This window comes from Erpetoichthys calabaricus, chromosome 17 (assembly GCF_900747795.2).
Source record: "Erpetoichthys calabaricus chromosome 17, fErpCal1.3, whole genome shotgun sequence".
NCBI classification, from domain to species: Eukaryota; Metazoa; Chordata; class Cladistia; order Polypteriformes; family Polypteridae; genus Erpetoichthys; species Erpetoichthys calabaricus.
The window spans coordinates 79,837,912-79,910,000 of record NC_041410.2 but is presented as its reverse complement, the minus strand read 5'-3'; the positions used below and the strand labels follow the sequence as shown (position 1 = coordinate 79,910,000).

At 39.5% G+C, this 72,089-nt stretch overlaps 3 protein-coding genes across 4 annotated transcripts in view; all 3 read left to right on the top strand.

Annotated features, from left to right (window-relative positions):
* LOC114668241 (CTD small phosphatase-like protein 2) overlaps nt 1–4,796 on the top strand; it is a 117,004-nt gene extending 112,208 nt beyond the window's left edge. For both annotated transcript variants that reach the window (XM_028823912.2, XM_028823911.2), the window contains 2 exons: nt 895–990; nt 1,359–4,796. In XM_028823912.2, coding sequence (XP_028679745.1) covers nt 895–990; nt 1,359–1,424 — 162 coding nt within the window. In that variant the 3' untranslated portion in view covers nt 1,425–4,796. The remainder of the gene's footprint in view (nt 1–894; nt 991–1,358) is intronic.
* Nucleotides 4,797–12,989: 8,193 nt separating this feature from the next.
* Nucleotides 12,990–31,656, top strand: LOC127526107 (uncharacterized). Its single transcript, XM_051920283.1, has 5 exons — nt 12,990–13,457; nt 19,860–20,564; nt 21,333–21,357; nt 29,566–31,550; nt 31,613–31,656. The coding sequence occupies exons 1-5, from the start codon at nt 13,391–13,393 to the stop codon at nt 31,654–31,656; spliced, it is 2,826 nt and encodes a 941-aa protein (XP_051776243.1). The 5' UTR covers nt 12,990–13,390.
* Nucleotides 31,657–31,681: 25 nt separating this feature from the next.
* On the top strand, nt 31,682–55,832 carry LOC127526190 (stereocilin-like). The gene is made up of 25 exons (XM_051920875.1): nt 31,682–32,386; nt 36,748–36,813; nt 37,017–37,127; nt 37,808–37,962; nt 38,312–38,498; nt 38,656–38,771; nt 38,982–39,111; nt 39,209–39,391; nt 39,607–39,645; nt 40,372–40,542; nt 42,082–42,222; nt 43,248–43,309; nt 43,764–43,902; nt 44,229–44,317; nt 44,581–44,716; nt 45,354–45,550; nt 49,600–49,690; nt 51,702–51,888; nt 52,371–52,540; nt 52,774–52,929; nt 53,568–53,710; nt 54,045–54,193; nt 54,299–54,396; nt 54,494–54,644; nt 55,277–55,832. The coding sequence occupies exons 1-25, from the start codon at nt 31,685–31,687 to the stop codon at nt 55,369–55,371; spliced, it is 3,864 nt and encodes a 1,287-aa protein (XP_051776835.1). The 5' UTR covers nt 31,682–31,684; the 3' UTR covers nt 55,372–55,832.
* Nucleotides 55,833–72,089: the final 16,257 nt, after the last annotated feature.

Sequence of the window (72,089 nt, the reverse complement as noted above, 5' to 3'; positions counted from 1 at the left end):
GATTGTTCAACTTTTATGCATGGGTTGAATGTTAACACAGTTCAGTTCCTAAAATCTGGCTTTTACCAGTGTTTAATTAACCAAAGGATAAAACAAAAATTCTGTAGTGCTGTGCATCCCCAACTCCGTTTATTTCAGATGGGACATCAGCCTTTATTTCTTATGTTCTTTCAACTCTGAATTGGCCTTCAAGTGCCCCTTTCTGCAGAGGGGTTTCTTTGGTTACCCTTGGAGAATCACCGCAAACACTCCTAGCGAAACAATGTCGACTGTTTAAACTGCTGGCTCCAACCCAGCACAAGAAATTTCACAAATTATATGAGTCCCTTTCTCTTTGAATACAACAACCCAAAAGGCAGCAACCTTTTGTGTAAGAACAATGTTATAATGTGATACAGTACTTGCTTTTGATTTGACAGTATGTGTAAATTGTATGTACTAGCTTAAACAATTTGTTTGGTGTAACTAAATCAAAATAAACCTAAATGCTTGACTTAAACAGAGTTTTTACTGTAGGAATCTCTTCTTCAATGCATTTTGCTAACCAAGTTTCAGTAAAGTTAATTTGTTCTATATTCCAACAAATTTAGCTGCTGCAGAGATACCCATACATGTCACAAAAAATGCAAAAACCTGGCCTTGGTGTATATTGTGCATCATGATGATACAGTATCTTTTACCTATGCTACAAATTTAAACCACACACAAGAAGTCAATCATTTACTAATTTAATACCAACCTATTCTATTTTGACCAGTTATATTGATATGAAAAAAATCAGTATGCAAAGAAAAAAAATTTTAGGCAAAAGATTTTTTGTGTGTCTGTGAAAATTGAGCCGATTTTGTATTTGTAAGTTGTCGTAAGAGAACAATTTATATTTTGTTTTCTTAGCTTTCCAATGGGATTCCTATAGAGAGCTGGTTTATGGATAAAAATGATAACGAACTCCTGAAACTGGTTCCATTTTTGGAGAAACTTGTGGAATTGGTAAGTTAGGAATATAATACATTTCAGCTTTGAGCCAAGAGTAAATGATGACACTTAACTGGTTTAATTCACTTTGAAAATGTAATGATGAAAATATGAAACTGAAACGAATGACAACATAGTGTTAATAGATTTATCCTCTGGCTGTCAACCCTATTATAAAGTTTCCTTTCTTAACATGATACATGCATATGTGACTTTTTATCATTTTTATGTCATTTTGAGGCACTTCTGCCCCCACTTTTCTTAAGTATTTTAATGTTTGCCCTTTTAACTCTCTTCTGCCTCTTTGTCACTTAATATTATCCATTTGTTTAATGTTGAAAGTTTATTTTATCTTATCTTTCTTATTTTTTTCTTTCTTTCAGAATGAGGACGTTAGACCTCACATCAGAGAGCGGTTTCGCTTGCATGATTTACTTCCTCCTGACTGAACATCAAGCCAAATTAAGCCCTCCGAAATCCATCAAAAACAAACAGTAATACATTATGTGAATCTCTGGAAGGGGAAGAACCCTACAGGACCCTCTGGACTACAATTACAAATATCGCCATTACTGTTGAAATTTGCAATTTGTATATCACATTGCTTTTCTTATATTTGACGTCAAATACAAAACCAGTCCAGGATTTACTCAGAGACTTGTTTAGAGACAACTGAAGTAAACAACAACTTAGCATTCAGTTTACAGGCCTTTGGAAGACAAATTAGGGGCTGTCAGTTAGAGGTGTTCTAACTTGACAAACAGAGATTCCAACTGTTTTTTCTTTTGCTGAGAAGAGTTTGTGATGTTGAAAGGAAAAGAACTATTCCCTACTTGGTGCTCAACTTTTGTTGCCACTTGGTGACTTTAGACTCTCATTTCAACAGGAATGGCCAGTAAAGATTTGTTTTATTTTTATTTTTCTTTGTTCAAATTTTTAAACTTTTTACCTTTTACTTATATTAGACTAGAATTTCATTATGCATTCCTTTTAGTTGAGACGCTTCTTAGATTAATCTGGTTATAGCCAACATTTTTTCATATGTATTTGAATTGGCGTTTTCCTGCTTTGTCTGCCTGCATAATGTATATTTGTTAAAATAAAAAAAAATATTCTATAGTTTTAGTCCAAGTCAGTTCAAAAAGACATTATGTTCCTGTATTAAAATATTTCAGTGTACTTTAATGTTGTATAAAAGTTCATACAGAAGAGATCGTTGAGAGCAGTTTAAACCATAGTGATGGCTTGTAAATTGGAAAGCAGAGGAAGTTTTCAAACAACCAGTGTGTCATTGGTTGTAAGTGAAGTTCAGAAGTATTTCTTAAACTGAATTTTAAAATATATACAGTATGTTACCTGTGGGGGGGGGGGAATATTCTCATTATCTTGGGCTGCTTTACAGTTTTTTCTCTCCTGAATATTGAGTTTACCCTTAGTTTAATAGCTATGTTTTTACATCACAGATCTTTCTTGCCATTATTAAAGGCTTTTCATAAAAAGGGTATTGCACCCTGTCTTGTTGTTTGCCCGTCTCCCACTTTTGCAGCGTCCCTTGGGTATCGTATTTTTCATTTAGGTATTTTTGACCCCTTCCCTCAAACATTTGTATTTTGAATCTACAAGGGTATCTTCCTGTTTGGCTCATCCTTACAACTTGTGTTTAAAAATGCTTTACATCAAAGAGAAGGGAATTCAAGCACCCAGCAGTAGTTTGGTAACCTGGCAGCTTATTCATGTGGTAGAGCTTTAGTGAACAATGGTTAAGAAACCGTTTATCATTTGCATATGCTTAAGAAAACCATAGGTAGTAGGGCAGATTTCTTCCAGGTAGATTGTAAAGAAAATTGATATTTATGCAAAGGTGTCATCAATGTTATCACTGTGGTTTAAATCTGTTATATGTAAGGGTGTGTATGTGTATAAATGTGCACACATGTACATGTATGTTTTTTTTTATTCTTTTGATTCACATTGAGATGAATCTCTAGAAGATTAAATCAGAAGATACATCACTATGTATATGTCATAGTTGGACTGGCAAATCAGTCTCATTTCAGTTAGTCAATGTGTTTGTCAATGAGACTCATTTTTCAATTTACCTATGACATATGTATACACACGTTTGTGTGTCATGCACAGAACATTGTTGTCTACTGTCCTGCTCTGTGTTAGAAAAATCCTCCCTTGATATGTTATGCTGTAGTTTTCAGTGTTGTCTCCCAAGTTCAGGATTGTTCTTCAGATTTGCATCAGGTGGGAGTTTTAAATTTTAATGGTGATTGTATGCTGCCTCTTCACTACTTTAACAGGCCTGGACTGTGCTCTGCTATACCCGACCTCTTCCCAGAGAATGTAGAAAACAGCACTTTTCTGAAGAAGAGTTTGCTAATTTTATATGATTGTTGAAGAACAGTATAGTGATATATGGTAAAGGTGGAAAAATGAATATTTCAAATGTACACCAATCGATTTTTTTTTAAATGTAAATTAGCAGTTGTACAACTATGTTGTACAGTGCACATGCAGCTTCAAGAAAAAAAATCCTTAAAGTAAGGAAAATCTTTTTAAGAAAAAGTTTAATTTTTGTATTTTTGATTTTAAGAGGCATGAGTAATGTCTACTTTTTCAGTGTATTAATGAAAATTTAACTTTTCATCAGGTTGAGTGTTTTCTTACTATATTATGTTTTGTGTATGTAGTTTAGCACATTGTGTCACAAAACTGTTTAAAACAAAACATAGCATGTAGACTCAAACCTGTTTGTGGGGGTGGGTGGCTGGGAGGGAGGGAGGCAAAATCAAATCCATTTAATTTAATCTTTGCAGGTTTTTTCACCAGAAAAAAAAAACTGACAGTAATTTGAGTTTCAGAATTCTGGTTTTGTATTAAAGGTATTTTGCTTGCAAAAAATACTTAATTTTAAATAACATTTTTAGCTGTATTTACCTTAAATGATATCTATACATCATTATAATAGTTTTGTTTAACTTGAACTACAATGTATATTACATGCTGTTGGGGGAAAAAAATAGGTAAGTGTTCAGACTACAGTCCAAATCACTTTTTAATTTTTATTCTACCAGAACTATTCATTTTTGTGCAGTTTATTTCAGCATCCAGGTAAGCACTTGCCTTGAGACAAATGACTAATTGCAATATTTTCTTGCTATCCTACTACAGCCATGTTAAAAAAACAAAAAAAAAAAACAGTTAAAACGTGTTCCCCACAACTGACAGGTTGGAAACAGATACACAGAATAGAAACATTGCTGATCTGGTTCAGCAAGAAAACACTAAAACCTTTAAATCTGTCAAATTACATTTTTGGGTCAGCTTTTACTTTAAGCAGTTTCTAAAGAGTCTTGAGTTGTTTTTATCCCCATAAAACATGATTTTCAGCCTTAAATAAAGACACCAGCATTTAATTCTGCACCTCCTCATTTGACATTAAATTTGTGTTCCAAAAGTGTATTCATTTTTTGAGGACTCGAATTTTAAGCTTTATCTTCAGCCAGCAATGTTTGTGAATAAAGACTTAATCAGTTTCAAGGACCGAAACTTTTTTTTTTTTTTTAAAAATCCTTGGAAGACTTTAATGCATTATTAAGCTCTAGTTTGGGAGCTTTCTAAACTTAACACTACTTGGCTCTGTGTCTGTCTGAAGAGCTACCATTGTGATATCAGATATCTTAATAAATAATAAAATGAAATGGCAAATGCTTGCCCTGCTATGCCTGTAAGTTTTTACGTCCCTCTTACTTTTGATGTAATATGTTGTTCTGTAAATTCTTCAGAGTAAAATGAAAATTCCTTCTTGTGCATTAGGACTCTATTTTTTTTATTATTGTATGTGTGAGATATTTCACAGCTTTGAATAACACTTTAGATCCAAAAAAAAAAAAAACATTTCATAGAAGCAGCTTACAAATCTGAGTCTTTTTCCCAAAACAAAATCTTTTAACTTTGTATACATAGTTCCTGTGTGTGTGTGGGGATGTGTGTGTGTGTTTTTAATTATGCTGGGTAGGTGGGATTTGGATTATGTGTTAAAGCACAAATATTGCAATAAATTGGTGAAAGTTGGTTCATTTTTCTCAGTTTTGTTCCTATGCTTGTGCTGTTTAATTACGTTTATTATATTGAGGATTAACATTCAGAGAACTTCATTCTATAAATGAAGAGCAGATCCCATATACAAATGTGCCACACAAGTCTTCAGATTGTTTTCCTACTGTACCTCTTTGAAAAGCTATGTTGTCTCACTTTTGATCATTTCTGTCAGTGATGCAACAGAGGCCAAAAGTAAACAAGTGAACATTGCCGCCTTTTAATACTATGATTATTTATAGACTTTAAAAACTGAAATGGAGCTATTTTGGTTTGTTTGTTTACCTTGTCAAGTGTCAGTGGTAACAGTGCATAGAGGCCATATAGCCCGGGCTATTTGATAGTGTTCCGGAGTAGCTCAAATGTGCTACTGATATGTATATGGTTTTAGGTATCATTGCTATACAATTGTCAATTGCTGTTTGAACATTGCTAACTGTAATTTGATACTCTGTGGTAGTAAGTAATGAATCAGTTATCATAGGTGAACTTATATAAATTGGACTGCTTCTCTTCCCATTTGTATTCATTTTGCCATTTTGTTGTAATCATATACAGTAACTGTTTTTGATACATTAATCATAGGTTGAGTAATAATATCTGCTAACTTAATACTAATATCACATTGGAATTACAGCTTTAATTTAAAACTTTAGCCACTACATTGATAGAGCTCCTTAAGTATTTCTCCAAACATAGTATGATGCAACTAAACATCTCAAGTAATAGATTAATTTCACATACATAGTGCCACCATAGAAATTTGATCTAGATTTTTCAAACTGATTTTGTATAAACTTGAAAAATGTTCTTAGCAAATCTTTTATGTTGATAGTGGGTTTTTTTCCCCCTCAACTTCGATGTCAGTATTAACAATGTCTTTGCAACTGTTTTGTGCTAATGCTTTTCTATTCAGTATCGAGAGGCATAATCAACCAAATCAGAGTTGCTTTACTGGAGGAAGAGATGCATAGTACCAGAAACCATAAGATACAAGATTTCATGTAATTGTATGCTTATAATATTTAAATTTACAGCTACTAATTTTCTAGATTCATGGCATTAGTTCAAACACATAGAGTAAAATGATATTTTATTGGGAGATTTATTTTTTTTATCATGTTTGAACTTAAATGTTTAGTCTTCTCCTTAATTAAAAAAAAATAAGTACACTCGTTCAAGAGCAGCAATTATTATTTAGCAGCATTCATTCTTCAAATTGTTCTCATTGAATACTGAGCATATAGTATTTATTTTTGTATGTGGCAGGCAGACCTGAAATTGTCATTGGTCTTTGAGACATTCAGAAACAGTTTGTAATTTGAGGAATAGCAACAATCTAAGCTCTTTGTTCAAGCTGATAACAAAAACTGCCATTAACGAAAAAAAAAAAAAAAAAAATAGTTTAAGCCATTCACTTAACTTTACCAGTTGCGTAGAGCTTATGCTGATGTGTCAGTGAATCTTGTCACATACTGCAGATAACACTATGCATTATCACAATTTAAACAAATTATTAAGGAATCTACTTACATGTTAAGCATCTAAATTGTGAAAAGTATGATCCTTCTTTAAAGGCAATGTGGTGGTTATCATTGCTGCGTCATGGATAAAATGTTCTGGATTCAAATCCTTCATATGGGCATTGTCCATATAGGCAATGCACAATAAAAGATGGATTAGGCGGTAATTCAAATACAAATATCACAAGGTTGAGAATTACATTTTATAAGTTGAACGTTGTTCATTGTAAATAAGATATTTTTGGTTTAGGAAAGATTAAGCATTTAGTCTTAATAGCATAAATATCAAATTGCATACAGTGGAAAAAGCTTCTGTGGCTTCTTTAGTTGCTTGGATTTAACATGGTGCTCAAAACACTCTTTATGGCCTTGTAATGCTAAATGATTTTTTTTCATCATTTGCCTGGGTCTGGCAGTCATTGCATGCACCTATATAGCCAATTGTGTAGTTTGACACCCCCAGCGACTGTCTAACCAAACAGGTTTTATTTTCTCTTAAATTGTACAGATGCAGTTTGAATGTACAATACAAGTGTTGAGAACCAATGAATACTCAGAAGTACAATGCATGCTGTGCAGCTGCAAATAAACAGAGGAAGTGTGTGTTTTGGACCTCATAAATAGGGGCTTGTCTGCCTAGTGTGTGTAATGTACCACGACAGCTTGTAAAGAATATAAAGGGCCAAGATGGTGGGTAAACTCTGTATAATTTAAAAGCATTTGTACATCCTGGTGCAGTCAGGCAGAATGTTACTGGATTTCAGAAAGATGAGCAACTTTGCATCACTTTTGAAATGTGAACCTTTGCTGGAAAGTTGTCATGAAGTCATGTAATTTGCCATCCACTGTGACTCCTACTTGTGTTAACCTATATCCCCAGATTAAAAGAGCAGCAGGTGCAGTCATTACATTTATCTTCTGTTCCACCATATCCACTCTCTGCTCTACTGAATTGAGATCTGAGGTCTGTGCAGGCCATTATTCTAAGATGAACTCACTGTCCTAGTCATAAAACCAAGGTGAAGATGATGTATGCTTTGGGATATCATGCATTCTCCTGCTGTAATCTCCTTTTTAACAGAAGGGTAGAGTGTGGCAATAAAGGGATGCACATATTCAGCATCAATGGTGTAGTATTTTACATCACAGAGTAGATGCACAATTGGTACCTAAGAGACCTAACATGTAACAGAAAACGTACTGTTGCGCATCAGTAAAGAAGACACCAGCCAGGACGGATGCTTGAGTTCATACTAATTAGCAGATTGTTGTCTGATGTGATAAAATTTTGTTTTGCTGCAAAATGGCATCACTCTCCAGTTGTATGTATGTGAAAATAACATGAGAGAGAGATTTTCAGCCACATGTTTGAAGAAGAGTATCTATTGTGTGTTAATAAGCAGGTGGATTAAAAAAAGACATTGAGTGTATACTGACCACTATCCTGCAGCTAACATATGTGATTAATGTATCTCATTTTGCACATGTTTCAGATTTAATACAGGTATATAGTACATAATTCTCAAACCTGTTCAATTCATTGAAGGATGCTTTCAGTTCTTTACATTTACTTAGCACTTTTCTCAGCTGTACACATGCCCAGCTACATTCAGTATCTCCAATTAACATGAAATGTGCTGTTTGTCTAAGGATATGGGAAGAAAGCTCTTGCAGACAGCAACTAGTGACAGTATGACTGGGATTTATTTGCTGTATTCATTTATTTATAAACTTGTGAGCTGCAGCAATGATTTTTCTGTCTGATGTTTGGTGTGGTAGAGCTTGAATTGTCTACCACAGCCTTACTGAACACATTTGGGATGAATTTGAACAATGTGTGTGAGGTCTTCTTGTCCAGTGTTAAAATAGCATTTTGGAGGTCAAATATTATCTGAATGAGCACAAATGCTGGTTGGGGGGGGAAGTCTCGATATTAATGGAAATGGTATTGGAATGGGATGCTCAACATGCTCATAGTGGTGTGATGGTCAGGTATCAAAGAAGGTTTGGCCACATAGTGTATATTTAAAACCACATATCCCTGACCTACTCACTGACTGTAAGAATTTTGTGTTTCATTGCAGATGGCCTAGAAAAATGTTTTTCACTAATAACATCTAGGTCCTGGCCCTAAATAAAATCCAACCTCACCAAAAACTGCTTAATCAACAGCAGATGTTTCACATTTCACAGATTGAAAACAATTGCAGAATAGCACATGTTCAACTGCAAATCAACAGAATTGTGGATCACCTCCTGCTTATATCCTTTTTACCAATTTATTTTGTTTCATATACAAAATATATATGTAGAGAGTAGTTATTACTTACTACAGATGTGTTAGCAAAAAGCATGTATCACTAAACAATTTATCATAAATATTGACCCCATATTGTCCTAAAAATTCTGACATACTTGCATTTTTCAGCATTCAAAACAGTAGTAAGACCATCAATGATTGGTGGAGCTGAAACATGGGCAGTAAAGGGAGGACAGTACAAGAAGATGGATTTGGCAGAAATGAGACTGTCAAGATAGATGTGGAGTTACAAAAAGACATAATGAGACAATTAGAGGTATAACAAAAATGGGAGAGATATCTAAGAAGTACAGGAAAGTAGGTTGAAGTGGTATGAAAATATAATGAGAGACAATGAATATGTGGGTGAAAGAGTGATGATGGGTATGAAAGTATAGCGGAAGAGAAAGCGTGGGAAGCCAAAGCAGAGATGGCTTGATAAAGTCAAAGAAGATCCCAGGAAAAGGGCTTGACTGGTGAGAAGGTGCAGGGAAGAGTTGCATGGAGAAGATGGGTCAAGCACATTGACCCCACATATAAGTGGGAAAAGATGAAGAGAATGAAGATGAAAAAGACTATCATGATAGTGTGTTACTGATTCCATGAGGAAAATTAAGTGTGTATATGTGTGTATATATATATATATATCTATCACACTATACACATTGTCATGAAAACTGTAAACACACCTGTTGTAATCTCTATGCTTTAGTCAATAATTTTTTTCTCCATCTTGAGGCATTATTAAAGGCAATCAATTAGTTACAACTGGTGATCAAATGGTTTTGACCCTAATCTATTAAGAAAATACCACTTAAACACCGAACAGGTGGCAGTCTCATGAGTCTGGGTCTGGACAATAAGGTAGGTGTGACACCTCTTTGAGCAGCCTTTGCAACTCATGTAGTTTGAGTGGGTGCATTGTTGTGAAACAGAAGGGAGATGGTCAGCAGCTTTCCACTACCGTCTTCCCTTGCTGACCACATAAAATTGACTGATTATGTGTGTCTTTTCAGGCATGTAACCAATATCCTAAATAATTTCCCATGTGATCTTGCTGGCACTGGCTTGGACTTTAAATGTCTCTGGTGAAAGAGAATCCAAATACTTTATTGTTTTTTTAGTCTGGGTCAAAATGATGTATCCAGGTTTCGACCCAAGTTATGACATAATTCTTTAATTTCACCTAGTTTCAATTTGTTACCTCGATAGCACCATTGCTCCTAATTTCTCTGTTACATTTACTTCCATGGTGCAGCACATTCTTGTGTTGTTGATGTCAAATGCCAACCAGAACTTGCTTCATAATTGAGAGACATCCAGCTATGACGGAATTCTGTAATTCAAATAATACAAGAATTACAGGTTGAGAATTATGCTTTCTAAGCTGAATGTTGTTTATTGTAATGGATTTTTTTTTCTTGTAATGTTTATAATTTCTGATTTTGTGCCTAAACACTCAAACTATGCTCAATGGCAATTGTAGTATATTTTAAAAATATCTGTATTGTACTATGTAGGAACCCCCTTTGCAGCCCATCTCCTACGAAGGCTGGCCATGTGAAATGGACTGGTGTTGGTACACACCAAGAATGAGTCTCCAAAGGTGCATTGTTTTCAGGCCTTAGAAATTCAGTAATAATGTAGTATGATAACTTGATTTTGTGGCTTTTGGTATCCTTTGGATATGCTACAACGAAACACTTTACATTGCAAATGCTAAAACCTGTAGTTCACTACCATTTGCCACTTACAAAATCAGCAGCAGGAATACTCCTTTCTGACCCAGGTTGTTCGATCACCCGTCATATCCATTGGGACATTCTGATTTTGCTTCAATTACTTGTCTTCAAACTCTTCCCTGCCTGAAGCAAAATATACCAAAAACAACAGTGAAATGTAAACAAAATTAATAAAACAAAGTCCACATTATACATCCCTTTTTGAAAGACCTGAATTTCTGAAGCTAAGTCTACATGGGTGGCTTCTTTGTTTTTAAAAATATGAAGATTGTAACTTAAGTACTTTTACTTCTCAGTCATGGTTTAGCAAACCCCTTTGCAGTTTATAGCAATCAAGTGGGTGCTTAAGCTGCTTTGATTTCATTTATTTATTTCCAGTTTAATATGCACTTTTTATTTTTATTTTATGTCCACCCATCTTGAAACCTGCACAATCCAATTGTACTTTCACAGGGAGTAGGAGCCTATCTAGGCGGCACTGGGTCCAAGATGGACATCATCCATGCCAGTCCATCAAATAACTTACTCAATTGCTCACACTGTTCTAATTATGCCTTTGGCTTGTGGAACAAATGTCCACCAATACACAGGGAGAGTGTTGTAACACTTAAATGCCCAAGTTAAGTAGAGTTTCAAATTTTTTTATGCATCATACAGAGTTAAAATTTTGTAATTTCTTGTAGGTCACACTTTTGTTCACCCCTGCCATGTTTCTTGAAATGTATACTATTGCACTTTTTTTTTTTTGTAAAACACCTTGTGTATGATTAGACTTGTTACAAAGGCTTCCATTTAAAAATGATTAATTCAAGGCTGACAGATCGATGGCCATAACTGATTTAGTGTATGACAGGCCATTACATAGAATACTTGAGCACATCCATGCTCAGAGTCTTTCTAATCCACATCAACCTGAGTTTGAGGAGTTGTGGGGCAATGGCGCTAATGATAATGCCAGTGTGCCCCTGATTGGATATATGGCAGTTGATCAACTGTTCATACTTGCTTATCATTTAACTTTACATTACTTAAATTTTAAACAACCAAGTTTTTTTTCCTTTAAGATACCTAATAAATCTTAGTAGTGGCCAACACTCACTTAACAGAACAGCATTGTCACTAAGGTTTCTACCTAGCGTTTTCTGAAATTAGTTTGCATTTATGATTAAATCTAACTACTGTTCAAGAAACACATGCTGCTGAATCGCCAGCAAAAATGAAGAGTAAATCAAATATATTTCACACACATTTTATACTGAAAAAATAAACAGAAAAGCAAAACAAATTATTTACCTGCCAGGGCAATTACTACCACGGACTCACTTCTGACTGAGAAATTGTTTAGAATGAAAACCTGCATTTCCCCCCCAGAACATCATGAAATATCAACATGCACCATGTCTTAAATACATAAAAGCATTATGGGATTTTGATCCATTTTAATAAAGCTAAAGTGCATTAACTTTAAATGGATGACAAACATACTGATGGTACAGTGAAGCTACCATCCCATCTTGCACCAAATGGCTTCAGTGCCTTTAGGCGTTTTCATGTTCTCTCATTTGGGATTTCTTCCTCCCCAGTTGTCTAGTTGAACTCTTAAAAACTGGTTTATTCCTCCAGTTTAGAATGTGTTACCAGTGTTGGACCAGTTTGTACCAGAGGATTCTGACTGCCAGGATCCACTACTGAAATAGGCAAGTTTTTAAACGTAATAAATAATATAAAATATTTCATGACACTGTACATTAACAATCTGCTGACAAAATGGTACACATCCTTTTGCAAAAAAAAAAATTCCAAATATTATGCAGCATCAAGGCTTACAGCTCCATCTACCCATCCATTTATTCATTTTCTTGACCTCTTTATCCATTTCGTTACCACAAGGGTGACGCCCATTCATACTTTTTCCACCAGTAACTACTACTGATGTCTGACACTTATATACTTGGGACAGCTAAGGAAAAGCCATCAGAAGACAGCAAATGTGCCAACTCCATACTATCAGTGATTCCAGCTGCTTTCCCATTGTTAAAGTCTACAGAAAGGGTGCCCAAAGATGGACTGATGCCCTGCATATAGGCATAGGTGCCTACTCTCCACAACCTAGAGCTGGATAAGAAGATCATAAAATGGAGAAATTGACGTAGCTGTGTTTTCAGTTCACTAAACAATCATTTTTCAGTTTTTCTGTACATTATCAGGCCATGCTGGTAGCCTGCTCTCGGGGTAGAAGGGAGGCCATCTGCACCGGCATTCGACTCCTCTCTTCTCGCACCAGCACTTCCTGTGCGGCTCGTTTCCTGGCACTACACGCAAGTTTTGGGCCTCGCAAAGCACCTTTCCGTGTGAATGAACGTCGGCTAACGTTACACTCTGGCTCGTGTTACCTTATGTGGCTCACTAAATGTTTAAAGTCTCCAATCTGTTAATCGCCACGACAAGGCGAAGGTGCTGTGGTGATGACTACTTGAGCCAACTCTCGGGATTGAGTGTCCAAGACATTTTCCGGGCATTTACACGGCGAGCTGCCAAAAAATAAAGGATACACGAAAACAGGCAACTGTCTGAAACTGACCGGAAAGCGGGGTTCCCAACAGCGGTAACTGCGCAGGTTGTTTAGCGCACTCTACCCGAACTCGCATTCTTTTGACGCCAAACTCCAGCAGCGTGCGCGAAGATCTGGCGCGACATTGAGCGCGCTTTTCTCGAAATGGCCACGAGCTGATCCGCTACGAGGGATGCGAGTCAGGATGGCGAGCCCCGGGCGACTTTTGACTTTTCTACTCTGTGTGATGCTGCATACCGGTAAGTGTTACCGTTGTAACTGCTGTTTACTCCTCAAGACACTTAACAGTACGTCGCCATACTGTTGTAAATTAAATACTGATTCGTGTAGATCGCTTGCGCATCCACTCATCCATCCATCCATCCATCCTTATAACCCGCGTATCCAGGGAAAGGTCGCAGGTGCTTTCTTTGTAATTTACCTTAATGGTGCGCCACGAAGTGTAAGATAATCTTTCCTCCCGTTTTCCATTTTGTTCCCGCACGTTCCGTCACACGCGGTATTTTCAGAGATCTCAGACTCGGTTCTGGGTTTCCGTTGTGGCGTTTATATATATATATATATATATATATATATATATATATATATATATATATATATATACAATCAATATTCTATGGGCAAATTCTAATGATTGTTTTGTTTCAAAGGGAACATAAAGAGAGAACCCTTTACCAATCAGTAGAGTTAAATTCGCGTATGTTTTTGTTCTTGTGTTTGTGTACCATCCATCCGCCCACTTATTCACTTTCTTATGCAGTTTAGGAATGCGTTGAGCGGGTGCCCATTTAGCTCACCCCGGACGGGACAACAATCCGTCATTTCAAACAAATGATCAGTCGAGAGCCCGTAACTCACCTGTTGGAAGAAAACCCTTTCACATGCAAAGAGAAACGTCAGACGGGTGAATTCAGATTTCGTATCTAATGTACTGGATTTGTGGCACGGTGGCGCAGTGGGTAGCACTGCTGCCTCGCAGTTGGGAGACCTGGGGACCTGGGTTCGCTTCCTGGGTCCTCCCTGCGTGGAGTTTGCATGTTCTCCCCGTGTCTGCGTGGGTTTCCTCCTGGCGCTCCGGTTTCCTCCCACAGTCCAAAGACATGCAGGTTAGGTGGATTGGCGATTCTAAATTGGCCCTAGTGTGTGCTTGGTGTGTTTGTGTGTGTCCTGCGGTGGGTTGGCACCCTGCCCGGGATTGGTTCCTGTGTTGGCTGGAATTGGCTCCAGCAGACCCCCGTGACCCTGTGTTCGGATTCAGCGGGTTGGAAAATGGATGGTTGGATGGATGTACTGGATTTGTGTGATCGCTTCCCACGGTGTTCCGACAGACATGCTTTAACATTACAAAACAGTGTTTTATACCTTTGATTTGATCATCTCGTCATTATAAAGCATTATTTAAGGTAATTCATTGAATTCTAATATATATATATACCGTATATATACATTTGATACTAGGTGCATTTTGTAGTTACATAAATATCTCCCTAACTCTAAGTTTTTAGCACTCTTGGGTCTATCGAAGGAGAACAATATTTAAGAAAAAACTGAGCCGAGCTGTCTTATGCTTATGAAGTAAATGTGTCCTTAATGAGAGTGTTTTTGGTGATCATGCCATAAATATCTCAGTATGAGACAGCGTCTTGTCATTTATAAAATAAATAATTCCAAAATTGTAAAATAGCAGCTGTTCAAACGTGTCATTTCAGGAGGGAGCTGAATACGAATAAACTAAGCTGATTTAACGAGGCTAAAGATGGCTACTTATCCGCAACTCCTTATTCGGCTGGCTACTTATTCGTTTCCAGTCAGCTTCTTATTCACAAACCTTGTGCAAAGCAAGCACTTATTCCACGTTATCAGAAAGACAGATGACTTTGATAGACAACAGCTGTGTTTTCCTTGGCCTAACGTGGATAATGAACGCGATTTACTGTGATGTTTAAATGCCACTATAAAGGGTGAAATGTCGTTACCCCTAACACATACAGTTTTAATTGTTTTAAGACAAGAAAGGTGCCCTTGTGAATTTGTAGTTCAATGAAAACCTGCGTCAAATGGGATAGAAAAGGTGGCACACTGTAATAACTAATGAATGTGATTTACTTTGATGTTTGAAGGGCTCTGTACAGATTTAAATGACGGGTACCTTTGTTTAATTGGATTTGGATTTTGCCCGACTCAATGCAGGTATGTGGGTCATATGGAGTGGACTAGTAAAGTTGGCATACTTTCGTATGTAATGAATGGGATTTAATGTGATGTTTGATGGGCACCATAAAGGATTAAGTGCTGTTGGGCCACCCAAATTTTCACAGTTTTGACAAAACACAGGTGCCTTTCTTAAACTGCAGTTGGGTTTTGCCCTGCCCAATACGGGTATATGGGTCAAAATGGACTGGCAAAGTTGGCATACTGTTCTGCCTAATGAATGGGATTACCTCTGATGTTTGATGAGCACTATATGTTTTTGATGTAAATATCTAATTATTATGAGAAGGCTACCTGTAATTATGAGATCTAATATACTATGCATTTGTGATAATTATCTTATTATTGTGAAATGGTTTCATGTTGTTATTACATAAATATCTCCTTAATTATAGGAGAGCAAATTTCTCCAAGGGGAGAATACAGTCATTGTATTCTTATGAGATACACTTGTCTTCAGTAGTGGTACTCATATTGTAATGTGTACAGATTACAGTTAAATTCATATTTGTATGCTAAAGCAAAATGCAACACGGCACCACTTGCCAGTGTCATGATAAGTAAGAATATAGTAATATTGCATTAACTATTTAAACTCTATTTTGCTTCTTATTATACTTTCTTAATTATATGAGATAACATTTACTTATGAGATCAATATCTCATTATTATGAGACTGTGTCTTGTAGTTGTGAAATAAATATGAAATATCAACACTTTCACTGGGAAGAGAGCTAAGAATAAACTAAACTGAATTATTCTCTATGTATCTTATTATAAGTAAACATACTGGAATGGATTTCAGATGTTCTCTTCCTGTCTGATGGGTTTTCTCTCATTTGCAAGTCTGAAACTGGCCCAGTCTTTGAGAGGATATGCCCCGTGTTGGGGTGGTACTACATCTAGGATTGGTCTCAGTTTTCCACTCAATATTGTTGGGGTCCCTGTAGTCTTAATGTAATGTTTTCAGGTATGTGTTCAATTAGTAGTGAACTACCCAATCTCACTGACATTGCACAGGTGGTAAACAAGCTGAGGGTAGGGAAGTCTGCAGGGATCTGTGGTATCCAGGATGAACTTCTACAGGTTGGTGGTATGGCTGTCCTCCTGTTGCCCCTATCTGGAAAGGGAAGGGTGATTGCCTGGATTGCGGCAACTACTAGAGGATAACACTGCTCTCGGTGGTGGGTAAGGTCCTTGCTAGGGTCGTTTTCAATAGGATCAGTGATCACTTGCTAACGTACCAGCAACCGGTTCAGTCTGGTTTTACGCCTAAGAAGTCTACCATCGATCACATCCTGGTACTGAGGGTTCTCATGGAGCACAAAAGCAAATACTGGCAGAGTTACTTTGCAGCATTTGTTGATCTTCATAAAGCGTTCGTCTCTCTTCATCGAGCTGCACTGTGGGACATCCTGAGACTTCACGGGATCCCTTCAAGGTTTCTGGATATCATGGATGATATAGTGGCTGCATTTGCTGTAGCCAAAGCCCACAAATAGCAATTATGAAAGTTAGCATGACACCTTTATGGGATATTTTACTATTTCTATTATAGTTTGTACCATTTTTATTGATTTCTGAAAAACTAGGGGGCTTTAACCCCTGCTCGTGAACCTAAAACCAGTGCTATGCGCAGTTGTGAAGAGGGGGACTAAACGCACCCCAAGGAGATGAGGCTGCTTCTCTGAAATCCCTCTTATACGGTGATACTATGAGAAACAAATTTAGGAATGCTTATCCTCTACACCCCAAGTTGTAACCTTAGATCTTCGAATGGAGGTCTGCTTATAATTCCAAGAGCCAAGTTTAAAAGAAGTGGTGAGATGGCGTTTTGCTATTATGCACCCAAAATCTGAAATACTTTACTGATAGCAGAGTGGAGGTAGAACCTCTACATTTTCCCCAGATGGTTCTGGGGTTCATCAGGGGTGTGTTCTTGCTCCTACCCTGTTCAGTGCTTGCATGGACTGGGTGTTGGGCAAGGTCTTGGGGTCTAGCGACTTTGGGGCATCTGTTGGTGAAGAAAGATTCACTGTTCTTGACTTTGCTGACATTGCTGTGATCTTTGTGTAGTCAATGGAGGCACTGATTGGGGCTTTCGAAAAAACTGCGTGAGGAGTCTGAGTGTCTGGGATTGCGAGTGTTGTGGATAAAAACTAAGATCCAGGCCTTTAATGGCCTCTTAGGTACAGCCATCAGCGGTGTGTCTGTCTGCATAGAGAGTGTCGACCTCGTCAAGTGGTTTACTTACCTCGGCAGTGACATTCATGTCCCTGGTGACTCTTCCTATGAAGTCTAGACAGATTGGGAGAGCATGGGGGGGTAATGAGGTCACTGAAAAGGGGTGTGTGGTGTTCCCAATATCTATTCAAAAGGACGAAGGTCCAAGTCTTTAGAGTCCTAGTGCTTCCTGTTATGCTATATGGTTATGAGATATGGATATCCCGTGACCTGAGATGAAGACTGGACTCATTTGGTACTGTGTCTCTTCGGTTGCTCATGGAGTCCCGAATGAGGCACATTACCTGCATTGTGAGGGAGCATTGATCACGACACTATGGCCACGTGGTGCGTTTCCCCGAGGGTGATCCAGCTCCTCATTGTTGGGGACCCGAGTGGCTGGACCAGGCAATACCTGGTTGCAGCAGATAGAGAGTTATTTCTGGAGGGGGGGGACTGGACCGCATGTCTGCCTGGGGGGGTTGCCAACCAGGGTCCAGAGCTGTTTCATTGTGTGGTGAGTGTGGCAATGTGCTGTCCCAGTGCATGCTCTCCAGCTTCACCTGACCTGACCTTATCATTTTTTATAAGATCAGAATATTCAAGTATCATTCTCCCTGCTACATACAACAGTCATGATTTACCAGATATCATAAAATATTAATGCTAAACAAATTACAACTTTTGTAAGAAATACTGAGATGAGGTACCCATGCCCATTCTATTGCAGATTAAAAATCATTGTCAGCTGCTTATTTCAATAGAGATGAGGGCTGGAGCATATTATGACAGAATTGGACACAAAGTAGGAACCAACTGTGAATGACATGTGTTCCAGTGCAGGATACATTCACCCAAATTCATTGATACAGAGTCTGTTAAGTGACACCAGTTAACAGAACAAATTTACAAAATGTATGGAGGGGGGAGTCAGGGCTATTAATCTCAACGTTTAAATTTACAATTCATGATTACAAGGCATTTATGAATTGTTAGCAAGACAGTGTTTCATTGAAACAAGGTATTTTCCTTCTTGCATGCTAATATAGGGCGGCACGGTGGCACAGTGGGTAGCGCTGCTGCCTCGCAGTTGGGAGATCTGGGGACCTGGATTCGATTCCCGGGTCCTCCCTGCGTGGAGTTTGCATGTTCTCCCCGTGTCTGTGTGGGTTTCCTCCGGGCGCTCCGGTTTCCTCCCACATTCCAAAGACATGCAGGTTAGGTGGATTGGTGATTCTAAATTGGCCCTAGTGTGTGCTTGGTGTGTGGGTGTGTTTGTGTGTGTCCTGCGGTGGGTTGGCACCCTGCCCAGGATTGTTCCCTGCCTTGTGCCCTGTGTTGGCTGGGATTGGCTCCAGCAGACCCCCGTGACCCTGTGTTCGGATTCAGCGGGTTGGAAAATGGATGGATGGATGCTAATATAATACTACACCCCCCTAAATATCACGTGCCATAATACAGTAAAAACTGAACAAGAAATTAGTATTTTGTACTTTTAGTACTTTTTATTTGGTAGGTGGATTAACCTCAATTCAGGATTTAAAACATGAGTGTCAGTGCGCCTTTGCACAGGCTGTGACATAAGAAGATTATCTATGGATTAAGCAGTACTATCATAGGCCATAGGTGACACTCTTTATTCAGTTTCTTTTCATCATAAGAATTCTCTTTCTTACAAATGTTTAGTAAAGCAATGCTGTTTCAGTTCTAGTTGACATTTGTTGTTTTTCCAAGCTAAAATATTTTAAAAGAAACTTAGAGACCAACAATTTTCCAGAGTTCTAGGTTCAATTTTCTGTTTTCCTCAGAAACTAAAAATATTTTCATTGAATTGTGATTTTACATTTGCCCAATATCAGTGAGTGCTCTGTGCATTGGACTGGTAAACCATCTGGGGTTGGTTTGTACCTTTCACCCAGTGTCGTCAGAGCACAGTTTATCAACCTGCAACCTTGCATTGTAAATAAATAAATATACTTGGAAATGAAATTTGAATTGGTAAAATCAGATGAATAATTTATTTCTGATCCTTATGAAATTTTAGAAAATTAAAACTAAATGTTGAGTGTTTCTGAATTTCAACATTAAATGTGGACAAATTGTTTGAAGAAAAATCTATCGCCATTGGAATCCTCTAGATCAGTGTTAGGCAACCCCAATATAGTTTATTCCTTATAAGTGTGTTTGTTCTTGTTTTATTTTTCTAGACCTTCTTAAATCTACTTCCGAGGATTTACCATCTTTCCAGAGGATCCAACAGGCAGCTCCTAGCCTCATCACTCGCAAAGAGGTTCTAGAAGAAGTGCAGTTAGTATGGGATTCCAAGGACCTGCTTGCCAACAGCACAGAGCCTTACAGAATCTTGTCCCGTATGATGCCATACCTCTCTGTGAGCTGGAGCAGCCGTTTGATGAATGATGCACTAGACAGCCTGTTTCAAGACTCGGAAATGGAGCCGCTTTACACCTCTGCTAAGACTCTTTATTTAGCCTATAACTTTCTTTTTCAGGACACTTCTCCCCAGCGTCTTCCTGAAACACTGCTCTGCATAGCACAAGCCAGGCAAGACTGTACTTCCAGCCATCTGCTAGCACGGACCTTGTCTACTCAGGTGGAACAGTCACTGTTAGATGTGCTGGAGTCAATAAAGAGTCCACCCTGTTGGGGCACAGGGAGATCTTTCACAACTGGTGCTCAGTACCTGCTGGATCAAGCTGGAAGTCTGAGGGACACTATGGTTTCCCTCTTGGCTTTATTGCCTTCAAGGCTGTTGATAGTGTGGAGGGCCCTTGATATGTACATTGCAGACCTCCTCTCCGCTCTGATTTCTGCCCCTGTTGATTTTGCAATAAATCAGCTCCAGATGCTGATTGATGTCCCCAACTTGGATCAATCTGAGAAATGTCCACAAGGTAAGTAAATGAAAGGAATACTTTCAGAGTTGGCCTGTGACTAAAAATGGTTAAATGGAATAGGAGAAGTGGTTGTATATATACAGTACATTTGCTTTACAGAAATAAAGTAAAATATTATTTGAGACATTATCTAGGGTGGCACGCTGGCACAGTGGTAGCGCTGCTGCCCTGCAGTAAGGAGACCTGGGTTCGCTTCCCAGGTCCTCCCTGCATGGAGTTTGCTTGTTCTCCCCGTGTCTGCATGGGTTTCCTCCCATAGTCCAAAGACGTGCAGGTTAGATGCATTGGCAATCCTAAATTTCCCAAGTGTGTGCTTGGTGTGTGTGTGTGCCAGCCCTGTGGTGGGCTGGCGCCCTGCCCAGGGTTTGTTCCTGCCTTGCACCCTGTGCTGGCTGGGATTGGCTCCAGCAAACCCCTGTGACCCTGTGTTAGGATATAGCGGGTTGGGAAATGACTGACTGACTGACATTATCTAGGATGATGTACTGGTATATGATGCAGAGCTGCCTTCTGCCCTTTATCATTACTCCTCTTTAAGGCTTCCACAAGTTGTTATCCTGATCAGATTATAACAAATGTGTTTCGTTTATTTAAAATTACAATTATATTTGTATATACTTAAAGGCTTTAAATCTTTTGTTTGTTTTAATTCATACTTGGACATATACAGTAGTTTGTGTGTTCTGGCCCATTTTGTGGTTTTTATACCATGGTGTGCTTTGTACTGAATGCTATTAGTTTATCTTCTCTTTCTGATCTTTGCAGGTAACTTAAAACAACTCCTCTTATGGTAAGCATGGATTATTTTAAATGTTGTTTTCCACTCATTCATCCTTTTCCTATTTACTACTCTGTCTATATGTCTACCAATGTTTACCCTCATTTTAGGCATAAAGAATATATAAAGAATAGAGCAGAGCAGCTTATAAAACAGCTTGCAGTCATCATCACCAAATCTTTTGTCAAGTGCTATATATATATATATATCAATATTTTGTGCAGATATTCTTAGTATTAACAGATATTTTTAGGCAGGTCGCTTCAAAACACTGTTTACAACAGGAAAAGATGAAAATTGAAACAAGTTTTAAAATCTATGAGTCCAGTATTAGTTCCATTTCGGAAGTAATAGGCTGTAATTTAAAAATGATGATTACCAGTTACTGACTCGTGTTTCAGTATTAATATTTAATTTCAATTGCAGTTAGCTTGAAGGTAACAGTAGTTTGTATTCAGTTAGCTTTTGCAATATGTCAATTAGTAAACTACTTTATACCTCATTGAGCATTATTAATAAATAGCCAGAGTACTGTGGTATAGCGGGTCCGCGGCTCAGAAAAAGTGTCCGTTTTTAACAAATAATTAATTGGCCGTGTCATTCTCCATGGTTGCGCGCTCTTGCAGCTGCGGGGAGTTGGTGGAGTAATTGGGGCGACATGCACGAAAAGAAAGGAGGTTAAAGGATGAGAAGGAAGGAGTGAGCGAACAAGCTCGATAGAGAGAGAGAGAAGGTAGGCAGCCTAGATGAGAACGCTTAGAATTGAGCGTACGGCCAGCGTTTGGGTTGGTAAAGTGGGTCACTCTTGGCTGAGTAATTTCCTGGAGCCGGAGGGCAAATGGTAGTAGTGACTCTCCACCAGGCAGCGGGAGTCAAAGGTTCAGATAGGGAACCATGGTCCAGGGAGGACTTGAGCCTGAGTCCAGATTGGAAGCCCTACTGTGGAGCCATGGACCAGTAAGGACCCAAACTCATAGTAGATGGTTGGCTGCACTTGATGGTAGGACGTCTCCTCTGTTGCGAGGTTTCTTGCAGGATAAACAGAGGAGGCATCAGTTTAAGAAGAGACATCCGACATTTAACAGAAGACAGTTTCCTGCCAGTTGTTTTAACCTTGTTTTTATGGATTCATTATTTATTTGATCATTTTAACATCCACATCTCGCCTGTTTTTATGGATTATTTATTTAGTGAACTTTTAGCACTGCACTTTTGGAACATAGTTTGGTTTTTGATATTTGACTTGTTTTAATAAAAGTAGTAAGTACTTTTCACCTTCCCCTTTGCTTGGTGTGTTTGTTCTCATGTGTTCAGCTCATTCCTGAGGCTCCTGTTGGGACCCGGTAGCGTGGGGCCGATCCACACCGTCACAGGTAGTAGAATAATTTAAAAATATTTCAGACTCTTGCCCTATGCGTACATTCGCACTTCCACTTTTGTTGTGTCACCTAAACCAAACTAGCCTTGAGTGACAGGGTACACAAACCTTAAGAGTTGTATTGTATAAAATGGATAATGTAACCACCACAATGCTGTGCCACAACCCAAGACACAGTAATGCCCAACAACTTTTAGGATTAAATAAAATATATTTATTTAGCCACAGCACCTCTCCAACAATGATCCTTCCAAAGGTAAGAACAAAATGCACAATACAAAACAAATTCTTCCTGTTCTCTTCCTCTCATTGAGGAAGCCAGACCCGGGAATGCTTATGGTGTTACGCCATGTCTCTCTGTAAACACTTCCAGGCCATAAAGAAAGTAGGGAGGTCCTCCTACAACATTGCCCTCTGTCAGCGCTCAGGGAACCTGAGAGGGTTGCACTTCTGTACTCCAACTCCCAAGCACCCCTGCAAGTGTCCCAAATAGGCTGACAAATGAGGACCACTGCCACCTGCCGTATGCCGTTTTAATTAACTTACTGATTTGGTGGGCTGTTTTGAAGTGATGTTACCAGGCAAGCACACCACAGTGTAGAACAGTATACTGGCCATCACAGAGTTATAGAAGGTATGAAGGGTGCCACTTTCTACCTTAAAGGAACACAGTCACCTAAGGAAAAAGAGCCTGCTGTGCCTTTTCTTAAATAGCTCCTCTGTGCTCCGAGACCAGTCCCATCTGTCATTAATGTAAACCCTCAAGTACTTGTAAGAGTAAACCACCACTGCATTCAGTCCTTGAATAGTGACCGGACCTAGAGGCTCTTTGGTACAGTGAAAGTCAATAACCAGTTCCTTGCTTTTGCTGATGGTAAGATGCAGATAATTCTCTTGCACCAAGAAACAAAGTTCTCCACCTGACTCCTATATTCTGTCTCATCCTCTTTATCAATACACCCCAAAAGTGTAAAATCATCAGAGAATTTCTGCAAGTGGCATAGCCAGATGTTATATTTGTAGTCGGAGGTGTGAAGAGAAAAGCGGACAGGATTGTTCCTTGTGGTGTTCCAGTGTTGCTCACATCCGTATCAGAGACACAGTCCTTGAGTCTTACAAACTGCAATATGCCTGACAGATAGTCAGTTACCCAGGGCATCATAGGCTTATCCACCTGCATATCTCTGAGTTTACCACTTAATAGGGAAGGCTGGATGGTATTGAAGGTGCTAGAGAAATCAAAAAACATAATTCTTACAGTGCTGTCATCTTGTCCAGGTGAGAAAACGCTTTGTGGAACAGATAGATAATTGCACCCTCCACTCTAATCTTTGTCCAATTGGCAAACTGCAATGGGTCCAAGGTTGTCATCATATAATGTCAGGTTATGGTGTTCTTGGAGTTTATCTGCCTGTGGACAAAAATGAGTCCATCAAATTTATTGTGTAATTTGGTGTAAGACTGTACATCGATAGAATTTGATGGGGGCAGCGTCCGTGATAAACCTGTACTGGCAGTATAGATGGCTTGTATTTAGAACCGAGGAAACTATGACTATCCGAGTGTTTTACAAACTTGGTTTCTCAATTACAGGGTTGTAAAGAGCCTCGGATACAAAGGCAGAAACCAACTAAGGACAGGGTACCAGACCATATATCATGACCAATTTAAAATGGACAGTTAAACTAAAAAACACACGTATTATGAATCAGGCGAAACAAGCACAACTGGTCATCTATATGACCGCAGGATACAACATGCAAACTCAGTGCAGGTAGTGACCTGGCTAGGAAACAAATCCTTTTCCATGGAAGCAATGAAACACTGCATCACCATGCTGCCAGCTGTGAATATAAGAACAAAAACAATTTACAGGGAATAAGCCAGCCAATTCATATATTTGAAACGTACACACAGTGCCAATTTTAACTACTTTCTAGGTAAATCATCTATTACTTTTATATAACATTAATGAAATGTCCATGCAATGTCAGAACAAACCTAATGAAAGTCAGTGTCACATAGAACTGGGAACTATTCTGGCAACTTCATACACAAGGTAGGAACCATCACCGGACAGGGTGCCAGTCCATCACAGAAGACACTTAAGCATACAGTATACCCCAGTGAACTTGAACGCAGCAGAAAAGAAGTCTCATCTGCACATTCCAAGATGTGGGAGGAAAGAGGATTTAACACAGAAAACAGGCGTGAAGAATGTATAACCTCCAAACAGGCGATGCCCTGGAAAGGATTTAAAATCAGGTTTCTTGAGCTTTGAAGCCCCACAATGCAACTCATCCCTGGCTTTAATGTATTAAAATCTATCAACTGTTCTCTTCATATTTCCTAACTCAATAGTCATTATTTTTTATTTTATTAATATCAGTGGTGACCCCTGTGTACTTAACACAGGCGATGTACAAGGCATGGCCTACTGGGAGAGGCCATTTTGAGGGGTAGACCCAGGACAATGCTGAGGTATTATATCCCTTGGAAGGTCTAGAGAAAATGCTGGAAATAGGGAAGACTGGTCAGCCCAGCTCAAAATTTTGCTACTGCAGTCCTCAACAGGAAAACAGAAAGAAAAAAAATGGTGATAATGATTAAAGATTTTTGTTTTGCAATTTCTCTGTCAATTAAATTTCACACTGCAGTAAGAAGTAAGATGGCTACAAAAGCACTAAGCTTATTTTAATCATTTGGTGGCTTTCTTAAGTGTCTTCTCCTTTTTCAAGTGTAAATTTTCAGTAGGATTTTCCTTTCAAGTGTTTTTACTTCTCTTCAGTCATAATTTTTCTATTCTGTTTTGGGAACTGTTTTGCTTCTATATAGGATATATACTTCAGAGTCTCATTGTAGATCCACAGAAATCTTACTCAGTACTTTTATAAAAATGTTGAATACCATGCACAATTAATAAACCCTTTGTTCATCCCAATCACAAGATCCTGACTTTCAGTTTAAATACTGGTAATTGTTGCCTCTAGAATGTAAAGAAAGCCAATTAGCTTAATAAAATTGATTGATAAGTTGGCCTTCCAATACCTGTGTCTTGAGTGCTTTGTACACCGTTTCCCTGGCCTAAGCGTCATCAGACAGACTTTTCACAGCAGAAATAGACAAAGCATCTGTATTACTGTTGTAATTTATAACATCTGTAGAAACATTAGCACTGGGCATGAGTAGGTACTCATCTCTGCAGTGACAGATGATCTATCCACTTGAGGAGTCCAGTTTACTATAGCCTCAGGTTATACATCCGATCCTCAGAGATGCAGCAGTTGTAGCAAACTTCATTATTAAGCAGTGATAATAGCTGGTAAATCGTAAAAATCCCCTGGAAATGGCCAGTACTTAATTGTTCTTTTACTGGCTTACACTTCTATTCATCTACTTTGAATTATGTAGCCCAGATATTCTATTCTATTCTATTCTATTCTATTCTATTCTATTCTATTCTATTCTATGTACAACCATTATCAGTGACTGCATCACTGTATACAACCACTACATTTGCTTTGCCATGTCATGCTATGATTTAACATATTATTTAAATATGAATTAAATTATTATTATTATTATTATTTTTATTAAGTTTTATTGTAATCATTCCATACAAATAGATCAATTTATAACCAAACAAAATTGAAGACAAATCAAACCCCACCCCTGAGAAGGAGAGCTTAGCTAAAGGAGAATTGCTTAGGGCTTTTTAATAAGACAACAATAAGCAAAAGAAAGGGAGAAATAAATATATATGTAAATAAGAGATGGAGAAGGGAATTAAATGCGGTAATAGTATTATGAATATGAATTAAATTAAATTAAATCTTCAGACAGTGGAGCAGCTTCAGCGACAGACTGCTCCACTGACAGACTGAGGAGATCTTTCCTCTCACAAACTATGCGACTCTTCAATTCCACCCGGGGGGGTAAACTTTAACATTATTCAAAGTTATTGTCTGTTTTTACCTGCATTTTTATTACTCTTTAATTTAATATTGTTTTTGTTTTTTTGTATCAGTATGCTGCTGCTGGAGTATGTGAATTTCCCCTTGGAATTAATAAAGTATCTATCTATCTATTTATCTATACAGCAGCATTTACCTAAGCTATTGTATACTAAAATGTCTTAAAACATTGTAAAGTCGCAATGGGAACACTATATACTGAAAAAAAATGTTTTTCTCTAATGTCTCTGTTATGAAAGTTATATGTCAGTATCCAACTGATTTTCTAACCTTACCTCGTTCAGGTTAGCAGGGACCACTAAGTGTCTTATGGCGAAATCAAGGGTCCTGATTTAGTATGCAATTTACAACTTATGTATTCTCATCTGCATGAGGCTTTGAACAAGTACAGTGGTTCACAAACGGTTCACGAACGCCTCGGTACACATACAACTCGGTTTACGACCAAAAAGTTCGCCAAACTTTTGCCTCGGTTCACGACCACACACTCGGTATACGAACAAGCCAGTTTCCCTTTCAGTTTGTGCGCAATAATGATTTCCGCACGTGTTGCATTGTTCTCGGTCAGACGTGAACTGTTGAACTGCTGCAATGTAAGAGAGAGAGAGAGAGAGCAGGCAGGCTTGTGTGCTGATGAGAGAGAGAGAGAGCAGGCAGGCTCGTGTGCTGATGAGAGAGAGAGAGAGCAGGCAGGCTCGTGTGCTGATGAGAGAGAGAGAGAGCAGGCAGGCTCCTGTGCTGATGAGAGAGAGAGAGAGAGAGAGAGAGAGCAGGCAGGCTCGTGTGCTGATGAGAGAGAGAGAGAGAGAGCAGACAGGCTCCTGTGCTGATGAGAGAGAGAGAGAGAGAGAGCAGGCAGGCTTGTGTGCTGATGAGAGAGAGAGAGAGAGAGAGCAGGCAGGCTCCTGTGCTGATGAGAGAGAGAGAGAGAGCAGGCAGGCTTGTGTGCTGATGAGAGAGAGAGAGAGCAGACAGGCTCGCGTGCTAGAGAGAGAGAGAGCGCGTGCAGCTGAGAGCGATCCTGTACACACAGCTGAGCAGGGAGCCTGGGTGTTTGTCAGTGTTATTCAATGTTTTTACATTAGTTTACTATTACACTATGCATTCTATGGTGTAATTAACTATATTTGTGCTTATAAATATTTTTAAAAATATATTTACATACAGTTCGTACGGTCTGGAACGGATTAATTGTATTTACATACAATCCTACGGGGGAAATTGCTTCGGTTCACGACCAATTTGGTTTACGACCAGAGGTTTGGAACGAATTATGGTCGTGAACCGAGGTTCCACTGTATCATAGCCAACTACATCTAGAGATTTCCATTGCTTTCATTTGCCCATATTACATAAAAAGGTAAATAACTGGAATTTCTTTATTTATAGGGAAATGACTCGCAGTATTAACAAAAATCATAAGATGAATTTAGACAACATTCTAACTACTAGAATAACTGAATTGCCACACTGTATACAATATATTACCTACACAGAAAAATGCACATATACAGTTATGTATTTCAACGTGATACCACGTTTTAATAACCTGTCAATTTTGACACTGTGTTGCACTTGTAATTTGTTCAGTGGCATCGGTTTTTGTTATACATAACATATGTGTTTGGGTTTTCTTTGATTCAATGACTGATTTATTTTAATCAGTTTAATTTCAACTTCCAGATCAAGTAAAGATTCCAGATTTACACTGTTCCATATTGCAAAACACAATTTTAACAGGCAAGTAAGATTCACTAAATGCACATCCACACAACTTTGTGAATTATTGGCTTCCTTTTTTGACATTGGTTTATTTGCTTCTTGACATTTCTATCACAAGTGTTTGTGTCGCCTATTCAAAAGGCATATCTTTTTTCATCCCATTATCATGTCCCTGCAGAAATGAGAAAAATTACCTTTAGCCCATTTCTCTTGTTCATAGTTTTTCTTTTAAATATATATCTCTTCTCTGTATTCAGGTTTATCAGCCAAAATCTCTTCTTATTTGTTGTAATCTTGTAAGTTACCTTTTTCACATGGATTATGTTCCATTGTAGGCATAATTCCTACCTACTAAATACAATAGTTATTCAGATGAAGAAGGGTGGTACTACGTGTCCATTTTTAACTTTCCCAAGCAGGTAGCTTAAACAAATATGTAGTGGGTCTTGCCATCATAACTGTTCTTGCTGAAGTCACTTTATTGCAAGCTGTATCGAATCCTAAATGTATGAATGTGAAAGCCTGGGCTCATCAAAATACACGGATGTACTATGTTTGTACTACAGTAGTTACCTCGGAACCAGCCAGTTATTCACAATTTAGCTTTTTGGATTTTCAATGGATGTACTCTACTAAATCAGATCTTATCTTAGTTCAACTTTTAATAATTTCTTCTTTAAGTCTTTTTTTCAGCTAAATACAATTTATTCTTATAAAGCACACTTATCACTTGTAAGCTGCATTACACAGTATTACAAGCAGAGTACACTTAAAGTAAAAAAATGAAAAGCAACAAAAACATTACATATATTGTACATATATTTGAAAATCTATAAAGCTGAAATGTGTATAATTGATTGGTTCTGAAGTAACTCCTGCAATCTGAACACAGTGCTTCCATGCATGTATTTCAATGCCCCCATGCTTTTACATTCATACATTTGTGATAGAATATTGCTTGCAATAAATACACAAATATATAAGTTCAATAAAATCAAATGCAGCAAACATAATTAGAAACAAAAACATTAATGAATTAGTCCAACAATCTCTCTCCCTTCAATATTTTTGTTCATGTTTGATGTTTTATAAACAGTTCTAAATGTTTAATTGCTATTTAACATACCTTTTCTCTATATTCTGCAGGGGGTTGCAGAATAATCTGACGTGGAACTTTGATGATGTCATCCTCATTCCATATGGGTGTATGTACCTGGGGCTGGAATGCCCTTCATTTCGATTTATGGACCTTCCACTGTCTGACACTCCCAAGAACTGTGATCAGTTCAATTTCACAGCTTTCAACAGTACCATCTGTTCAAGACTACTTGAGTTAAAAGACAACTCTAGCCTGCTGTCCTCACTTTGCAGCATCCTTAACAGTCTTACCCTTCAGCAAGCCTCTCAGTTGGCCATTAAAGGTTGTACCAAAATTGCCACCATCTCATCCTCTTTTCTGGAAATGTTAAGCTCTTACATGGACAGCTGTCCTTCATTTTCTAGGTCTGTGAGATCTGTCCCAGTTGAACACCACAACATTAGTGACCTGGACTGTACATATAGTAACTGGACACAGGCAAATATAGTGGACCCTGCTGCTGTTTTTTTCTGCAGTGAGAATGATTCCCCTCAGTTTGCACAGGATGTTTGTAGCAATGAGGAACTGCTAACCATTCTGCTGCAAAATTCAGATAACATGTGGTTGGAGGCCTACTGTGCAAACTATACTGAGGAGGGTACACAGCTTGTCAGCAACTGGCTGTGTCGCTATTCTACTTGGGTAGCGGGCTTCAATGATCCCACACTTGTTGCTTTTTGCTGGGAGAATGACCGTGTGCAGTTTGAGAAAGCACTCTGTGAGGACCTTCAGCTCTTCCTTAGTATTATGGCCAATGCTGAGAACAGCTGGCTTTTCCCAAACTGCACTGAATATGAACCACCTACTGCAGACACCTTACAGAATTTGAAGCAGTGGTGCAATTACTCAAAGTGGCAGGACCCAGAAGTCATTGATGAGTCAATTGTCACTTTCTGTGCATTCCATGATACCAACTTCACAAATCTAATTTGCAGCAACTTTTCTATCCTGGAGGCACTCCTGAAGAACCAGTATAACTCATGGCTACCAAATATCTGTACCTTGCCCACCCCTACAGAAGTACCAGTGATTTCAGTTCCTCCTGACTTGTGCAGCTACTCACAATGGATGGATATGGAGGTAGATTCATCTATCATTACTCTTTGCTGGCAACTTAATCTGATTAGCTTCAAGATGAATGTCTGCTGCAATGTGGAATTACTAGACAGAATAACTCAAGACCAAAGCAACAGCTGGCTCCTGTCTGCTTGTCAAGGGATCAATAGAAACTCCACAGAAAATGAAACACAAAATGTGGTTAGTGCTATGTGCCAGTATCATACATGGGTCAACTTAAAATCTGTTGATATGACTGATGTAGCTGCTTGCAGTGAGTTTGATCCAGACAATTTTATAGAGAATGTCTGTTTCAATCACTCTGTACTCCAGGGTCTGCTGAGTATCTCAGAAAATACCTGGCTTATTGAGTACTGCAGTAAGGCTGATAAATTCCGACCTCAGGAGATGTGCCAGTATCATACATGGGTCAACTTAAAATCTGTTGATATGACTGATATGGCTGCTTGCAGTGAGTTTGATCCAGACAATTTTATAGAGAATGTCTGTTTCAATCAGTCTGTACTCCAGGGTCTGCTGAGTATCTCAGAAAATACCTGGCTTATTGAGTACTGCAGTAAGGCTGATAAATTCCGACCTCAGGAGATGTGCCAGTATCATACATGGGTCAACTTCAAATCTGTTGATATGACTGATATGGCTGCTTGCAGTGAGTTTGATCCAGACAATTTTATAGAGAATGTCTGTTTCAATCAGTCTGTACTCCAGGGTCTGCTGAGTATCTCAGAAAATACCTGGCTCATTGAGTACTGCAGTAAGGCTGATAAATTCCGACCTCAGGAGATGTGCCAGTATCATACATGGGTCAACTTCAAATCTGTTGATATGACTGATGTGGCTGCTTGCAGTGAGTTTGATCCAGACAATTTTATAGAGAATGTCTGTTTCAATCAGTCTGTAGTCCAGGGTCTGCTGAGTATCTCAGAAAATACCTGGCTTATTGAGTACTGCAGTAAGACTGATAAATTCCGGCCTCAGGAGATGTGCCAGTATCATACTTGGGTCAACTTAAAATCTGTTGATATGACCGATGTGGCTGCTTGGAGTAACATGAGGCCAATTGACATGACTGATGTTGCCGCTTGCAGTGAGTTTGATTCCCATAATTTCACAGAAAAGGTCTGTGGCAATCAGACAATACTCCAGGGTCTGCTGAATAATGTGGACAGTGCCTGGCTCCTTAAGTATTGCAGCAAAGCTGACCATTTCTTGCCCCTGGAAATGTGTCAGTACCATAAATGGGTGGCTCAGGTTCCTTCTTCTCCTATCATTCAGCAGTGCTGGGATTACAATAAAAAACAGTTTGCGTCTGTTGTCTGCAGTAATGAGGAGCTTCTATCTCAGCTGAAAATGGATACATCTAACAGTTGGATCAGCATTATCTGCTCCACAGAAAGTCAGACTTGCCTAGTGAGAGATATAGTGACCTGGCTGAATTGGTCCTGCAGCAGTGACCTTTCAACTGTATGTCAGTACAGTGGTATCAGGCTAGAGAGTATGGAGTATCTTATTCAGTGTGGAATGGAAATGGCAGGGTTCCAGGTAGGCGGAACCGCAATTCAGCAAGTAGTCTCATCCTTCCATAAATCAGTGAACAAAATAGTTATTTTGCTAGCAGTGCTGGAGGAGAGCCACCTGGTTTCTCTACATCTTACAGAGAACATTCGTCTGAGTATTTTACAGTCCACCATGATGTACCTACGCACTCAGGACAACTTTGCAACAAAAAGAGTTCTTCTACAGTGCTTTGGGGTGAGTAAGATACTATGAGCATACAATTTTTGCTGTGGAAATTTGACCAGTCATCGTAAGATGTGTACAATTCAGTAGACTGTGCTATTGGCGTATGCATTTCTTCACAGTAAGCACAGGTCAAGCATTAGGTTTGAGGAAATTGTTAATGTGAGTAGATTTGCAGCTCAAACTTTGAAAATTCTGAATTTCATTCATATTTTGTAAACATTTCCATAATTTTCAGAATGGGGTTTGTTTCAGTGCTGGGTTCCTCAGTGACTAGATCACAACCCAGGATTGAATTAAATTTAGCCTTTTGGGTGTGTACTTTTATCTCTTTATAAAGCCTCCTTACAGTTGCAAGATTTATATTGGCAAATATAAAAACATTTTAGAATATAAGTAGCATATATTTATTGAAACATTTGATAAGTATACCTGCATTACTTGCATTTAGGATGTCACAGCTGTATTGTAGTCAGCTTCAGGGCCCAGCGTCCTAGGCTTGTTTCTAATGCCCTGCTGTTTTCTGTAACATTTGTCCCCAATCCAGGGCTGGTTTCTCTCTAGTGACTGATGCTGCCAAGTTGCCTCTGGTCAACTATGACTCTGAATTGGATTAAGTGGGTTTGATCGTTTTTGGTGTGTTTGCGTGTATGAGGCATTTATTAGGCCTAGAATTTGTAACTAATCAAGAGTAGGATCAGATAATTTATTGTTTTTAATTGCATACGTGAACAGTGCAGTTCATCACAAGCTACCCATTCACCATTATTGCTGTACCTCTTCAGGAAATGCTCAGAGATTATAACTTTAATGATCTCCATTCATTCTTTGAACAGGGAAATTAGTAAGGTGCTCGAATATCAATGTTGTGGCCTGCTTTGTTTTCTAACACCTTATAAATAGTTTACCTACTACTTCCTTTACTAATGTACCTTGGTGAGGCCTGATCTAAAAATAAAACATGGTTGCTGGTTATGTACTTAGCACAAACTTGTTGTATGACTATGAGTGAGTCATTTGCCAGTACTCTCATTGTATAAATGTGTAAACACATCTTGGGTACTTGTAATGTGTTTTAAGAACGTGTTCACAATGATAACTAAGTAAGTAAGGTTGGGAACATGCACTGATAACACGTTACCACACCCGCCACACAACAGACCACCTGGATTGGGACCCAAGTACAGCAGGTGACACCTCAGCACCACACTGGAGTAGTGTGGGCTTTTTTTTTTTTTTACTGTGGCTGGGGTGCCAATCCTGCCACCTGCCCTCAAGTTTTCCCTGTGAGTTGGAGGACCTGTTTGTAAGGCTGGATGCAGATACACATTATACGCAGGACAAAGGAAATTGCAGGCTAAGGGCCTTACTCAAGGGCCCAATGGAGTAGAGTCACTTCTGGTGTTTATGGGATTCGAACCAGCAACCTTTCCGATTGCTGGCACAGATCCCTAGCCTCAAGGCCACCACTCTTCCTTACAATGATAAATTATATATAAAATAAAGTAAGCAATTCCCCTTTTCCTGTGACCAACTAAACTCACTTCTAGAATTATGGGCTTCACTCATCAGCCCTAAGTTATATTCAACTGCTAGTCATACTTCCCAGATAAACCACATCTCCGACTTAAAACTATTTTTTGGCTTAAATGACATTCCAGCATAGAGTTGTTTTGTCTTACTTTTGGAAGTGGCAACATCTGTGTTTCAAAATGCAATCAAGCTAAAACTTGAAAGAGATAGAATTAGCTTGCTAATTAGGACATAAAAGCCTTATTAACCAACTAGTCAAAACGGAGAATGAAAAACACAGTAAATGTGCTAATGGATTAAGCAAGTCAATCTGATTTATTAAACTACATCCTGAAATGACAAACAATATCTCCTTCTCTCACAGTTTGGACCCTGGATTGATTTCCAGCAATAGGAATTTTGCATGTTATAGGTTGTCTCCAAGTCATGCATATTTCTCCCAAAGATATTCTGGTTGGTTGACTAAATACTATAAATTGGTTCCATGTGAGCGAAACCAGATGTACGCTAATGGCCTGCCAGCAATTGACATGTGTCCCAGCTATGGTTGGTTCCTGCCTTGCTAAGGTTTTCAGGTTTTTTTATTCAACATTTCCTTAAATGAACCACTCTTTGTTGACAATTTCTAGAAAGTTGTCTAAAGTGTTATATTAATGTAAAATTTGTGAATTGATTGTTTATTTGACATTGCTGTGTTCTCCAACATTCAGTACTCACTTTTTTCTTATTTGGGTCATGTGTCCTTTAGCCTGCCACAAGGCTTACTGGTTTAGTCACTTCCTCACTCACATTTCGGATGTTTGGACATGACAGTCAAACTCACAATAGACAGTATGTACACAGTAGTGCATATCTCACTTCCATTGCCCATACTACAGTTGTGATTTTGTTTAGTGGCGATAATGTCCAAGAAAAAGAAGTTTTAAGTTTCTGCGTACAGATAGCGCTACAGCTGAACATTTTTCTGCACCTTTATGTCGAGCTTCCAACAAGGTACTTAGTTTTCATACACTTCCCTCCAATGAGGAAACTTGATTTAAATGGATTTTAGCTATCCGGAGAAAGAGCTTTATGGTTAGTCAGCATACCTGAGTTTGTAGCCAGCATTTTAAAAAAGAGGATTTTCATGAGCCAGGGTCTGAGACAGGGTGGCGACTGTTGAAGAAGGCAGTTCCTGCATTTTTTGAGGGGAACTATTTCTCCGTTCCTCTTTCATGACTGGGTTATTGGAAGAGGAGACAGTGACCAACGGAGGATGATAAAATCCTTGAGGACTTTGATTATGCTTCGGCTCCGGATCCAACATTTGTCAACCTAGCGCTTGATAAAAACATGTCTGTCAGAGAGTAGATCCTCCAGCTGAGGAAACAAAGTGAGACCCTTACAATGAAGCAGCGGTTTGGCATTCACCATTTTTCTGTCTCAGACAGAGAAATTTTTTTTTTACAATGTGAGATGTCAAGCAGACTCATGTTATTATGTTTTGTAGCATTGATGCCAAATGCCACAATGGATGGAGTCTCAGCTTTACATGGCTGTTTGAGGTGGCTCACTATCCTTAAAAGGATTGCTTGCCTTTTGCCGTACTAGTTGGAAAAACTGCCTGTGACTGTGCAGAGTTTCAGTTTGTATAGGCGCTTTTGCTATTGATGATGTAATGGCAGCTCACTCTTTTGGTTACTCATCACTGGCTGATTTAACTTGTCCAGTGCTGTTGCAGTATTAAGCTTACATACATATTCACCTGTCCCTAAATAAAGTTTAATCACTAATTGTTGAAATTCTGTTTTTTTAAAGTAATTTCATAGTAGACACAAGTTTTTAATACATCTGGATCTTACCTTCATAATTGTGGATGTAGCTTGAAGTGAGTTTGATGAGTTTGAAGCCCTTCCCCTTTTTAGCTCCTAATGTTTGGTAACACTGTTTGAATAAAGTGACTTATGTTATTTACCGTAAATTTGGTCACGTCTTGTAGCGATCAAGTGAAAACGCCATAGCTAGTCTGTTTTAATATCAGTGCTGGAATTGCAGCAGCTGGCTGACATGAAATCTGGAAGAGAGTGTGCATACAGCCTATTAGTAATTCAATCAAAGATTAGCAGTTAAGAGATAGCAATTCTAACTGCTGCAACACCAGGTTACACGAAAGACTACCAAACAATGAGCAATATGATAGACTTTTTTCATTTACTGTAGCTCTATTTTCTCATTCCTATAAATGTAAGCAAAGAAAGACAAAGATTGAAGAATCCTCTCTTTAGTGTTTGTGTCTGCTATGGACCTAACATTTTTCAAAAAGACAAGAGTCACACAGACCTCTGGTCCTGCCGAGATCAAGGTTACAGCACCAGTAGTTTGCGAGTAGCAGCTGGTTGCTGTGCCACATGTGCTTGGTGCTTAGCAAATACTGTAGCTGTTGTTCTTCTTCTATCACATAATTGACTTCTGCAATTTGCTTCATGTTCAGTAGATGTCACAACTCTCCTTTTTCTTTCTGCCATGTCATCTTGATCAGTTTCCCTATGCAGTTTGTCATAGGAAAGACAAAGACCCTGCGAAGTTCACAGAGGTTGCCGCTAGCCACGGTTATGCAAGTATCACATCATAATCTTTTGACAGTCGCATCATACAAAATCCTTAGCATTTTATAATTACTGTATAGGTTTGCAAAGTAAGCTTTGGTAGAATAAAATGTTGCATGCATGCTGTTGCCAGGGCTAAGTGATAGGGGTCAGGAGATTGAAATGTGAAACCAAATGAATTGTACAAGTAGATGTAAGATGGAAGCGGGAGGGTTGAGTCCTCTTTTAATGCTAAGTTTACTTTTCTGCAAGCAGAACCTCCTGATGAGCCTGATGCAGACTGGCAGGGAGATCTCTGATGAAAACTTCTTCCTAGTGAAGGTAGGGTTATAATGATGATATGGAAATTGCTTCAACACCAGGTTTACAAAGGGTTCCTGTGAGGTATGCAGTCTGTCAGCAAATTATCAGTGAGTATAGAGAGATGCTAAATTGACCAGGCACTTCTGGGGGTGGATTAAATTAATCATAAAAATGTGTGGCATTGGTGAATTGTCATTGATTTGAATTGCTTTTGATTGCAGGAATACTTTCAGCTTCCCCTTGAGATTATTAAGTCTGTACTCATGGCTATGGACGTAAAAGCAGGACGACAGATACTTCTATACCTAAACAGAAACTGGGCAGTCCTAAAGGTGAGATGAAGCCTGATTAGACAGGATAAGTGTAGCTGTGTGTTCAAAAAATTATCTTAAATAACAGTAGAGATCACCACATAATTTTTCCAAGATGGACATCCTTTATTACAACAAGCTTGAGGGAGACCTGCATATGAACAGCACAGTTAAGTAAATAATGAAGCGCATTAGTTTATAAAGCTAGAATAATTAGAATAGAAACTTTTTATATATACAGTAGTACTGGAGTTAGAAATGTTGAAAATTATATGATCTCATCATCTCCTTGGTATATGTGCTGGAAAAAAGTGTACAGAAAGTCTTGGTTACATAGGAAAGGAATACTCGGAAACACTTACAAACTAAAAGATAAAGTTTTCCCCAACAATTCGACCCTTTTTGTTTGTTCAGAACAACTAGGGTTAATTAGTTATTCTCAATATTAAAAGGCAGCAGTTAAGCATCAAGCTATGATTTGACCAGGGAGCCATGTTTAATATTATTTCCAGAAAAGATAAGAAATCTTCTTTGTTTCGGTGGTACACCAAAATCATGAACTACCTCAAAGTCATATCTACTATTTGTATAGATGTTTACTATTTTGTGACTCAGTACTCTCTTTCTTTTGACTTTTAACTACTGCATACTTTCCTGGCCTACTGCTGTGACTGCGGCCTTCTTGGTATTTTTTCTTGCAGTTGAGTGATGACTACTTGAAGACTATAGCTTCGGTATATCTGCAAAAATATGTGATCGCAGATCCCTCTTTGTTTGCTGAACTGTCACAGCTTTTGAGTTATGCTTCAGTTTCAGATATCTCCAATCTGCCAGCCCTGCAAGACAACCTCATAGTGTAAGTCCTGGTTATAAATAGGGATATTAGTGCCTGAGGTTAGAGAGTAACATGTCTGCATGGAACTGGAAAAAATCGTCATTTTTTTGTGAAGGAGTGAGTAATACAGTACCAGGAGCATGAAAGGGACATTTTTTGGAAATTAGCAATTGTAATGGTGTGAACAGTAGCTGAAGATAATTTGTGTATATGTTGTAATTTATACATGGTGAAAAACTGGTACAGAATCTCATGATGAAGGAGCAAAATGACATTCTTCAGGAAAGGGTGAAGAGTCTAAAGAACGGGTAGGAAAACACTATAAAAACATTTGAAATATTGCTTGTGTCTTTAACATTTTGGCTTTTAGATTGTCGGCAATCGGTAGTTCCCTGCCCAAGCTAAATCAAGACCAGAAAACAGCATTTGGGAATTGGCTTGGCAACTCGGTTAAATTCCAGAGTGTGGCAAAGTGGCCGATGGCATTTGTCAAAGAAGTAGGAGCTCTTCTGGCTTGCCTTCCTTTTAACAAGTTCCAGCAACTGTCTGCTGCTCAGGTATTGTTGTAGGTTATTGCTCAGGTATTGTTGTATTGTATGATGGAGGGCATTAAATAAACCAGCCTTGAAAATCAAGGGCTCCTCTCGGGCTCTTGCAAGTATACCATATGTAGAATGAAACCACTTTCAACAAAAACCTTCAATTTTTTTTTAGATGTTGGTGAATGTTGAAAAACTATTGGCTGTCCCCATGACAAACCTTCAGCAGCAATTTCTCGCTCAAAGTATTTTGAAGGCATATACTAACTTGACATCCCAGGATTTCAAGAGGTGTGTATGGCCATTATGGTAGTAAACAAATGTGGGTGTGTTTTTCCCCTCTTAGTGAGTCTTGAGAGACATCCTTGAATGTTCTGGAACTGTCTGAAGCTAGTCCGGTGTATGATCCCAAAAGTGACTGGTGTCCACAGATCATGATCCTTTGATTGTAACCTCTCATTCTGCTTTAATTGCTTACTTGTGCCAATCATTCCTTTTTAGGCTGGGAAATCTAACTTGTCTAGGGCATACGGTTGACTTACTGCCCTATCTGCGCACACCTGCCATGGACATCATTAAGAAAAGCATACAGAACTGCCTTCGTATGGGTTTCATCATTCCCAGTGAAATGGTACAACTGTAAACATTAATTTTCCTTTGCTGAGATTACAATTTAGGAAAATTCTAGCTTCATTTTGTTATTTCTGCTTTTATATGTCTCTCTACAGATTTCACTCTTCCTTGTGAATAGCACACTTTTGAATAACGTATCAGCCCTCAGTATCGAGCAACTCAATGACTTGGCAGTGGTAATGCCAAATCTAGGCCTCCCCTTTCTCAAACAGCTTCTGCCCTCTCAGGTTGAAGCTTTGCTTCCAGTGCTCAGCTCTGTGGAGTTCTCTCCATTTCAGGTAAATTAAAACCTTGGGTCACCTAGCAGCTGTTGGACAGAACAGTGTCCTCGGCATAGTTATGATCGGAGTACATCAGTCACCCACTGATGCAGTCAATGATCAAAGAGAAAATGAGAGAGTCTACCATCTGGTAGGGTTGAGAGACCTGTCTAGGTTGACAGGCTGTAGCCTCACAGCTGTTTTACTTACCCTATACCCCTGTGTGCCTGCAGGCCCAGGAGCTGGTAGACAAGCTGTTCCTGAGGAAATCGGTGAGTACAAAGGACCCAGCCCTCTGTCTGGTCATGCATGTGAACAATAACCTTCTGAGCTCTTCCTGTTTTGTTTTTTGTTTTTTTCCATTTATTGCAAAGTACCTAATTGCATCCCATGCAATATATATACTAAAACCCTCAAAATTGATATTGACCATCAGAAACTATAAAATAATAAGTTCATTATATAGTCCCTGTATTTAACACAATCTACTACCAGAAATCTCAGACTGCCTAAAGGCCAGCTATCTACAGGGATGTTAAAGAAGACATTTCATCAAGCCACACAATACTGAACATATGGTCAAAGTTGTGTTTACTCTTGCCATTGTAAATATGGTGAGATTTGTTTTACTAATTGATGTAAGTTACTGGTAGCCCCTCACTGACCTGAGACTATTCCAGGTCAGTTTCACTCAAATCAATACCGAAATAGCACTCTCTCATCTAGTAAAGTCCTGGGCAAACCAGTCCCACAACAGCTAGCCTATTACAAGTTAGACCAGGGTCCGCCTCCATTTATATTTACTTTTCTTCCCTCTAGATTTGTCTGGACCAGTTGAGGTTTTTGCACTGGTTTTTGTTAATAGTTGTGTGATGTACACCTCACTTCCATTCATATCCTTTGGCTGTGTATAGATGATGTTGCCTATGAAAGTTACCATAACATTATGACCTCTTGAGTAATTTTTTTTCTCACCTCTTATTTTATCCATTTTTTAGGACATTCTTCCAGTTACACTCAGCAGTTTGGGCTCTCTCATTACTGGGGTGCGTCCAGAGATTCTGCGGGGACTGTCAGAAGACACACTTGCATATGGTTTGGCAAATATCAGTAACTGGAAGTCTCTCCTGAATCCTGTCCAGAAGGCAACCATTGCTAGTAAACTCTGGGTATGAGTGCTGATATCAGGGGTGTTAACCTTGTAATAAATAGCATAGACAGCTGTGGGGTTTTGCTGTTTGACATGCTCACTACCAAATTAGTGTTCGTATTCTGCTGATTGCTCAGCTGTTTAGTGTTTGTGCTGGCAATGATTTTGAAATAAATTAACTTTTCTAAAACTCAAAACAAGTCGAAGTGTGACAGTATATGCCCCCTTTGTGCATTATCAGTTAAATCAAGCCAGTTACACCTGATTTCTGTAGTTTTAATGTACAACCTACACAATTTTTGTTAAGGGTTGATGATGACATATCACTTCACCATGTCCTGATACTACACCATATCAGCAATTACAAGCATTAGAACTTTCAAAAAGCAGGTTAGGGAGTCCCAGGCCAAACAGGCAAGGTATTACAATAAATGGAGAAAAGTAGTTCTCTATTCTGTGGGTGACCTGGTTTAGTTGAGGGCTCACCCTCTCTGTAAGGCATCAACTAAATTTGCTGAGAAGCTAGCTCCGAAATGGTTTGGCCCAGCTACGGTACTTAGCAAATTAGGTCCTGTTAATTACCACGTTCAATGGGCTACAGACACAGGGATAAAACTGGATACAGTGCATGTAACCAACATGAAGCCCTATTTTGGCCCTTCACTTCGGTTGGGGGTGGGGAATATGTAACGGGTGCCACATGTACTATTGTTCCGTAGTCAGTTTGCATCTCCTTAGGGAAATACACCTTTAAGGGAAAGACACAGCGCAGACAGGACGGTTGGGGCTGAAGATGATTTAACCGGAAAAGAAGAGGGAGAGAGAGAGAGAGACATTGGGCGGTGGAGCAAGGAGAAGCAGCGAGATAGTGCCAAAAATCCACCTGCTGCAAGAAGGTTTAATTTTATTCAGGGAAACAAGGGAGACGTGTCTCTGAAGACAAACTTTTTTGTGGCTTCACCAGAGCGATCGACTTTTTGAACTGGTAGGACAGAATGTTTTGTTATTGGCTCGGCTGCTGGCGTACTCTGTAGGGCTTCCTGCTTTTCACTGTGCTCATGAGCTGTAAGGACAGTGATCCATTTTGGGGAAACTGGGTTATCTCAGACAAGAACATCTCACACCCTAATCTGTAAAAGTTTGTCTTTGATTCTTGTTATGTACTTGTTTTTTTGGGGGAAATTACTTAAGCTGTCTTGTTTGTTAATATGTAAATATACATTTTTCTTTTTTTTTCCTTTCATCGCTTTAACATGTGATCTTGTGCTGATCTGAGGTGTGTGGTGAGTGGGTTATAAATAAGGACAAGCACTGATCAAAGATTTCGATAATAAACTGCTTTTCCTAGCAGTATTCTGATCATACAGTGGCCCAGGGTTTTGTTGTTTTCCCCTGGCGGCAGTACATGATATTCTTCAGTGTAAAATTAACATTTATAATGTCTTCTATAAGACAACAGCTTTTCCGGTACTGAGAAACATATTTGTCTATCGCTGCACTTACTGATTCTGCTGCTTAGTCTTTAGCGCTCTGTCTTTTATTTTTTTTTTAAATCTAGGCATCTAACAGAGTCAAAGAGTGGTTTGACATCCTGGAGCCTCTGGTTTCTGAGACCCCACTTTTGATTGTAAAATCACAGCTGCAGGCTCTGCTCTCCAACATCTCAGCTACTAGTCGCATGTCATGGAACAACCAGCAGGTCAGGAGAATGAAGCCAAAATTGAATTATTCTGTAATAATACATGACTAGCTGAAGAATACTTGTATAGTACATTTCACTGTACTCCAACACGTCAGTACATATCATTACAGTGATAGAAACAAATAATCCTGACTTCATGATCAGCTGGCTATGCAATCATTCTATTATTGGGTCTCGAGTGAGTCACACTTGTACCCTAGAAGGGATCAAGCAGCCAGTTGTCCTTGGCCTATCAGACTTTGAACTTTCTTCCTGGACTTTACAACCCTAGATAATTTTTATACAACATTTCATTTTACAAGACTTATTGTTTCCTTTTTTGTCTGAATAAAACATACTATAATGTATGTTAGTATTTTATACTAACTTTGTGTGATATCATTTCTAATATACTAACTATACTGTATATGCTCAGAGCCATGATATTGTGGACGAGCTATGTAAAAAGGAAGTTGGTCTAATCTATTCCAGGGATACATTGAATTATTCATAAATCTATCAGCTAATTAACCTTTGAAATCTTAATGCTAAAGAAACATATACAGATTATTATACTCTTTGAAACGTGTTTCAAAGGTAAATGCTGCCAGGCATTTAGTATATTCTGAAAGGTCTAGCACCTTGAGAACATGGACAAGTCATATTGGACATAAATAAAGTTTACATTCAATTAAACAATTTATTGCCATTAAACACCAACAGCAATTGATTATGAAAAAATAGTGCTGAACTCATCTTTGGTCTCAGTAATATTAACATGCGCATATGCACTTGAATTCACAAACTTTCAACTTCCTACCTACTCTGAACAGCATGCAAACATATAAAGAGGCCTCATGTTTCAGGAGCAGGCTTGTGAAGTGCTGCTTTCCTGTGTTTTACATGCTTCTCCTTGAAGCCTACTCATCCTCCACTCGTCATAAATAACACTTATGGCAAAGACTTGTGGGTATAACATCTCACCTGTTAGCTGGTGGGGAGAAAATGACAATGAAAATAAGATATTTTTATTTGCTTTTCAGGCTAAACTCCTTTTCAGGGAAACCCAACGTGACAAGAGGATCAGGACAGAGAGCTTCCTTCAGTAAGTAAGACTTTCACTTTTCTTAGGATTTTGTTTGGTTTGGCGATCATTATTTCCCTTGTTGACCAACAGTCATTCTAAAGATCTTCTGTACTCATCCCAATTCAGGAATCATGAAGACTATGAATGGGTCTTATAGTTTCATCTGTAGAAACCAAATTATGCAGAAAGAGTAAAATGTGAAAAGAATAATTTAGAAATGTGTGTCTAGTACAGCAAATCTTCTAAAACATATTGTCTATCCCTATGACCACCTGAATGAATTAACGTCATTAGGACATAATTATGCAGAAAGGTCTTTGCCATGAAACAGAGCTCACTGTTATAACATGTAATATCCAGTATATGTGGATTTGAAATGAAATCCTTTATTTAATATTCTCTATTCTTTCAGTAACAAGCTAAAATGTTGAAGAATTATGAGCACTTATTAACTCCTTTTTCGTTTGTACAGATATCTTGGAAAAATTCTTCAAGGTATTGACTGCACAACTTTAGGCAACTTGCTTTTCAGCTCAACATCTCCCTCCTCGGCTGGTTATAAGATTTTACTGTTCTTTCAGGAGGTTGCAGTGCAGCTGCCAAGTGCCCTGGTATGTAAAAGAGAATAATTGTGGGAATTGAATGAGTCAAGTAATACAGTCATGCCTATTGCTTGACTTGGTGGTGATCCTCTAATGTTTAGGGACATATCTGCATCGGATGTTAGACATTTATAGTTGGCAGGTGATGTTAGGGAAAGTATATTTGATTAAAGTAATTTAGACGGAAAACGAAAGAAACAAAAACTGCTCATCTCAGACATAATGTACCCAAAAGTGTTAGTTTTTCTGCAATTTATAGTTAAAAGTCTGAAATGGATTTCCTACATCCATCAACAATTGTAGGAACGCTTCTCTAACTTCCTGTTTGTTTCCAGAAACAGTGCATAATTGAGCAGATGAGCAATGTCAGCTTAACAACAGTGCTGCTGCAGGATCTAGGTGCCCAGGTGGCAGTTGAGCTCCCGTAAGTGCGCCTTCTTTGTTTACCAAGATCACAAAGTAACAGTATCCTCCTATACTGTTCTAATTCTTCTGATGTAATAGTACTGTATGCTTCCTTGCTTCTGTTGATTTCTTCTTATATACTGAATAAGCTATTGTATTATACTTTGTATGCTTAGCATTAATCTGGTGGAAAATGTTGGTGAAGGAGTTGAAGAGCTAACAGCAACACTCCGTTGGCCATTAATCTGGACCTACCTTTGGATATTTCTCCTGTATTTTCAGGATCAGCAAGGTTAAAAGGCTGTCTACTGATGTGATGCAAAGTTTGCGAACAATGATTGTCCAGGATCCAAATGAATTTCTCAATCTTCCAAAGATCAGACAGCTCCTGTTAGTGGATAAAGTGGCTCAGAGGCTGGTATGAACAGGAAATATATTAAGTTTTTACATAAGAATGTGTGAAACAAGATGACAGTGGCTGCATTTGTTGTGAATCTGCTTCAGAAAGAAGCTCATTTACTCTATTTTGTCTCTGTTTGACTCTAGAAGACTTTGGCAGTGTGGTGTAGTTGTTAAGGCTTTGGATCTCAGCCCTTGAGGTTGTAGGTTCAAATCCTGCTACTGACACTGTGTGCCCATGAGCAAGTCACTTGACCTGCCTGTACTCCAGTTGGAAAACCAAAAGAAATGTAACCAATTGTCACAATCATAAATGTCATAAGTCACACTGGATAAAGGTGTCGGCCAAATAAGCAAATGTAAAAGGTTTACTCATTAAACCAATTTCGACTGGGAATATGGCTGTAATGATCCAGATTAATGAAAATTATTCTGTATTGTTTGGTTTGTCTCAGTCAAGGCTGAACAACTTTATATACATACATCTCCTATTATTTGAGATTCAAAATGAACAATAGCTCTATGCAAAGTTTTATTCCTAAAATTTTGCCTTGTTTTATTGCAGTGACTTCTAAACATTTCATCCTTATGTGTAGGTGACTACTATTACTTGTGACTGTATGCATACTAAACATAAGATGTCTTGTTCTTTATAGGGTGTCTATGGTGGGGAGTTCACCAAGGAAGAGTTTGAGTCACTTGGTGTGATGGCATCTATGGTGGTGGAAGAGATCTTTATCAACCTTTCCCGGCCCTTTCTAGCAGAAAATATACAAGAGCTTAACAATGGGTGCATTGACAAGACTAAAGGAGATATTCTGGGGGCAATGCTGGAAGAGACAAATGTTTTTGGGTATGTAACTTTTGTCAGTCATAAAAGTTAACCACACTGTGTCCATCTCTTTTTGTACCTTTAACTTAGTTTGCTTTTCATACATATCTTCCCTTAGAAGAAGGAAACTGAATTCCCTATTTAATTGTATTGCACTTAAGTGCCACTTTTCAATGGCAATCAGTTCAATTGTGATGTGGAGCTACAACAGAACAGGTGATTTTGCACACATAACTTCAACAATTAAGAATTATTTGACAACATTTGAATATTACATACTGAAGTGTTACATGGATGTGGTCACCCTAAAATGTGATGATGATATATCAGATTTTTTCAAGTGACTGGAATATGAAATACTATTTTGCTTATGAATATCTCAGAACATGAATTCATTCAGTTCCTTAAATCAACGTTTGCAACTTTATATACAACACTAGACTTCAGCTGAGACACCAGCTTTTCAAAGGACCCAGCTTCTTGGCATGCTTTTAGCCAACTCACCATGGAACAGGATGTGAGAGACTGTAGTGTAACCCTTTTATCCACTGTTTAGTGCCTCTCAGGGAATATAGTTTTAAGTAAGAAAAAAGTGTTATGTTACAATGTTTGCACAAAAGGTTATAATGGCCACATGTCTGGTTTCCTACCACTTGGATTTTAGATGGAGTTGTCATTTTCACAGCTTTATTTCATCGTAAATAGATTGCTAGGATTCAGTGACTCATAGCTAACAGTCAATGCTGTGAAAACTAGCATATGCAAATGGTTTTTTTTCTGAGTTCTAAGTGGGTGATAAGCACATTAACCTTGCATAAAAGCAAGATAACTTTCTCATAATATGTTTCTTATCTTTGTTACAATATATTTTAAAAATCATAGCTCTTGCTTTATAACGTTCCATATGAGGGCAAGGACTAAAAAAGAGTTGTACAGTAGGTAGGTACTAGCACCCTCAGCCATAAATGGAACTGTTTCACATTGCCATAATGGAGCAACAAGGTGAGCCAGTATAATTCTACATTTAATGTTAATTAGCTTTATAATGCTACAAGGGGGCTCCGCCCCCTGCTCGCCTCGCTCGCCTACCCCCGCCGTTTTGAACCCGTGCCCGCTGGGTAGCCACGTGTGAGGATGACGCACGTTTAATACGGAGAGCTTGCCTGTGTCACTCTGGGGCTCTCCACCGTCAACACAGAGCCCCGTACGTACCTGATTATATTTTCCCTTTTTCGAGTAATAATTTTTATTTGTTTGCGATACCGTGATGTTTATCGTAATGTTAATAATGCATAACTGTAATGTGATTCACCTATGCCGTATAGATTGGATGTGAGAGGATGACGTATGTTTAATACGGAGCGTTCGCCCGTGTCACTGTGGGTCTCTCCACTGTTAATACGAAGCTCTTTCCGAACTATTATGCGGTGCATTGTGGAGCACTGCGGACTCTGTAGTGTTTCCCGTTTCACTTCGTATATCGTTTAGTCGAGCTGTTTCTTTTTGGAGGAGTCTCCGCCTGGTTTGTGTCATTTCAGACGCACGTTGTAGGCACTTGCGTTAATTAATTATATCCAGGCAGGCGCGTGTTTATATCTCGGTAACTCAAGCTGTGTCGTGTTGAACCCGTGCCTGCTTTGCCTATGCAGTTTGAGACGCGCGTTGTAGGAGTCCACGTTCATTAGATCTACGCATTAGTGCCACTCACAATATGGCGGCCACGCCTGCGCATTCCGTATTATGTCGGTTCTTACCATGCTGTGTAGGCGCATTTGCCTTTTGTACTTTACTGGGCTTTGTGACGCCCGATGTAGGCGCCTGAACCTTCAGGGTCCACCTCCGCTGTGTGGTGTGGACGTTTAACTGTCGTTGGTTCTGCCTTTATATTCTGTATCTCGGTGTGCATGTGTTTAGTGCCTAGGTTTTTTTGTAGCTGTTGCATTCCAGGTTTCATCATCTGTAACCCGCTCTCCATGTGTTCGTCCCCGTTCTTTAATCCCTTTATGAAGTTTTAGTTTGTTTCCTACTCTGTTTTATTTCTGACCTCGCTTTATCCTGCTTGCGGCATGTCAGACCGTTCATAGTCTCTCTCGTTTTACTGTGGGGAGGGGGGCTTTGTTTTGTAACCTGCTGTCTATGTGTTTGTCTCTGTTCTTTAACCTCTTTATGACGTTTTACTTTGTTTCCTACTCTGACGGTTCGTAGTCTGTCCGGTTTTGCTCTGGTGTTTGGTGCTTTGTGTGTTGTCTGCGCACGTGGGTAGTCTCTCCCGTTTCACTCGGGGGGGCTTTGTGTGGCGCTTGCGCACTATGTCTTTTGCATCCACGGGCACGACCCTGCGTCCATATCCGGTTTACCATTCTCGTTTAGTAATATGGATATAAAGGTGTTTTATCATAAAAATTTTAATAAAAGGACAATAACCTCTAAGGTTCTTTTTATATTGGTAGACAAGTTAATACTGGAAATACCTAAATTATTAGCCTTGATGTACGTGCATACCCCACAATACTTACCATTTTAACATTCAGTCATCAGTCATTCTGATCTCAGACACTGCCAAAGTACGTTCGACCTGAAATGCAGCACACTATATGCTCAGTGGCATCTTGCAAAGTTTTCTGCAACACAGTAACAATGGCTGAAATTGGCTACCTCAGCTTCAGTACCTTAGCAAGAGCCAAAAGCTATTTGGATCAAGATCCACACTGCGGGAACACCTATACCCAGAGCCCAGTGTTTCAATTTTTGCAATTCTTTAATTTAATTTTTTTGTTCTTTTTTAGTTTTTAATTAGTTTTAGTTTTTCATCAATTAATTTTTATTTTACCTTTGTATATTCACCAGAATGTCCACATGGGCACAGTTTTTCAAGTGTAAAAGCGGTTTTCTTTATAGATGTCAAATTATATATCTTTCTTGTTTCACCTGTCAACTTAATACATACAGTTTTTCAAGGATTCTAATATAATCAGAAAATGTCAGAATCAAATAACAAGTGTGCTGTGATGTTGTTTGTTGCTTTAGTCTGCAATAAGTTTAAGGAAATGTTTTTTTAATTTCAAAACCGCTTTCTTTTTCTTTTTGAGATTCTCTTTATGAGCGGTAAGATCACCATACACATATACCATTAGTTTCATTCTGTATTTATTTTTGATATTTCCTGATGCTGACTATATGTCATCTACCTATTCTGAAACTTTCTAAGTGTATTTTATACATGGAATGAAAGGAGTAGACTATGAAATGATTATCGCTGATGAACTGAAGTGGGCCCAATATATTTCAGCTCTTGTCAAAAAGGCTCAACAGCACCTCTACTTCCTCAGATATCTGAGGACAGTTCACATTTCTCCATCTTTTCTCAATAACATTAACAGGTACACAATGCAGTCCATCCTCACTGGATCTACTGTACTACATCCTGGTATTGTACCTGCTTGGCTCAAAATCATAAAGCACTTCATAAGGTGGTAAAAGCTGCATAGGATATTGCTGGCACCCAGCTACCTTCTGTTCAGGACATATACAACACTCTTTGCCTTAGAAAGGCAAACAATATTATTAAACACCTCAGACATCCAACATAGCTTCTTTTCTCCCTCATTTTGGTAAATAGTACATGGCCACTGGCACTTGCATTAGGTTCAGGGACAGTTTCTATTCACTGGTCATAACGTTGCTTAACAGTCAATTGTAAGAACAAATACTGTATATATTTTGTATGCTATATCAACTTTTATGTTGTTGGTATTGTATAATTATCAACTGTTCTGAAGAGACATGGCTTGAATTTCATTGTACTGCACATATGACAATAAACTTTATCAATTGCACCCTCAGCCTATTTACCACTCCTTCCTCCCACTTCAGTAAAATGATGCTAATAATTGCCAATATGCTGATGCCTTCAGTTAATACAACCTACTATAAAGCATGCAAAAAGCAGAACAAGTTACCTGAACTAAGTAGTTTGTGGCCTATTGAGAGCTCTCTCACTGTGTTGTCTGCACTAATTTGTTCTTCATTAATTTATCTATAACAACCACGTTCTTGTGTCAATCCTGCAGTCCAGCATCCAATTGGACCGATGTAAAAATGGATCAGATAGACAGATTTGTGTTCTTTCTACCAAATGCTGCAATGAAGAAGATTCCAAAAGTGAGTAACAGGTCTCTTGCTAGAAAACGATGCAGGACGTTAAGCAGTATGTTACCGAACTTTTGCTATTAATTTCTAATTAACACTCTAGCAAAGGCTTCTAGCTTATTTCACTTGCCTTTTCTTTCTCTTCAACTGCATGACCAGCAGACACAATACTGAAAAGTAGTCCACATCCGAGGAGAGCTTTTTAAGTTCTCATTTCTCACATACACTGGTTGCTCAGTGGTTAAATGATACAGAATCATTGGGCTCCTTACCATTTCAGATCCTAGCTCTTCTAGCATCTTTTTTCATTGCATCCTGTTTGCTGAAAGTGTTTAATATATTTCTTTGATATTTAGGCCTTTGATACTATTTGTCATATCATTCTCCTTAATAGATTATCTTTGATTGGAATTACCCACACTCCACTTGATTGGTTCAGATCCTACCTCTCAGACCGCACTCAGTTCATTCATCTTAAAACTTTCACATCCCAACCCACTGCTGTTACTTCAGGTGTGCCCCAGGGCTCTGTCCTGGGGCCACTTCTTTTTATTATTTACCTTCTTCCCCTTGTCAATATCTTTCGGAAATATAACTTTAATTTTCACTGTTATGCTGATGACAGGCGGCACGGTGGCGCAGTGGGTAGTGCTGTTGCCTCGCAGTTAGGAGACCTGGGGACCTGGGTTCGCTTCCCGGGTCCTCCCTGCATGGAGTTTGCATGTTCTCCCCGTGTCTGCGTGGGTTTCCTCCGGGCGCTCCGGTTTCCTCCCACAGTCCAAAGACATGCAGGTTAGGTGGATTGGTGATTCTAAATTGGCCCTAGTGTGTGCTTGGTGTGTGGGTATATTTGTGTGTGTCCTGCAGTGGGTTGGCACCCTGCCCGGAATTGGTTCCTGCCCTGTGTTGGCTGGGATTGGCTCCAGCAGACCCCCGTGACCCTGTGTTCGGATTCAGCGGGTTGGAAAATGGATGGATGGATGGATGGATGCTGATGACACCCAGCTCTACCTTGCTAGTAAACCCACCTCTTCTTTTCCACCATCTTCGCTTATTGACTGCATTGCTGAAATGAAATCCTGGTTTTCTTCAAATTTTCTTAAATTAAACAGTGACAAAACTGAGGTTCTCCTCATTGGTACAAGATCATCATTATCCAAAGCCGATCATCTTTCACTTGATATTGATAACTCCTTTGTTTCCCCATCACCTCAGGTCAAGAGTCTGGGTGTCATCCTTGTCAGTACTCTATCTTTCCAATCTCACATTAATAACATTACCCAGTCTGCTTACTTCCACCTACGTAATATTAATCGCATCACTCCCCATACCACTGCCATTCTTGTTCACAGTCTTGTTACTTCTCGTGTGGACCATTGCAATTCACTCCTCTTTGGTCTCTCTAATAAATCTCTCCATAAGCTTCAGCTGGTCCAGAATTCTGCTGCTCGCATCATTACTCAAACCCTGTCTATTCACCATATTACTCCGGTCTTTCAGCAGCTTCATTGGCTCCCGATTAAGTTTCGAATTGATTTTAAAATTCTGCTGTTAACATTCAAGGCCATTCATAACCTCACTCCTCCATATCTGTCCAACCTTCTTCATGTTGCCATTCCCTCCCGTAACCTTAGATCCTCTTCCTCCATCCATCTGACCGTCCCTCTCGCCTTTCTAACCACCATGGGCATTCAGCCATTCTGCTCCCAAGCTCTGGATATCACTACCTACTGAGCTTAGAAATATCGAATCATTTTCAAATTTCAAATGTAAACTTAAAACCCATCTGTTTAAAATGACTTTTTCACTATGATTACAGTGGCTTTGTTTGGTTTTTAATTTTTATATTTTCTGTATTTTATGATGTTTTAAGTTATTTATAATTTTTTTATTGTTTGTTTGGTGTCCTTGAGTGCTTAGAAAGGCGCCTTGTATAAATAAAATGTATTATTATTATTTCCTTGTGCAATATATTCTAAGTAATCCCACAGCCAAGTACTGACTGTATTTGCTTGTGCTTCAGAGCCTCATGTCACTTGAAAGAATTGAGCGGTTATTCCAAACCCAGAAACAGTGGGATAAAAGTGCAATTGGAATCGCCTGCGCGCAGAATGTGGAAGAGTCAGACAAGGAAGCCATGCTCAGAAGCCAGCAGTTTCTGCTGCAGTATTTTTTGAGTGTAGTCAAAAGTGGATTTTCACCAAAACTTGGTGAGTTCATCATTGAGATTTTTCTTCTCTGTTGTGCACATCTTATCAAATTGTGTTTTCTACCACAGTGCCCCAATGCATTTGCACAACACCAGCCATTTTGCAATGTCCTGCAAGTCCATCCCATTTTTGCTCTGCATCTTCATTTATTGCTCATTTGCTGATGTTTTCATTCACCCAGCAAATATTCAGTATGATGACATATTTGAATTGTCTGCAATTTAACATCAGTAAAATCAAGGAACTGGGTCCCCTTCATACCTACCACAATATGCCTTAATAACTCCCCACTGTGACCACTCTTTTTTTATCTTTAGCCAAGTCAGAACTTTTCTTTCAATAATTTTGGTGTGTATTTGAAGGAGATTGTTATTTTTGTTTGTTATAATTGTTATTGTTGTTTGTGAGCTTCTGTAAAAGCTAAATTTCTCCTCCTTGGAACAAATAAAGTACTATCTATATTTTTGTGCATTCTCCCACAGCTTTGCCTCCAAGTTGTAGCAGTGTCCAGTCTACGTTGCCTTCAGCATGGGATCTAGAAAGTCTCAAAAGCATGTCAACAGATGATTTCATCAATTGCCTGGAAACCATTGGTCAAGACCCACACTTCCAGCCAGAGAATCTTTCTCAGTTACTGCTCAGATTTAAGCAGGTACATTTTAAACACTATTGAGTATTCAACAAGAATCCTGAATTTTCTTAACTGGTCACAGAAAACCCCTAAAAAGATACTAATTCTGGCTGTGCAGTGCTGTGTTTAACTAATCTTGACATAAGATTTACATTGTTTGGCTTGGGCATGTACAGTTTATTTTTCCATGTCTGAAAGAAGCAGAGCTTTTGTTTTGCTAAACCTCAGCACTAATACAAACATATTTTTTCTAGATTTTTGGACCTGCTGCTTCTCTGCCCTCAAAAGCCATCAAGTTCCTTGGGCTGATAGCCACAAGATTCACAGAAAATGAGCTCATGCAATTGGACCTCTCAGACCTGACAACTGTTGCCACTCTGGGGAAAATTGAAATATGGTCTTCTCGACAGGTAACTTTATGGACTGGATAGCAAGATTAGGAAAGTGGTCTGTACAGGAGAATTACTTTTACTAAGAGGTCTATGGGAAGTCAGTTCTCCCTCCAGTCAAAGCTCGGGAAGATTTTCACACTACTGTGTCAGGTTTATTCATCACCTAGAAAAGACTTTCTTGTATTAGCCAGTTTTACAGAATCCTTCTTTTTCCCCCAACCAGTCCTTAGAAATGCCTCCATACCCAAAGAGATTCTGAGAAGTCCTTCTCATCCATAAAAGCCCCTTTACTGTACATTTAAACTCCAGCTCATCTCAATATATTGTATCATACAGTATGTTCTGCCATCCCCTTTTGAGGTGCTCAGTTTTGACAGAGCCTTGGGGAATAATATGATTTGAGAGGATCCATGTATTTATCCTTTCTTCTCATATTCAAGAGAAAAAAAGCTTTTGGTGTGTCATCTTAATTTTGACAATGTCAGTAAACAGGAATAGACTCAATACCCCTGCAACCCAAACAGATAAGCAGGTCTAGAAAATATATGGATGAGGTTTTTAAAATATGGTAAGATCCAGTTCTCCATGTGTCATGTTACATTATACAGTATGTCTTCTCACCACTCACCTACAGTATTGCGTGCATTGTTTTACAGCTGTCTGCCCTCTACACAGCCTATCTAAACTCTAGCAAACAGACTTCAGGTAGCTTTGATGTTAGTGTTCTGGTGGCACTTGGATACATCATCTGTGGCAGTAAGGTATCAGACATTTCTAAGATGAATCCTGTGGAATTCAGGTAGGTGGTTACTACAGAATGTTAATACATCAAAAGTAAATGCAACTAAAGTATTCAGGGCTTCCATTGTATGTTATCATCTTCCTGGGAAGAAGAGACAAGTATAGTTTAGAAGCCTGGACTTGAAAAGAGTGTGACATCTAATTCCAGAGCTAGGTATTTGTGTAATCTTAAACTAGTCCTAGGATTGTCCAGATATTGAAATGTACAATTATGCACCTCTGCAAGTTAATTTGACATTAAAATATATTTTGCATTCCCTTCATTATGGAGTAAATTATGACTCAATTAGAAGTGTCCTTTCCATTTGTTCTGCTGTGTTTGATTTCACCAGTAAATCAGTTATTTGGATTGGGCAGTTGAAACTACCCTGCTCTGAAAATCAGCTGGAAGAAATGACCAAGCTGCTAATGCACAGCCTTGCATTTGGGCCAGCAAGTAACTGGCAGGGTGACACCTTCCTAGAGATTGGAACTATTGCAGGTGAGAAGTTCAACCCTGCAGTTTTTTTTCTGACTTTTATATTCATATTTTGATTGACCATGTTTTTTTTTTTTTTTTTTTTTTTTTTTTTTTTTTTTGGCTTAGCTGGACTTCCAGATTTTGTGTTGTCTTCACTTGTGAAAGAACAAATTGAAAGCCTTACACCTTTGGCTATTTCCAGCATTCCCTCTTCAAAGTTATCTGTAAGTGCACGATTTTGATTTTCTTGCTGACTGGTGAGGATTGTGCTGCACTTATGATGATTCTCAACATTCTTTTTCACAACTGTTTGTGTTGCAGGTGGCGTTTAGCCCCACCCAGATAAAAATGTTCACTTATAATCAGGGAGCTGCCATCACTGCAGATCAGCTTCTGGCCCTCAACAGTCAGCAGCAGGCTGCATTATCCATGGTGCTGGCATCCTGGGATGACAGACAAATTGATTTTCGAGGTATGGCTGTATTATTGTCATGAATCATCCCTCTAAAAAAATAACATATAATGTACCATTCTTAACAGTCAGTTCTGATCAAGTGTGCTTTAGCTTGGCCTCATGTTTTTATCAGGAAAGATTTTGCCCAGGGCCACATACCTAGTTGAAGATCCTGTCTAGTCTTGCCATCCTCTGCTATTTTTAGTATTTGTGTGTTGATATTGAATAATGTTTAATTCTATGGCATGGAAGTTTACTAGTCAGGACTACTACTTTACAGTAGTCAAGGGACTGCATATATGGAGTTTACATTTTCTCATTATGTCTGCACTTCCACATCTCAAAGACATACTGTACTTACTAGCTTAATTGAAAACTATACACTGGACCATTTTATATGTGAGCATTGGTGTGTAAAATGAATGTGATCTGTGATAACCTGAAATTCTATTCAAAGTTAGTTCTGGCTTTGTATCTGAGGCTGCTAGGATAGGATCTTGCCCCATTAACCCTAAACTAGATTTAGCAGTTTATTACATAAAGTAAATATCTTTGCTTACTGTAAAGTCTCACTAATTTTCCATTATAGTCTTGAAGTCTTGATTGACCAAACAATTCAGGCTTAACACCTGCTTGTTATTTTACTACAGGAAGGTCCAGAGGAGTACGTCTGTATGTCATAAGCCTTGGACTTATATCAAGCCTGCTGTCAGCACTGTTGCTGTTGCACTGCCTACAGAATTAGAAAACTGTACTTCTTTAACAGCACCACTAAAATAATCTTAACAGGTAGAAGTTGGAGTCTCAATTTTGGTAACAAAACACTTTTCTGATACATATTCTGAAATTGATCATGAGACTGAATTTTCCTTACTGTATTCTGGATGAAGTCAGTGGGACCTCCTTACAATTTTCACGTGTGTCTTTATACTAGATGATTACCTGCGGCTTATCTAAGGATGTGAAAGATGTTGATTTAGTAACGTCATTCCCATACAATAAATTCTGTCAGCTCCCATGGGTCAAAAGGGTTCCATCACTCCAGACCACTGTCCCATCACAGGAGCTGTCCCAGGTGTGCTAGTGTGTAATTCTTTCTGTTGTCATCTGTGTGTAAATTCATTGTTGAACAAGTTTAGCTGATTTTCTTGGGTAATGTAAAACACATACTGAATTTTTGGTAACCTAGTGTGTACTGGAAACAGTAAAAAATAAGTCTTGTCTGTGCTTTAAAAAAACTTTTTCTTACATTTTTTACACTCCTCATTTTAAAAGTGAAAACAGGACAAAATTATTGACTTTGAATTGTTAATGAAACACTTTAGCAGGAAAGATGGTTTGTAATGCATATAGCAAAGTGTGGTTGCACTAAAGATTCCCTAAACAGAGTACCAGCCAGCACCTCCTTGAACGTCTGTACACCCATACCTCTGGAGCCCTTTAAAATGATTAAATCAGTCATCACAGTTCTTTGATCATTCTGTTCTCCAAGCATGTTACATTAATATTCAGATACAATGACCCATTAGAATCATGGTGGGAAAAGGCAGAAGATCGACTTCTTACTTTTTATGTGACATTAGGATCTGTTTTGAAAAATAATTCATAAATATGCAATTGTCAGTTTTCTGACCATCTCAGACATTTGACTAGACTCCATAATCCTCAACCACAACACACATGATAAAAATGAATCTGTCTTGGCCTGAGGGCATTCTGATAAGTTTCCTGCATGTTACTCAAGCATGTTGTTACTCATACACGCATGTTGGCTCCTGTCCGGCAGGCTTCATATTTTGCCAGACAAGTCTCATTTACAGATTCCTTAGGCAATGCTGTCAATAGTTATGGTACTGCATTTCACCTCATAAATTCAGATTATTTTTATATGTCTTGAGACTTAATGTCTGTCAACTTACATACACAAAGTGAGATTTAAAAGATTTCATTAAAATAACAATATCTTAAAATTTTTATTTCTAATTTGAAATTGGTCTGGCAGTGTATTTAAGATGTATACCATAACCTTGCAGTGGCCCATTTATGTGGGTGAAGGGCATGAGCAGGACCTTCTCCAGGTAGTACATATAATATCTGAATGTTTCTGATATTGTGCATAAAGTAGAATTTGATAAGAAATTTTACTGTCGGCTCCCTCTTCTTATTATCCAGTCCCATAAACAAAAACTGATACTGTGTGCTTGTTATTTTGTCATAACTTTACAGCAGAATTCTTTAAGCAAGTAACCCCTATGAAGTATGAGTGTTCAAAATAAGTGTACAAGACCCATTTAATCACTGTATTAGCACCACTGTAAACTATTTTGGGAACTAAACAAAAACAGATTTTTAAATTTATTTTTTAATCTGGTCGTGTATTGTTATTGTGTCAGCACAGCCTTCTTCTTTAAGAAAATATATTCTGTGTGCTGCTATGAAATGTAAACTACACAAATTAAACCTCTTATTTCTAAACAATGCTTATGAAAAATAATCATTTAGCACTTAATCCTGGAGTTGTGTTGCCACCTGCTGGCAACAATGTGTCATTGCATTTAATATGTCAACACCAAATGTGCCGCTTTGCTTTGGGAAGTTCGGGAAGAGTACCTTTATCTTAAAAAAAATAAATCATGTGTGTCTCATGTATTATAAAATGTGATGTATTCCCAAACACTTTTGTGTTTAAACATATTTCAACAGAAATCTATCTGTACTTTTTATTATTTTTTCCTAATTTCCCCTTGGGATTAATAAAGTATCTATCTATCTATCTATCTATCTATCTATCTATCTATCTATCTATCTATCTTTCTATCTATCTATCTATCTATCTATCTATCTATCTAATTATATATTTTACTTTAGAAGATGCTGTTCCACGATTTGTCTATGTGTATAGCCCCAAGCTAGAATAGCTTGCGCTGTTTTTTTTTTTTTTAATTTAATTTGTATTTTATTAAATGTATTAAAAGTATGTAACATTCCATACAATCAAGTCAAACTTAACAAAACTCAATTCAATTCAACCCCCACACATGAGAAAGAGAAGGCCAACAGCCAGAGTAAACATTTTGAGAGTAGTAAAGAGTGAAAGAAGTCCACTCATTGTTCAAGGTCAGATGCCAGATTGTGGCCCCAAGTTGTTGAAGAATCCCTTGTCTTACTGACGTCAGCGTGTCAATACTGTATATTTTTTAAATTCTAGTTTTCTGCAGGGAATCCGTATCTTCTCCTAGCATTAACCAATCTAGAATTGGGAGACCATTCAATTGCACACTCATGTCAGCATACACAAGATCAGTTTAGAGTCACCACTCCGCTTAAGAGCAGGTCTTTAAACTGAAGCAACAAACTGGAAACCCACACAGAGGGCTCTGCAACTGGAACTTAAACAAGGGTCCAAGTATCTCCTGCAGCACCATTGTGCCACCCCATAACCTTCTTTTTTTTAAATCAGAGGTAACATTCATATTTTATAATGTCTGACAAAATTTTATTTGCTTTTTTCCCTTCACTTAGCTGTGTTCTATAACACGGGTGTCGAACTCTGGTCCTGGAGGGCCGCAGTGGCTGCAGGTTTTCATTCTATCCTTATTCATTTGTGACCAGTTTTTGCTGTTAATTAACTTCTTTTGCCTTAGTTTTAATTAACTTGACTCAGACCCCTTTGTCGTCTCTTTTTCCTTAATTAGCAGCCAAACAATAATGAGACACAAAACAAGCTGCCACATGACCAGCTCACTTTTGCCCAGCTCATAATATCTGAAAATAACGAAAGGTGAAGGTCTCAGTAAGGTTGATCTCTCAGGTCACCAAAACATTTTGACGATGTTCTTAGAAAAAACAGAAAATCAAAAGTTTTAGAAATGTCTGCCGTGGTAGAATGAGAGCAGCAACAAGCGGTGGAATTAAATAACGAGTTTAATTAACAGCAAGAATCAGCTTTTCATTAAGAGACTGGTTGGAGTGAAAATTGGTTGGAGTTTGAAATCCCAATTTAGCTGGTCATCTGGCGGCTCGTTTCACATCTCATTTCTGTTTGGATCTCATTTAATGAAGAAAGGAATAAATTCAGAGAACTGAATCCTTAAAAACAGGACTATTGAAATGAAGGGAAAAGAAGTTAATTAGCAGTGAAAACTGGTCAGTGATTAGGAAAAGGGTTAGAATGAAAACCTGCAGCCCTCCAGGCCTGGAGTTTGACACCCCTGTTCTATAACCTCCTCCCATTCCCATCTTCTCGGCCACTTTTCCTGGTGAGAGCTGTGGCAACAGCAGGCCAAGCGAATCAGCCCAGATTTCTCTGTTGTGAGCTACAGATTCCAGCTCTTCCTAGAAAATAATGTTATCTTATCACGACTATTTTACAATAACCCATTCAATGACTTATTGCAATACATGGCTTGTGGCTGTAGGACGCATGACACAGTTTCTATCTACATATTTATATAATGGTATGAAAATCTGCGGTCGGCACGGTGGCGCAATGGTAGTGCTGCTGCCTCACAGTTAGGAGACCCAGGTTTGTGTGGAGTTTGCATGTTCTCCCCGTGTCTGCGTGGGCTTCCTCCCACAGTCCAAAGACATGCAGGTTAGGTGCATTGGCGATTCTAAATTGTTCCTAGTGTGTGCTTGGTGTGTGTGTGTCCTCTGGTGGGCTGGCGTCCTGCTCAGGGTTTGTTTCCTGCCTTGCGCCCTGTGTTGGCTGGGATTGGCTCCAGCAGACCCCCATGACCCTGTAGTTAGGATATAGCGGGTTGGATAATGCATGGATGGATGAAAATCTGCCTCAGAGTGCTGAGTAGATTGTCAATTATCTGATTTAAAATGATTTTGGGATTCTCCTTCACAGAAACTATCAAAAGAAACATGGAATGTCTACAAAGACATTGTGACACAGGACGTACCAACCAAATGAAGATATCGATTTATCAAGTTTTCTCTTTGCACTCTTGGTTGCATTTCTTGGTTGTTTCCGTAGACGTTTGTGTCTTTGGTTTCTGTTGCTCTCCCAAACTCCCATACAGATGACCCATTTACAAGTGCCTTGCTCAGAGAATAAATGGACAATGTTTATTTCACCTTGGTAACTGTCACCAGGGCTTTTAAGTGAACAAACAAACAAGGACCATGAAGAAGATCACATACATAGAGGACTGGCAGTAGCCTGCAAGAGCTGGACAAAGCCATTGATGAGAAACTTCTATCTGCTGTGCAACTAACACAAAGCAATGTTAGATGGACTGCACGTGAGGGAAGCTGCTGATACGACATTTGAGGAACACCTTCAAAAGGGCATCCTCTGCTAAAATTCAAAATGTCAAACCACATGCAGAGACCAGCACTTTAAAAATGTGTAGCAGACAAAATACGCAGGCTGCTGCTCTTTATCACTTCGTGTTTTACAGATAAATTTTCCTTGGCAAGGCGTAATTGTCTATTTTACTGTGTGTTGGGCAACATTAATGTTTATTATATAACACTACTGATTGGCTGTGAGTGCATCTAAGTTAAAACAGTACCCTGTTTTTCAATGGAGTTGACTACATCCATCCATCCATTTTCCAACCCACTGAATCCAAACACAGGGGTCTGCTGGTGCCAATCCCAGACAACACAGGGCACAAGGCAGGAACCAATCCCGGGCAGGGTGCCAACCCACCGCAGGACACACACAAACACACCCACACACCCTAGGGCCAATTTAGAATCGCCAATCCACCTAACCAGCATGTCTTTGGACTGTGGGAGGAAACCGGAGCGCTCGGAGGAAACCCACGCAGACATGGGGAGAACATGCAAACTCCACGCAGGGAGGACCTGGGAAGCGAACCCAGGTCCCCAGATCTCCCAACTGCGAGGCAGCAGCGCTACCCACTGTGCCACCGTGCCGCCCGTTGACTACATTGTTTCATTATTTTCTGTAAAACTTGATGTCATTTTTGATTAATGTATGTTTTAATAAATACCCCCTTAAGCTTTGTTACCTGCTTATTTCATTCTAGGTGCTTTATAATGCCTGCCTTCTCTCCATCTCACATTATTATGCCTTTGACTTCCACTGCTTACATTTTGATTAATAACTTTGAGGTGCATTGAGCTGAGCCAGACAAATAAGACAGTTATGCTGCATCATATGGAAGATTATGGGGACACTTGGACTGTGCCTGTCAGTCAAATGACATTGTTGATATCTACTTGTTTATACAGTTCAGCTGTAGCTGTGTGCTTCCTAACCTGCTAAGTCAGTTGTCAGAAGATATTTGCACATCTGATGTCAGCAGAGTGCTATGCAACAAATCTGCCAAAACCCACAGCTGACAGCGTGCATCATCATACAGTGCATAACAGAATAGCCACGACCGCACAGCATCCGACTGAATAAAGCAAGTCCTGATTCTGTTTCATCCTTATACTTACTCGTTGTAAGAAGAGTACTTCAGACTTCTCTTTACAAAAACCTCTAGTAACAGAAACATAACCCTAGAGTGACTTATGACATTAAATAAAGAAAAGAAAATCAGTCAAGTTGCTGAGATGGATACCCAGCTTATTACACTACCACGTAATGCGATGTGTTATATATGCTATGCCAAGATTACTTGTCCTTAAGCTGCCCAGTCATTCATTGTGCAACTTAATTAAGCTGACATTCTGAAAACTTTTAAATCCATCTATGCATGCATATTTGAACTCGGTGCAAGGTCATGAAGGGCTTGAGACTATGTCAGTGGCACTGGGTGTTAAAGTGATGGTGTGCCATTTCATGCCATGGTCTGTTCTGTCCCCCACTCTCTGTGTCATCTGTAGTCTCAGTTCCTGTTTCTATGGCTTGTGCTGCTATGCATCTCCTCCATCACATTCACACACGACTTGCTGCTCTCGTGTAGCGCCTCTTCACGTTTAGGTGACTCCTAAGCCCTGACATGACATACTGGTTTTGTTTCTGTGTTTCCCTCAGAACACCAAACAATGGTTCAAGCTCAGGCCCTCCGTCCCTCTTAAGTCCAACAGAGCTCAAGCTACAAACTGTCCTTGCTGCAGTTGGATACTGACTGACTTTTTTGCTGTTGGCATTTTAGCAATTCCAAGCGGCAGGACACTGAAGTGAGTTCAGATTCTCATTTCGTTGTGTACTTCGACGGTGGCTGCCTCACGCACAGGACCAAACTGCTTGGTTGAAATCCCAGTCCGGAAATCGCCTGTACAAAGAGCATGCTGAAATAAAGAAATACACTTATTATGTTTTTTGTTGTTAGTCTTTTATAATCCATTGATTGATGTGTAGGGCGGCACGGTGGCATAGTGGTAGCGCTGCTGCCTCACAGTTAGGAGACCTGGGTTCGCTTCCCATCTGCGTGGAGTTTGCATGTTCTCCCCGTCTGCGTGGGTTTCCTCCCACAGTTCAAAGACATGCTGGTTAGGTGCATTGGTGATCCTGTGACTTGCGGTGGGCTGGCACCCTGCCCGGGGTTTGTTTCCTGCCTTGAGCCCTGTGTTGGCTGGGATTGGCTCCAGCAGACCACCGTGACCTTCTAGTTAGGATATAGCGGGTGGGATAATGAGTGGATGGATGGATGATTGATATGTAAAAAGTACGATAACACCCGAGAGGTTCTAGTCACTTGGCATCTGAGGCTGATGGTGCAAATCCTGCACCTGGTCACCATCTGGGTGGATTTTGCACGTTCTCCTCATGTCTGTGACTTTCCTCCAGGCATGGGCACCACCCTCTCGCCCTCCTCAACATCGTTCAAGTAATACCAACTGTGTTACCATTTAATGGGAAGGATAGCCTGCATTTCAACTGTAAGCTTATTCTGATAAAACAATTATCTGCTAAATGTACTGCATCTTCTCACTAAAAATCAAAATCGACTCACATACACTCAAGAAATGAACTATTGGGGATGTACAAGGTAAGTATTTAATCTAAGTTACTTCAGTTTCAAATAATTAAATGTGATGGCATTCCTTAACTTTTTCTAGTTACATTGAGTTAGATTTGTTAGATGTCACTGTTCCGCTGCATGCCCTATCTCCGTTTTGGGAGCTCTTGAACCCGACACCGTCGATAATGTAACCGGATGAGCTGGACAGTGAGGAAACAACGAAGCAAGGGGATGGTGCAAAATGCAGACGTGCTTTTATTAAAAACAATCAAAAGCAAAAACAGTGTCGAAAGTGCAGTGCAATCAAAATATCAATAAAATAATAATCCGTTCAAACCAGTGAAAAAGTGAAGGTTACAATCCATTGAATAAATCCATAAAAATGAGTCTAAAATACTATGGCTGGAAGCAGTCCTTTAAGACAAAGCCCTGTGCCTTCTTCTACTGGCAGCTCCCCTGCTTCTCCCATCCAGGCATTGCGCCGGGGGAGTCGCCCTCCCTGCAGTTGTCCTTAACGTCCGGTGGCCTTTCAGTCCCTGGCTCTGTCAGACCGAGTCTTGGGTTCCCCAACGGCCAGGGGTTCACTCTCCTAAGCCTTCCTGACTCCCACTGCCCACCGTGGCCTTATGCGGCGAGCCAACCACCTTCCGGGTCACTCCGGCTCCCTGATCACTCAGCTGGAGTGACTGCTTCCTTCAGCCCCCCCGAATGTCGACCAAACACCCTTTCCAGGGGTCTCTCCTTCCAGCTGCCTGCAAAACACCAGCGAGTCTGCTCTCGATCGCTCACTCTCTCCATCTCGCCCGTCATCCTCCTCCTAACTTCCGTTCACTCCTTCCGTTCACTCACGCTCCTACTTTATATAATGGGGATGTGCAGCGGCGTAGCAAGGTCTGGTGGCACCCGGTGCGGAGTTTAAACTTGACACCCCCATGTCCACCAAAATATAAAATGAAATTTATGGAGAAAGCAATTTTTTTATTCAATTTATTCAATTGATTAAGTAAAGAGGGCATCATGTTAATTATTTTGTAAACAATTTTTTATGAATTAAAAAAAAGCAAAATGCCTTTTTATTAATAAGCCAGTTTAATGTACAATGTAAGAAATCTTTTTTCATAGTGATAGTACCTAGTGCATAACTTTATTATTATTACAGTAGAGTCTCGCTTATCCGACCTTCGCTTATCCGACATTCTGTATTATCCGACGTCCCACCGCAAAAAAAGAACAAAAAAACGCATCAATCGGCAACAAGAACTGCAAGTTGCAAGCGTAGTCTGTTTTTTGTTGTTAAGTTCATTTTTTCAGTAAAAGTTTTTTGTTGTTTTTTTGTAAAACATAATTACAGTGGATTATGTGGCCAGCCTTCTCTCACATGTGTGCGCGTGTGTCTCTCTCTCGTGCGTGTGTCTCTCTCGCGCGTGTGTCTCTCTGACGCATGTGTGTGCGTGTGTCTCTCTTTCTCTCGTGCGTGTGTGTGCATGTGTCTCTCTCTCCCATGTGTGTCTCTCTCTCGCGCATGTGTGTGCGTGTGCCTGTCTCTCTCTCTCTCGCGCGCGCGCGTGTGTGTGTGTGTCTGTCTGTCTCTCTCTCGTTGCACAGGGAGAGACTGAACACGTGCGGAAATCATCGGCACGCACAAACCGAAAGGGAAACTGGCTTGTTCGTATACCGAGTGTGTGGTCATGAACAGAGGCAAAAGTTTGGCAAACTTTTTGGTCATAACCCGATTTGTACGTGTTCAGAGACGTTCGTGAACCGAGGTTCCACTGTATTAGGTTCGTAATGTGTAAAATTATAACATTGTTTGACGTTTAATAGGCTTTTTCTTAACACCTCCCATTATCCGACATTTTCGCTTATCCGACGTTCTGCCGGCCCGTTCATGTCGGATAAGCGAGACTCTACTGTATAATACAATTTAATGAAAACTCAATTGTTTACAAGATATTGTCTGTTCGCTCGTAGAACGATCCCAAAGTAAACTTGTTTACTTTATGGTCGGTTCTAGAGCGGACAATACCTACCCACCCCACTGTGTAAAACATTTCGTGCCGACTATATTATTATGATGTTCGGGTTACAAATATCATCTTGTTGCACAGAACGACTTGGGCGATGATATATTTGTGGCAGGGATGAGACAATGAGTCACAGGACTGGTTGTTTGTTTACTTGAGCACCAGCGCAGTTCAAAAGAAACGAGACAGAACACCCCCCCCCCCCCGCCACGCACCATACAATAATACTAAATCATTACAGCATTACATCGTTCACCTGCAATTTGCTGCAATTAGGGATTGTTAAAGCCCATGTAAATTATTTGACATGTTATTTTATGTAACATAAAGGTGCATTAATACAAAACCTGCAATTTTTTGTCACCCCCTCAGAGCTGGTACCCGGTGCGGGCTGCACCCACCGTACCCTCCTTCCTACACCATTGGGGACGTGGCTCAGGTGTGGCGATTAGCAGTTCCCGGCATCGATTACAGATGCAGATGACTCCTCACCTGTGCACATAAGCGAGGAAACGCCCGTCTCACGTAGCGCCCGATAACCGCTCCGGCCACACCACCACGGCCCCTGTATAAGCTGCGAGTGTGGTGATTATTTATTTAAAACTGGCTTTTTCTTCTGAGCCGTGGACCCACCTGTTACACCACCATCACCGGGAATCCCCTACCCTAAACCTAACACAACTGATTTGTGTTGAAACAAAGCAATCACAGTGTTTTCTTTCAAGAGCAGCATAATGCGTCTCACTTATTTTATGTTCATCATACGTACTCAAAATTAAAACTTTTCTAATCCTCACAATGAGGTATTCCCATTTCCCCACTGCACAGATAAATTATCTTACAATAATTAAGTTTTATGTACATGACTATCCCAGATTTGCATAAAGTATGATATTTTGCATAATGAGCTTCCTCTTTTGTTGACGTCGTGCCCCAAAGGATCCGCACACCTTTGTATGCTTGAAAATAAAATGAAAGATGTCAAGTCAATTGTTTTTTCCCAGAATGCCATGGGTTTTTGAGGGTTTAGATAAGCCAGCATATGATATATGCTGTATGTGACTACAAAATGGCTGGCATTGAACCCCAAACCCAAGACACAGTAATACAACACATGAATTAGAATAAAATAAAAGATATTTATTCTTCCAAGCACCTCTTCACAATTCTCTTCAGCAATCAGCCAGAATTACAACGTAAATTAAACAATAATAAACCATTCTTCCTCTTTCCTTCCTCCCATTCAGTGTTGCCTGCTGCTTCCCGACTCCCCGATGTGAGGAAGTCGGACCTTGGAATTCTCTGGCGTCACACTGTGTCCTCGCAGGAGCACATCTGGGCCATAAGAAAAGTAGGGGGGTCCTCCCCCAGCAGTGCCCTCTGTCGATCCCAGGGACCCTGACAGGGCTGCACTTCTGGACTCCCAAGTCCCAAGCACTCCTGATGGTGTCCCGATTGGATTAACATATGAGGACCACTGCCACTTAGACTAAGGGGGGTGGAACCCCTCCTGATCTTCTGCTTTTCTCCGTCTGTCCATTAAACCACTCCAGCTGGGTACAAATTTATTTCCTTGCCTCTCCAGCTAATCTGCTTGCGTTATTGCACTGGCCTCCTGTCTGGGTAATGAACTATCCTCCGATCTGCCTGGGATGCTTGTTCTCCTGCTACATGTAGAAATATATAACAGGACGACATGCAGAAGCACGACTGCCGCGTCTGTTGAGGGTTGTTTGTCCATCGCGGAGGCATCACAGCGCCACAGAAACAACTACAAGCTGACCGCTGCCATGGGCAAAGCACCAGTCACCCGACAGGTGATGCAGGGAACATCATAACTGGGCCATTGATCTGCCCGACCCTGCCTGTATAGCTGAATGGTAGATCCCGCTACCATAAATAACACTGCTGTTCCTGTTTCGAGTTGAATGAAGTACTGAGACTCAGCCACATCATATATATATTTCCTTTTTTTTAATACACATTGCCCATCCTTCATCAGAAAAGCATACTTTTTTATTTCCAATACTGTAATATAAGTAATGCTAATAGCTAAAGTGCAACTCGATTACCTTCTATAAATGAACCACCACACACTTAACTAAACTATGCATTCATTAAATCTCACCACTGTCTGCCATTATCATTCATATATAATGACATAAGGTTTAGTTGGATTGACATAAGAAAAACATGTATCCTTAACTAAAAAATATGTTTAATAATCATATGCAATTTAACTTTAATGAAAGGGATCAGCTTCTTTAATTCCACACGGAGACATTCATTTCATTTACCTTAACCATGTCATGTTTTCTGAACACATCAACTTAAAAAAAATCTTTCATTTTAAAACTAATCAAACTAATTGTGTGGAACCATTGTACAGAACTGAATTAAATTCATTTAACAGATCATTTTTTGAGTAGACAAACATGTATAGAGAGGTATTGAATAAATTGTGAGAAGCCTGGGTACATATTTACAATTTTTAATGATAAAAATGGTAGTGCTGGTGTAATAAAGCACAAAGAAGGCAGAAAAAGGTTTGGGGAACTGCCTCCTATATTGTACAGCATACAAATCCAAAATGTAGATCACGCTGGAACAAATGGCACTGGAAGCACAAGTGCATACCTGCAAAGCCAATTCTAGAAACCAGAATGTCAATGCTTTGTTATTTTCTTCTGATAGCAACACTCCACGGAAGGAAGGTGCAAAGTTGACATGCTAGAAAGACCAAATATAATGCATAAAAGTGCTGCCAAAACATGACAAGTTCAGCGTCTTAATGTAAACAACACTAGTGCATGGGTTAAAAGCAACAGTGTTACTAGTTAATTATGAGATTCTAAGTATAGAAAATGAAAATCCATCCATCCATCCATTTTCCAACCCGCTGAATCCGAACACAGGGTCACGGGGGTCTGCTGGAGCCAATCCCAGCCAACACAGGGCACAAGGCAGGGAACAATCCTGGGCAGGGTGCCAACCCACCGCAGGACAGTATATCAGTGGTTATAAAATCCTCAGCAAAGATGGACGTCGTAGAAGAAGACGCAGCGTGGCGGATCAACACAAAAGAAGCCATCACTGCAGTCTGATTAGTGATTCGAGTCTGTGATACGCATTCCATTTCTGGTATATCCAAATCCTGGGATGTAACACAACTTCTGTATGCAACCAAGAGCAGGTGGTAATGATGAGTTGTTTCATCTTCCCAAACGTTGACTACAAAGCCTCCCAGAAATGCAGAAGGTAATCCATATGGTGAATGACTGCTTCCTCAGTCAGTTAGTTTCAGGCCAAACTCAGGCGGTAACAGCTGGTTAGACCTCGTTGCCTTCAAACAAGATTACAGTGCATCTGGAAAGTATTCACAGCGCATCACTTTTTCCACATTTTGTTATGTTACAGCCTTATTCCAAAATGGATTAAATTCATTTTTTTCCTCAGAATTCTACACACAACACCCCATAATGACAACGTGAAAAAAGTTTACCTGATGTTTTTGCAAATTTATTAAAATTAAAAAAATTGAGAAATCCCATGTACATAAGTATTCACAGCCTTTGCCATGAAGCTCAAAATTGAGCTCAGGTGCATCCTGTTTCCCCTGATCATCCTTGAGATGTTTCTGCAGCTTAATTGGAGTCCACCTGTGGTAAATTCAGTTGGTTGGACATGATTTGGAAAGGCACACACCTGTCTATATAAGGTCCCACTGTTGACAGTTCATGTTAGAGCACAAACCAAGCATGAAGTCAAAGGAATTGTCTGTAGACCTCAGACACAGGATTGTCTCGAGGTACAAATCTGGGGAAGGTTACAGAAAAATTTCTGCTGCTTTGAAGGTCCCAATGAGCACAGTGGCCTCCATCATCCGTAAGTGGAAGAAGTTTGAACCACCAGGACTCTTCCTAGAGCTGGCCAGCCATCTAAACTGAGCGATCGGAGGAGAGGGGCCTTAGTCAGGGAGGTGACCAAGAACCCAATGGTCACTCTGTCAGAGGTCCTCTGTGGAGAGAGGAGAACCTTCCAGAAGGACAACCATCTCTGCAGCAATCCACCAATCAGGCCTGTATGTTTGAGTGGCCAGACGGAAGCCACTCCTTAGTAAAAGGCACATGGCAGCCCGCCTGGAGTTTGCCAAAAGGCACCTGAAGGACTCTCAGACCATGAGAAAGAAAATTCTCTGGTCTGATGAGACAAAGATTGAACTCTTTGGTGTGAATGCCAGGCGTCACGTTTGGAGGAAACCAGGCACCGCTCATCACCAGGCCAATACCATCCCTACAGTGAAGCATGGTGGTGACAGCATCATGCTGTGGGGATGTTTTTCAGCAGCAGGGACTGGGAGACTAGTCAGGATAAAGGGAAAGATGACTGCAGCAATGTACAGAGACATCCTGGATGAAAACCTGCTCCAGAGCGCTCTTGACCTCAGACTGGGGCGACGGTTCATCTTTCAGCAGGACAACGACCCTAAGCACACAGCCAAGATATCAAAGGAGTGGCTTCAGGACAACTCTGTGAATGTCCTTGAGTGGCCCAGCCAGAGCCCAGACTTGAATCTGATTGAACATCTCTGGAGAGATCTTAAAATGGCTGTGCACTGACGCTTCCCATCCAACCTGATGGAGCTTGAGAGGTGCTGCAAAGAGGAATGGGCGAAACTGGCCAAGGACAGGTGTGCCAAGCTTGTGGCATCATATTCAACAAGACTTGAGGCTGTAATTGCTGCCAAAGGTGCATCAACAAAGTATTGAGCAAAGGCTGTGAATACTTATGGACATGGGATTTCTCAGTGTTTTTATTTTTAATAAATTTGCAAAAACCTCAAGTAAACTTTTTCATGTTGTCATTATGGGGTGTTGTGTGCAGAATTCTGAGGAAAAAAATGAATTTAATCCATTTTGGAATAAGGCTGTAACATAACAAAATGTGGAAAAAGTGATGCACTGTGAATACTTTCCGGACGCACTGTACATCTGATTACGTTAAGAGCACAACCAGCCCTTAAGTCTAAATTTGCCTATAAAATGTAACGAGAAGTTTAACTTACTTAAGGCCCATGTTTTAGCATTCTCCCACCTTAACCCTCAAATCCAGTGCTGAAGGCACCAAGAAGACAAGGCTGATGTTGCTTCAGTTTCATTCTGGAGTTCCCTTGGGTCCAGATGACCTCCTGGACTAGGCTGACCTCTGATGAAGAACTTTCTAGAAATACTGGCACAATCTCCTGCAGGATACTGGGCACCCTGACAAGGCCAGCAATGTCAGCAGATGCTTTTCCAGTTTGCGATAATTCTACTCAATAAAAGTGGTTTATGTTTTTGGGAATCTTTTTGTTATTTTTCTCATAATTTCTCCTCTCACTCCTTTATAGGTCCAGTTTCTTTACCTGAAATCCACTCCGGCGTAATTAATCTTATTGAGTTCAATATCACGGTGACTTTGACATGTATGGCCACTGGTTGAGATGTTTCTTATCATCTCAGAGGTACAAAGGACACCAAGGATTGATCCAAGTCAGCGGTTCCTAACCTTTTTTCTCTCCCGTATCCCTTGATTATGGTTTTTCATTTATGAGGACCCCCTCTCTTCATTACCCCCACCCATCCCTCAAAAAGGTTTTTTTTATTTTCTTAGGTTAGCTAAATAATCAAATGACTCGAATTAATTTAATGACATTTATAAGCTTTTATTTTTTTTACTAGTCATTTAGCCCGTTACAATAACGGGCGCTAGAACAGTAGTGCATAAACATTAGTAGGAACAGTCTATATTAAATGGCAAGGGACTTTGACCTCATTCTTTTTGTTGGTCGTATTTTTCTTTCTTTCAGCCTTTCTTTTGTTGATGTTTACTTGCTGAGCTGACCGTTCTTCGTGGGCTGCCGCCGTGTATTGTGTGACTTTAATTTTCTGTGACAGTAATACTGTCTTGTACGGCTCTACTCAATAAGTGCGCGCACAAAAAGGCGAGCTTCAAAAGGGCGACCTCAATTGAGCGCGGCGAATAAAGGCATTCGTAGATAATTTAGTTCAAATGGCTCTGGAATATGTGAAGAGCAACAGGTGCAGATCTTTATTTACGCGCTCCTTTATTTGCTGCGCCCAATTGAGGTCGTCCTTTTGAGGCTCGCCTTTTTGTGCGCGCCCTTATTGAAGGATACCGTCTTGTACATCCGCTGGCTTGTACGTCCGTAATATATGTCCGTACGTCCGTAATATACCTTTAATTTTCTCTGACAGTAATACTGGCTTGTATGTGGCATTAATATGCGTCACTGTATTGTGTACCTTTAATTTCCTCTCGCAGTAATACTGGTTTGTATTTCCGTAAAACGCCTCTAACTTTCTCTTACAGTAATATCGCGAGTCGCACCGTCCCCGCGCATGCGCACTTCATCAGAAGACACCCACACACGGACACCTGGACGCACATAGGGATTTTATATATATAGATTTTTTTTTATATATATAGATTTTACATTTTACAATTTATTTGAATTTTTTATAATAGCAGCCTAACATTAAATCAAAACAAACAAAAACAGCATTAAAATAATTTTTTCCCACATTAACTTATGATGAAAGTACATAACAATTATTTATCTTGATATTCAAATCTTCCAACGTGGCTCTTAATAATTTTATTGCGATTCTTGAGTTTGATTCATGGATCCGAGTTTGTTAAAATCAGGTTCAAATGAAGACAGATATAACCTCAAATCGGGAGCTGCGTCAAGCTTATTACGATTTTTATTCGTAATATATCCATAAGACGAGAATACTCTTTCGACAAGCTCTTCCGTGAATGGAAATCCATATCTCAAGCATTCAACAGAATATTTTCTCTTCTTTAGTGAGTTTTTTTAATTGCGTTAACTTTATCTCTTGCAAGAACAGGCCTATCAGTCGCTGCACCCTGGTCCCCTTACGCTTGGAAATCATCAGACTGCTCCAAAGTACTTGCAGCAGTCGAATCAGCAGGTTCAATTTCAATGCTAACTGCAGCTCTCTTAAGAGTTCCAGTTTTCGAATAGGAACGATCTGACCTATTAATACACGTTACTCACTTGACGCCCAATCAAACACTAAAATGATGGAGCGCTTTCAATCACAGAGACAGTTTTGGCAGTTTAGGCAGTCTCACGATATGACTAGTGCTGGGCGGGTCTACTGACATCTTTCACGTAAGTCTCTCTTTGTAAACCAAAACTCATATCATTTTGTTTTTGTGTTTCTATTTTAACTCTTTTTGGTGTTTTCCGCCATTACCAATATTATTTTTACATACCCCCAACCGGTCCACCACATTGGGAACCGCTGATCTAAGTGATAACAGGAAACTACTGATGATATCGAGAATTTGGCGAGCAGACAACGGGCCTGTTTACTGCTACGTGTACAACAATGTCAGTAACATGGCCAGCAAACCCTTTAGTCTTGAAGAAAAATGTAGGTTTTTGATAAGAAAAGAAAAAAGGTATTGGAGATCCACCCTGTACCTGGTAAGAAGTTATGAGCTCCATAAAG

What these genes read in the sequence shown, in the direction of transcription:
- LOC127526107 (XM_051920283.1), top strand. Translation starts at nt 13,391, where the DNA reads ATGCGAGTCAGGATGGCGAGCCCCGGGCGACTTTTGACTTTTCTACTC. An exon ending in CTGTGTGATGCTGCATACCG is followed by an intron (nt 13,458 to 19,859) that starts GTAAGTGTTACC and finishes TTATTTTTCTAG; the next exon opens with ACCTTCTTAAATCTACTTCC. An exon ending in TTAAAACAACTCCTCTTATG is followed by an intron (nt 21,358 to 29,565) that starts GTAAGCATGGAT and finishes TATATTCTGCAG; the next exon opens with GGGGTTGCAGAATAATCTGA.
- LOC127526190 (XM_051920875.1), top strand. Translation starts at nt 31,685, where the DNA reads ATGAGGCCAATTGACATGACTGATGTTGCCGCTTGCAGTGAGTTTGAT. An exon ending in TGTCATGGAACAACCAGCAG is followed by an intron (nt 42,223 to 43,247) that starts GTCAGGAGAATG and finishes TTTGCTTTTCAG; the next exon opens with GCTAAACTCCTTTTCAGGGA. An exon ending in ATGAATCCTGTGGAATTCAG is followed by an intron (nt 53,711 to 54,044) that starts GTAGGTGGTTAC and finishes TGATTTCACCAG; the next exon opens with TAAATCAGTTATTTGGATTG.